The sequence below is a fragment of the Hyla sarda genome, chromosome 4 (genome assembly GCF_029499605.1).
Source record: "Hyla sarda isolate aHylSar1 chromosome 4, aHylSar1.hap1, whole genome shotgun sequence".
Taxonomy (NCBI): Eukaryota; Metazoa; Chordata; class Amphibia; order Anura; family Hylidae; genus Hyla; species Hyla sarda.
The window spans coordinates 78,449,724-78,512,638 of NC_079192.1; the positions used below are offsets into that span (position 1 = coordinate 78,449,724).

General features: G+C 45.1%; 1 protein-coding gene across 1 annotated transcript; it reads right to left on the reverse strand.

Annotated features, from left to right (window-relative positions):
* Window positions 1-16,709: 16,709 nt before the first annotated feature.
* LOC130368126 (prenylcysteine oxidase 1-like) lies at window positions 16,710-55,845 on the reverse strand. The gene is made up of 6 exons (XM_056571456.1): window positions 55,678-55,845; window positions 36,412-36,618; window positions 34,611-34,785; window positions 32,072-32,283; window positions 28,162-28,314; window positions 16,710-17,651 (listed from the first exon to the last, which is right to left on the reverse strand). Exons 1-6 carry the CDS (start codon window positions 55,778-55,780, stop codon window positions 16,990-16,992), a joined length of 1,512 nt encoding a protein of 503 aa, XP_056427431.1. The 5' UTR covers window positions 55,781-55,845; the 3' UTR covers window positions 16,710-16,989.
* Between the last annotated feature and the right edge of the window lie 7,070 nt (window positions 55,846-62,915).

Sequence of the window (62,915 nt, forward strand, 5' to 3'; positions counted from 1 at the left end):
TCTGTTCACGCTGAATTCTACATTCATTCTTCTGGCGGAATCCACGGGTAAAAGCCCATTGAGTTCAAACTAAGTGACAAAATAAGAATTGAAGCACAGAATCTTTAAAGAAGCATTGAGAGCTAGTCCATTGGTGGTTGTAGTACTAGTCCTCCTCCAGGTTTCCTCTTAAAAATTCTGCATCAAAATCCAGGACCGGCTCGGAAATGCGTTGTCTCATAGCCCCTGGGGAGCCCGCTTGAGTTTGGTTATGGGCAAGGCATATTCATCTATTCTTTCTGCAGACTCCGCAGTCTGGATTTTCTGCCGCGGAAATTCAACTGTGTTTACAGTGCAGCAGAATCCCATTAAAATCAATGGGACTCTGCTGCAGCAGAATGTTCCTATGAGGAATTGTGCACAGAAATTCCACATGGACATGGCCTTATAAGATGCCGAGCAGCCTGTCTGAATGAATAGTATATGTGTAAGTATTAGCCACTACATATAAGTATATGACTGGCACCCTATAGACACATTGGGGGAGATTCATCAAACCTTGTGCAGTTGCCCTTGGCAACCATTCTTAAAAAAGGCCTCTAAAAAAATCTCCTGATTCAACAATTCTAGTCCTGGCCGCCGACTTCTGCTTTCAGGTTCCGGTGACCCATCCACCCCACAGGAAGTTATATGCACTTTAACAAACCCCACTCAGATTTATATAACATTCATAAAGTAAACTTTTTTTTTAGATTTTATGGAGCTTCAAACTACAGGAAGTTTGGATTTGATGCGGTTTGTGTGCAGTTTTTAATTACTTTTTGTAAGACTAAGACAAGCCACTTTTTTACAAAAAATAACACAAAACTGCAAAAATGCATCCAAACCTGCAGGTATGAATACACAGAGGGAGAGATTTATCAAACTGTGGAGAGATTTTCCCACAGCAACCAATCACAGCTCAGCTTTCACTTTACCAGAGTTCGTTAGCTGAACTGTGATTGGCTGCTGTGGGAAAATCTCTCCACCTTTTTCTCTCACGCAGTTTGATAAATCTCCCCCAGTATCTGAGTGCAGTTGGTGTCTTCTAAATGGACAAAAAAATAAAATGATTTAATTAATGTTATTTAATATATATATATATATATATATATATATATATATATACACATATATATATATATGTATATATTTATATTTATATATATATATATATATGTATATAAACAAACGCCGGGTGCAGCAGGGAGATCGTGGGGGTCCCCAGTGGCCGGACCACCGTGATCAGACATCTTATCTTCTATCCTTTGAATAGGGGATAAGTTGTCTAGGGGCAGAGTACCCCTTTAATGATCTTTCCGCTGCTCTGTTCACGCTGAATTCTACATTCATTCTTCTGGCGGAATCCACGGGTAAAAGCCCATTGAGTTCAAACTAAGTGACAAAATAAGAATTGAAGCACAGAATCTTTAAAGAAGCATTGAGAGCTAGTCCATTGGTGGTTGTAGTACTAGTCCTCCTCCAGGTTTCCTCTTAAAAATTCTGCATCAAAATCCAGGACCGGCTCGGAAATGCGTTGTCTCATAGCCCCTGGGGAGCCCGCTTGAGTTTGGTTATGGGCAAGGCATATTCATCTATTCTTTCTGCAGACTCCGCAGTCTGGATTTTCTGCCGCGGAAATTCAACTGTGTTTACAGTGCAGCAGAATCCCATTAAAATCAATGGGACTCTGCTGCAGCAGAATGTTCCTATGAGGAATTGTGCACAGAAATTCCACATGGACATGGCCTTATAAGATGCCGAGCAGCCTGTCTGAATGAATAGTATATGTGTAAGTATTAGCCACTACATATAAGTATATGACTGGCACCCTATAGACACATTGGGGGAGATTCATCAAACCTTGTGCAGTTGCCCTTGGCAACCATTCTTAAAAAAGGCCTCTAAAAAAATCTCCTGATTCAACAATTCTAGTCCTGGCCGCCGACTTCTGCTTTCAGGTTCCGGTGACCCATCCACCCCACAGGAAGTTATATGCACTTTAACAAACCCCACTCAGATTTATATAACATTCATAAAGTAAACTTTTTTTTTAGATTTTATGGAGCTTCAAACTACAGGAAGTTTGGATTTGATGCGGTTTGTGTGCAGTTTTTAATTACTTTTTGTAAGACTAAGACAAGCCACTTTTTTACAAAAAATAACACAAAACTGCAAAAATGCATCCAAACCTGCAGGTATGAATACACAGAGGGAGAGATTTATCAAACTGTGGAGAGATTTTCCCACAGCAACCAATCACAGCTCAGCTTTCACTTTACCAGAGTTCGTTAGCTGAACTGTGATTGGCTGCTGTGGGAAAATCTCTCCACCTTTTTCTCTCACGCAGTTTGATAAATCTCCCCCAGTATCTGAGTGCAGTTGGTGTCTTCTAAATGGACAAAAAAATAAAATGATTTAATTAATGTTATTTAATATATATATATATATATATATATATATATATATATACACATATATATATATATGTATATATTTATATTTATATATATATATATATATGTATATATATATATATATATATATATATATATATTATAAATGACGTTACATGATATACAAGTGTCCAAAAGGACTTCACTGGAAATAAGGGGCATAACACCCGAAAAACCACCCCATTGCTCCATCCAATGCTTGGCATTCTGCTTGGTGATGTAAGGCTGGCATGTAGCTCCTCAGCCATGGAAACCCATGTCATGAAGCTACTAGCGGGAACAGTTTTTGTGCTGATTTTGATGCCAGATAAGGTTTTGTCTCCGCATTTATTGAGTCAGAAGAAGAGCACTGGTGACTTTTAGGGCACGTTCCTACTTGGCGTATATTCAGTGTATTTCACGCTGCGCAAAATCTGCAGAAGCAGCAGGAAATACGATGTGTATCCCTCGCTCACCATTCACACAGGGCTTTCCCGCGGCAGCCCTATGTGTGTAGTGAGTTTTGGAGGCGGAGTCGCGCATCACAGTCACATCGGCACACGGCCCCGCCTACAAAACGCACTGCACACATAGGGCTGCTGCCGGAAAGCCCTGTGTGAAAGCGTATTTCCCGCTGCTTCTGCAGATTTTGCACTGCGTGAAACACGCTGCATATACGCCAAGTGGGAACGTGCCCTTATGCACTTTTCTGGGCCTCAGCTATTGGTGGTCTCCACTTAATGGAATTGCTGTGGTTCCTTAAAGGAGAAATCCGGCACAAAACTTTTCCCTTCCCTGTGCCCGGGCTGCAAAAACAAAACAAAAACATTTTTACTCACCTTCCTACATTCCCTCGTTGCGCCAATATAGGTGTCCCAGTCCTACTGGTGCTGCTCGGCTCCCTGCTTCTTAGGCTCAGAACGTCACACTGCAGTCAGCGTATCGATGTCCCGCCTCGGCCGGTGATAGGCTGCCCGGGCTCCTTACATGACAGTGCGCTCAGCCTACCACCGGCCGGGGCGGGACATCGCTGCGGCCGGCGACACGCTGACTGCAGTGTGATGTTCCGAGCCTAAGAAGCAGGGAGCCAAGCAGCGCCCCGGAGGAATGGGACGCCGATATCAGCACAATGGGGGAACGTAGGAAGGTGAGTTCAAGTTTTTTTTTTTTCGTTTTTGCAGCCCGGGCACAAGGGAAGGGAAAATATTTGTGCCCATTTCTCCTATAATCCTTTCCCTTTTCAGAAATACCACTCACAGTTGGTCATGAAAGTTCTAGGGCAGTGCTTTCCAAACACTGTGTCTACAGCTGTTCCAAAACTACAACTCTCAGCCAATGGCTGTCTGGCAATGCTGGGAGTTGTAGTTTTGCAACAGCTGGAGACACGCTGTTTGGAAAACACTGATGTAGGAATATGATCAGTGACTATAGCGTAGCTTCGTGGTGCTCTTTGCTGCAAAAGTAGCATGAGGTAGTGTGGATCCCACTTCTGCCTTCCAAAAGCAACCATATCTTCTGCACCCTGGATAAGCGTGACTCTGGGTCTTGAAGGACCATCTAATATTCACTGGCTGGATCACTGAGTGAGTTCAGGTTATTTATATATATATATATATATATATATATATATATATATATATGGGTTGTGGTTGCCGTCTCCACAAGGGATATATATGTATATGAGGCACTGCACATCTGTAAATTCACACAATTGTTACTCTAGCTATGTGTTTTATACTTGAGTCGCATTTCCTGTGATTTGCTGATGATTATTAAAGGGGTACTCCGGCCCTGAGAAATCTTATCCCTATAAGATGTCTCACCGAGGGGGTCCCGCCGCTGGGGACCCCCGTAATCTTGTATTCGCCACCCACCTGTTTGAACTGCATGCCGCGGTTCCAGCTCACAAACAGCCGGGTGGCGACCACGTGGCCAAAGTATCGTGACGTCACAACTCCGCCCCCGTGTGACATCACCTCCGCCCCCGCTATGCAAGTCTATGGGAGCAAGTCTATGGACAGCCGTCACGCCCCCTCCCATAGACTTGCATAGCGGGGGCGTGGGGTGACGTCACATGGGGGCGGAGTTGTGACGTCACGATACTTCAGAAAGGGGATAAGATGTCTCAGGGCGGAGTACCCATTTAAAGCTATTATGCAGCAATATTAACAAATACTGGAGACACCATCTGCCCGTTGAAGTTCACTTTATATCAATACCATAATTATTGTTTTATGTATATGATTTTAATGATTGAACAATAAAGCATTTATAGTTTTATAAGTACATTGTTTTCTGGTAGATGACTTCGGAATTAGTGTACAATGTTATGTGGAAGTCACCCGATAATGAATATGTCCTGATCACTACATTCATTATGTGGTATAAAAGTATTAAGGCATACAACCTCAAACAATTCGGAGTTTCTAGTGTTAAACCTGGATATTTACCCCACTTAACTATAGATGGTGCAGTGGGTACAGCTAACTTGAAATCTAAGGGCACTCAAAATGTTCCTCACATAAGCGGACCAGTATTATATATGATGCTTCATAGTTGGGGGCCCTGTTATAGATTAGGTATTAAATGGGTACTTCACCCCCTAGATGTCTGAAAGCATGGGGGGGGGGGGGGTCCCAGCAGCCAGATCTCCAACCTGGCACCCCAATAATCTGCATGCATGGAGCGAACTCTGCTCTGTGCCAGATTATGAGCCACCACACCCCCTCCATATATCTTCGATAGACATTAATGGAGGGGGCATGACTAACCCCTACCACGGGCGCCTGAAGCCTAGCACATCCAGCATTCTGAACATAATCAGCTTGCTGGGGTGAAGACCAGAGACCATGGACTGCCCATGCACTATTTCTCCCGTTACTATCTTCTGTCACAAAATAACGGCCGTTATTAATAACGTACTAGAACGGGTTAAAACGGCTATTAGCAGAGGCGTAGCTATAGAGGTCACAGGGGTCGCAATCGCGACTGGGCCCCGTAGCCTGGGGGGCCCGCAGGGCCCCCCAGGCCACTACACTGTGCAGCTGCAGCAACAGGTCCGCCGCCCGGGCCCGTCGCTGCCAGCAATCTTTATTTATTTATTTTTTCAATTACCTGAGCGCCGGCCCTTTAAAACTCAGCGCAGGGTCAGGGGCATGATGGGAGGCCAGGGGCTGATGGGAGAAGACGTGCTCCGCGCAGGCACGCACGCACAAAGCTCAAAGCCACTGACGCATCCCTGCCTCTGACCCTGTGTTATCGATACCAGGCAGAGGCAGGTGCAGCCACTCGCTCGCCCGCCCCACATCGCTGCAGTGAGGTGAGGAGACTTGGGACGGGTTGCCGGAGGGGGGTGATGATAAATTCATGAGGACATTGTGTGTGTGTGTGTTTTATTCATTGATGAGGAGTCTGAGGATGGGGTGATTGATGAGAAGGCGGGGGGGGGGGGCCTGATTGATTGACTGACTGATGAGGAGACTGAGGGTGTGGGGGTTATTCATTGATTATGTTGGGGGGGGGGGGGGTTTGATGAGGAGACCATGAATGGTGGGGGTACCTAACAATGAGGAGACTGAGGATGGGGTGCTGGGGAGATTGACTGAGGATTGGATTGGGTGGCAGTGTATGAGGTGATGAGGAGACTGAGGATGGGGTACTGGGGGGGGCTGGGTGGTGATGTATGAGGTGATGATGAGACTGAGGATGGGTAATGGGGGGGCTGGGTGGTGGTGTATGAGGTGATGAGGAGACTGAGGATGGGGTATGGGGGCCTGGGTGGTGGTGATGAGGAGACTGGAGATGGGGTGCAGGAGGGGCCTGGGTGGTGGTGTATGAGGAGACTGAGGATGGGGTACGGGGGGGGGCTGGGTGGTGGTGTATGAGGTGATGAGGAGACTGAGGATGGGGTACGGGGGCCTGGGTGGTGGTGTATGAGGTGATGAGGAGACTGAGGATGGGGTACGGGGGCCTGGGTGGTGGTGTATGAGGTGATGAGGAGACTGAGGATGGGGTACGGGGGGGGGGGCTGGGTGGCAGTGTATGAGGTGATGAGGAGCCTGAGGATGGGGTACTGGGGGGGGGCTGGGTGGTGGTGTATGAGGTGATGAGGAGACTGAGGATGGGGTACTGGCGGGCTGGGTGGTGGAGTATGAGGTGATGAGGAGACTGAGGATGGGGTATGGGGGGGGCTGGGTGGTGGTGATGAGGAGACTGAGGATGGGGGGGCTGGGTGGTGGTGATGAGACTGGGGATGGGGTGCAGGAGGGGCCTGGTGGTGGTGTATGAGGTGATGAGGAGACTGAGGATGGGGTACGGGGGGGCGGGGGCTGGTTTATGAGGAGACTGAGGATGGGGTCCGGGGGGGCTGGGTGGTGGTGTATGAGGAGACCGAGAATGGGGTACGTGGGGGGGCTGGGTGGTGGTGTATGAGGAGACTGAGGACGGGGTGCAGGAGGGGCCTGGGTGGTGGTGTATGAGGTGATGGGGAGACTGAGGATGGGGTACGTGGGGGCTGGGTGGTGGTGTATGAGGTGATGAGGAAACTGAGAATGGGGTACGGGGGGGCTGGGTGGTGGTGTATGAGGAGACTGAGGATGGGGTACAGGAGGGGCCTGGGTGGTGGTGTATGAGGTGATGAGGAGACTGAGAATGGGGTACGTGGGGGGGCTGGGTGGTGGTGTATGAGGAGACTGAGGATGGGGTCCGGGGGGGCTGGGTGGTGGTGTATGAGGTAATGAGGAGACTGAGGATGGGGTGCAGCAGTGGCCTGGGTGGTGGTGTATGAGGTGATGAGGAGACTTAGGATGGGGTGGGCTGGGTGGTGGTGTATGAGGAGACTGAGGATGGGGTATGGGGTGGGCTGGGTGGTGGTGTATGAGGAGACTGAGGATGGGGAATGGGGGGGGCTGGGTGGTGGTGATGAGGAGACTGAGGATGGGGAACGGGGGGGGGGCTGGGTGGTGGTGTATGAGGTGATGAGAAGGAGACTGAGGATGGTGTATGGGATCATGGGTGGCGGTGTATGCGGTAATGACTTAGGTAAAGACTTAGGGGGCTGAGAAGCCTGGAGGAGGACAGTGCAGGGGTGGGATTCAGAAGAAACACTGTGTGACAGTATTATTATGGGAACAGTGGGTGGCAGTATTATATTCAGGGGGTACAGTGTGTAGCAATAATATATTTAGAGGGTACAGTGGGTGGCAGTATATTCAGGGGGTACAGTGTGTAGCAATAATATATTTAGAGGGTACAGTGGTGGCAGTATTATATTCATGGGGTACAGTGTGTAGCAATAAAATATTTAGAGGGTACAGTGTGTGGCAGTATTATATTCAGGGGGTACAGTGGGTGGCAGTATTATATTCAGGGGACCCAATATTTGGCAGGGTTATAATGATTAATGTCTTTATATAGAGAATGAGGATCTGTTTACAAGCTGAGGAATCAATGATGAAGACCTGGTGCCCGGACAAGATGAGAAAGAGAAGACAACAGAGAAGATGTCACTCAGGTCACTGATATCACTGTATATTCTGTCTGATCCAATCTGTGGCTCTCCAGCTGTTGCAAAACAACAACTTCCATAATGCCTGATAGACTTGTGCACTAGAAAAATTTTCATTTCGGAAATTTTTTTCAGTTCGGTACTCGCCCACCCTGGTATCGTCAGGCTGTTGCTGTTTGGTTGGTATTGTGCTGAGAATGAAAATATGGGGAACCCTATGCATTTTTTTAAATTTAAATACATTTTTTTTTAAAATGCATAGGGTTCCCCGTATTTTCATTCTCAGCACAATACCAACCAAACAGCAACAGCCTGACATTACCAGGGTGGGCGAGGACCATTGTTCCTGGCCCTCCCCAGCCTAAATAACGCCAGCCTGTTACCGCCTAGGCCCAGGAGCGCCATTTTTGACGCTCCAGGCCTGTTGATACCGGCTCTTCCCGGCACCCCTGTGGCGGTGGGTACCGAGGTAATAATTGGAGGTTAGCGCTAGCTGTTTTTGGGGCTAACGCTAAGCCCTGGCCTAGTAATGGATTCAGTCATTAAGACAGCTTCCACTACTAAGCCTGAAAGTTCAATAAAAAAAAAAAAACAACACATTGGAAAAATTATTTTATTTAAAAAACACTCCCCCACACGGATCTGAAACGAGAAGAAAAAAAACACAAAAAAATGAGTTGACATTTTTGGCGCTGTCCGCTGGGGAGAGCACCCATGATGCAATGTCTACCTAAACAGGGAGCCACCAATTAGTTTAAAACTACAATTCCCAGCATGCTGGGAGTTGTAGTTTAGCAACAGCTGGAGTCTCCCTGTCTGGGTAGACACTGCCAGAAGGGTCTGCTCACATTATACAAAACGGACAATGTGAACAGAGCTTCAGATTAACTAGCCTTGTTCCCTTCTGTAGCTCCGCCCCTAATGACATCACAACGGGGCGGAGCTACACAGACCTGCCCGATACTCGAGGGAAGTAAGCAGACTTAGTCTTCTGTATACAGCCATCGATAGATAGCTGTATATAGTGTATACCGCCCAAAGGGTTAACCTACACTGTCCAGCAGTGTAAGTTAACTCTTTCCTTGCTGGGCTTGCGCATAGCGCCCAGCAAGGGGTTAAGTGAGCCAGCAATGTGTATACTGTATACACATTGCAGGCTCACTGTGATTTCTTGCTGGGCAGTAGATATACGATGTATACCTACGGCTCAGCGTCAGCTGTTCTCCCAGCTCTGTAGCCCTGAGAACAGCTGATCCCGACATTCACATCAGGACGATCGCAGCGGGTGTCAGGAGGAGTGACATCCGCTGGGATCTGTCCCTTACTGCAGGTACTAATACTTCCAACATGGAGCACACTCTGCTCCATGCTGGGAGCTGTAGTACCTGCATTAATAGACATATCGCAGCGAATGTAACTTCTGACACCCGCTGCGATCTGTCTATTAATGCAGGTACTACAGCTCCCAGCATGGAGCAGAGTGTACTCCATGTTGGGAGTAGTAGTACTTGTGGTAAAGGAAAGATCACTGCGGGTATCACTCCTGACACCCGCTGTGATGCTCCTGTATAATGTATGGATGTGGCAGCCGCTCTCCTATGGTCCCCTGCACGGCCGTATATATATATACACATATTCCTATTTCTCACAGAGAGCTGTGATTGGCTGGAACCATCTGGCCAATCACAGCTCTGCGGGAAATATGAATATGTGTATATATACGTGAGTGCAGGGGACCATAGGAGAGCGACGGCCGCATCTATACATTATACAAGAGGATCGCAAGAGACCCCGGCGATCTGTCAATTAGCACAGGTAACTACTACTCCCATCATGGAACAGTGTGTTCCATGTTGGGAGTAGTAGTACTACCTAAAAAATGTAAAAAATAAAATAAAAAAAAAAAAAGTGAAAAACACGCACACACTACATTTTTATTATTGTCGGCTACATTTTTAGTGCTTTACCCGCTCACAAATTGATCCCTGTTTAAAAATTAATAAACATTTCATAATAAAAAAAAGATACATTTTGTTAGATACAATTTTTTCCATCACTACTGTATCTTTTTTATAATTTTTTTGTTATTAGAATCAATTCTTTACGTTCATTTACGGATAACGCATGCATTCGGTAATTAACTAATGCATTCTGTATTTTGCTATTCGTATTATCTTGGCTATTCGGGAATGTTCAAAATATGTTTTCGTGCATTCGGATCGGTCCGAATGCCCGAAAACGGTAAAATTCGGTAAATTAGACATTCGTGCCGAACCGAATTGCACATGTCGAATGCCTGAGGATCTCCAGACACGATGGGAATTGTAGCTTTATTACAGCTGGAGAGCAACTTGAACCAAAGGTGATTGGTGGGGGTCTAAGCAGTCGGGCTCCCACCATAAAAATGGGCTGCTAATTTTAAAATGCCTGGGCTTATTTTTGGAACCAGTACGGCCCTGCCTGTAATTCATTATTATATTTGTGTGGTCGAGGCTGGGTAAGGAGTTCGTCAGGGATTGGGGAAGCGTGTCGTCGAGGGGTAGGGGGGCCCAGGACAACTTTTTGCATCAGGGCCCTGTGATTTCTAGCTACGCCCCTGGCTATTAGAAAAATCCCATCTTATAATGGGATTTTCTAACGGCCCTATAGGATTTTGTAACTGCCGTTTTCAGCTGATTTTCAGACGGAACTTCGTATGGATCTTTAAAACGGAGTAATTTTGTAGTGTGAAACAAGCCTAAAATGAATGAGGGCATGCAGTAAGGCAGAGTCAGGAGTATGCTGTGCTATGAGCACAGTGCTGGCTCCTGCCTGTCTGATTGACAAGCAGGGAGCATTGCTGAGCTTGTCTGTGTCCCAGTTGCAGTCTGAGATTTCGGACTCCAGCATGCGGCCAGGACTGGTAGGGAGACCCCCTAGTGGTCATTTTTAGTGGAAACTTAAATAGAAAGAGGCATATTTTTAAATAACATGCAATTGGAAAGTTATTCTACATCCATTAATGTATAATATATCCCCAAAAATTTTTTTTTATGAAAGGTCCCCTTTAATGGAGAAGCTGTGGTTGTCTTTTACTGGGATAGGACTGTACTTGCCACTATTATGGGGGAAACCGAGCCTTTCCCTGGCATGAGGTCACTATAACAAATGTACTATTTAGAGAGAGTGAGAGAGTCTCCTAGGACTGTATCCACCTTTTCCAGCCCACCAGAGCATCTGAAAGCTGAACTAATTTATGCAGGCTAAAGTCAGCAACTGCCGAGCCGAGAAGTTTGTGACGAATCGAATCACTGTAAGTTCGCTCATCTCTAGCACTATTGTAAAATGTAGTGGGATAGCAGGCCCGTGGGTTCTTTGTGATGAGGGAAGAGTGGAATTCTACAATGGCCTCAGGCCCAGTGGTACTAAAAGGGACTTAGCACAGATACACACAGTCACTTCACCAATCTAAATCTTTATTAACAACTTGGCAAGAAATGTGTGACAAATTCTTCCCCAGAAGGGAGGCACAATGCTTTACTGTTACAACAAACGTTCAATCACAACTTGAAGGACTGTTGTCCCTTTAATTCCCAGGCTCTCAGTTAGGCCAGTGCTCTCTAACCACAGTCTTCCGGTTAAGCCAATGCCATGTTCACACAATGTAAAAGGTGCGGAATGTCTGCCCGGAAAACACGGGCGCACATTTTTAAGTTCTGGCAGGCGCTGGGACCTTTCGGAAACGCGCCTTCTCAGAGACAGCAATGCATTTCAGTCATAGACATATCTATTCTTTCTGAAGACACTGGAATCAGAATTTCCGCAGCAACGTGTACACATTGCAGCAGATTCACATTAAAATCAACGCAGCGGCAGAATTCCGCACGTACATTCCGCTGTGTGAACATACCCTAACTCAGAATCTCTTGGTCAGGCTGGTGCTCCAAGTAGGTAGGTCCTTACTAAGTGATTTCAGCATAGAAACTAGGGAATACTCTCCTCCGTTACATACTAATCCAGGCCTCCTGACCAGGTGCAGCCTGGGCATGTTCCTCCTTTAATCTCTCATAGGGTCTTGGCGATAACTCAGCACAGGATCGGTTCTTACTCCAACAGGTGTGTCCGCAACTTAGGGGGTTGTGAAACCCAGTGCACGAGCAATTGTGGCACACGGGCCTCCTCCTGGGAGCAGCAACGGTAGCCTGTCTCACTTGTTACAGTACCCTTCTTCGCTGTACCTACTTTTGGTACCAGCATTTACCAAGCAACCTCCCCCCCCAAAAAAAAGATAAAGGTTGCACCATAAAGCACTCCTCCCACCAGAAGATGCCATTGGCCAGGTAAAAGTCAAGCCCTAGGACAGTGTTTCCCAAGCAGGGAGCCTCCAGCTGTTGCAAAAATACAACTCCCAGCATGCCCGGACAGCCGTTGGCTGTCCGGGCATGCTGGGAGTTGTAGTTTTGCAACAGCTGGAGGCACCCTGGTTGGGAAACACGACCCAGTATCATGATGACCACTGAGAGACTGGAGTAGGGACAGCAGTTCACACATATCAGGCTCAACTTTAGATGGAAACTTCTAAGAAGTCCCAAACCCTCTACTGCAGTCGTCTCCAAACTGTGGACCTCCAGATGTTGCGAAACTACAACTACCATCATGCCTGGACAATCGCATGCTGGGAGTTGTAGTTTTGCAACAACTGAATGTCCACAGTTTGGAGACCACTTCTCTACTGCATAGCAAGAAAGTATTTTACATTTACTGTTAAAGTGACAGTAACATAAAAACAAAACACATCACTATATATTGCTAAACAAGTGCTATAATAGTTCAATAGCTACCTTATTATCTACAATGTTATGGGCGGAAATACAGTAGTTCTCCGTGTTCATCAGCATTCTAAAAGCCACCCTTTTTTTTTTTTTTTCCAAAGGCCTTTTTTCTATAAGGCACAGACCACTCTTGGGTTTCACAGATGTAGCAGAGTTTAGCATGTTGGATGTAGTAGTACTGAGTTTGCTGTATTACTACTACTGACAGGACACAGACCTGCTACCACGGCATCTGACATGCTAAACAGCCATAAACAGCCCAAAATATATACCAATAAAAATGTTATGGGGGGCTATATATGCAGCCAAAAATTTCTTTAACCCCTTAAGGCCCTGGGCTTTTTCTGTTTTTTCATTTTCAGTTTTTCCTCCTTAACTTTAAAAAATCATAACTCTATAAAATTTTCACCTAAAATTCTATATGATGGCTTATTTTTTGCATCACTGATTCTACTTTTTAATGACATTAGTCATTTTACCCAAAAATCTACGGTGAAACAGGAAAAAAAAAAAATCAATGTGCGACAAAATTGATGAAAAAACACTACTTTTGTAAGTTTTGGGGGCTTACGTTTTTACGCAGTACATTTTTCGGCAAAAATTATACCTTATCTTTATTCTGTAGGGCCATACGGTTAAAATGATACCCTACTTATATAGGTTTGATTTTGTATCACTTCAGAAAAAAATCATGAATACATGCAGGAAAATTTATACGTTTAAAATGGTCATCTTCTGACCCCTATAACTTTTTTATTTTTCTGCGTATTGGACGGTATGAGGGCTCATTTTTTGCGCCGTGATCTGAAGTTTTAGTGGTACCATTTTTTGTTCTGATCAGACTTTTTGATCAATTTTTTTGCGCGCACGCCATTGAACGTGCGGTTTAAAAAGCGGTATATTTTTTATAATTCGGACATTTCCGCACGCGGCGATACCACATGTTTATTTTCACAGTTTTTTTTATTCTTGGAAATGCCAGGTGATTCAAACTTTGATTAGGGGAAGGGATAATTGAAAGGGTTAATGATTTTTTTACACTTTTCTTATGCAATATTATAGCTCCTATAGGGGGGGCTATAACATTGCATGTACTGATCTTTTACACTGATTGATCCATCTCCATAGGAATGGATCAATCAGTGTTTTCGGCGATTGCATGCTCAAGCCTGGATCTCAGGCTTGAAGCATTCATTCGGCGATCGGACAGCGCAGGAGAAGGTAAGAAGACCTCCTCCTGTGCTACAGCTGTTCGGGATGCCGCGATTATACCGCGGCGATCCCGAACAGCTCCCTGAGCTAACCGGCAACTTTCACTTTCGTTTTTAGCCGCTTTCGTTTTTCAGCTTTGAGCGCGCGGCTAAAGGGTTAATAGAGCGCGGCACCACGATCAGTGCCGCACACTATTAGAGGCAGGTCCTGGCTTCACTATGATGCCAGGCCAGCCACGATATGATGCGGGGTCACCGAGTGACCCCGCGTTATATCGCAGTAACGGGGCCCAGGACGTACCCATACGTCCTGGGTCCTTAAAAGGTTAAAAAAAGGAAAAAATGGCTTAAAAGGGGTACTCTGGAGGAAAAATATTTTCAAATCAACTGGTGCCAAATAATACAGATTTTTAAATTACTTTTATAAGAAATCTTAATCCTTCCAGTACTTTTCAGCTGTGGTATGCTCCAGAAGAAGTTGTGTAGTTCTATCCAGTCTGGCCACAGAGCTCGATTATACTGCCAGTTGTGCGGGAAGGAAAAGGCATGAAAATGTGATGCTCAGGGGTTTTCATCCTGCTATGCTCAGCCTAATTCACACACCTCTTTTTGAAAAGAAGTTCCCACCCATCTGACTATTCAGGGAAAATGACAGATAATCAACCACATAGTAATATTCCTATGTCTTGGGAACAGGAAGCTGTGTCAAAGTAAAAACTGATTTGGAATCAGGGTACCAGAGACTGGTAAATTATATAAAAACTAAATTTTTTATACCAAAAACAGGTCAACTTTAAGATATTTTCACGTCCTTTCAGCCATTTTCATACAATGGGAGGTCCAGAACTCCAGTCCAGCCAAGTACATGGCAGGGTACAGTTCAAAGGTCAGGTATGGAGGACACAATTCCATTGTTGTTCTTTAACCCCTTAAGGACTCAGCCCATTTTGGCCTTAAGGACTCAGACAGACAATTTAATTTTTACGTTTTCATTTTTTCCTCCTCGCCTTCTAAAAATCATAACTTTTATATTTTCATCCACAGACTAGTATGAGGGCTTGTTTTTTGCGCGACCAGTTGTCCTTTGTAATGACATAACTCATTCTATCATAAAATGTATGGCGCAACCAAAAAACACTATTTTTGTGGGGAAATTAAAACGAAAAACGCAATTTTGCTAATTTTGGAAGGTTTCGTTTTCACGCCGTACAATTTATGGTAAAAATGACGTGTGTTCTTTATTCTGAGGGTCAATATGATTAAAATGATACCCATTATTACATACTTTTCTATTATTGTTGCGCTTAAAAAAAAATCACAAACTTTTTAACCAAATTAGTACGTTTATAATCCCTTTATTTTGATGACCTATAACTTTTTTATTTTTCCGTATAAGCGGCGGTATGGGGGCTCATTTTTTGCGCCATGATCTGTACTTTTTTTTTATACCACATTTGCATATAAAAAACTTTTAATACATTTTTTTATAATTTTTTTTTATAAAATGTATTAAAAAAGTAGGAATTTTGGACTTTTTTTTTTTTCGTTCACGCCGTTCACCGTACGGGATCATTAACATTTTATTTTAATAGTTCGGACATTTACGCACGCGGCGATACCAAATATGTCTATAAAAAAAATTTTTTACGCTTTTTGGGGGTAAAATAGGAAAAAACTGACTTTTTACTTTTTTATTGTGGGATGGGATTTTTCACTTTTTTTTTACTTTTACATTTTGTTTTACACTTGAATAGTCCCCATAGGAGACTATTCATAGCAATACCATGATTGCTAACACTGATCTGTTCTATGTATAGGACATAGAACAGATCAGTGTTTTCGGTCATCTTCTGCTCTGGTCTGCTCGATCACAGACCAGAGCAGGAGACGCCGGGAGCCGGACGGAGGCAGGAGAGGGAACCTCCGTGCAGCATTCTAAATGATCGGATCCCCGCAGCAGCGCTGCGGGCGATCCGATCATTCATTCAAATCGCTCACTGCCGCAGATGCCGGGATCTGTATTGATCCCAGCACCTGAGGGGTTAATGGCGGACGCCCGCGAGATCGCGGGCGTCGGCCATTGCCGACGGGTCCCTGGCTGCGATCAGCAGCCGGGATCAGCCGCGCATGACACGGGCATCGCTCCGATGCCCGCGGTTATGCTTAGGACGTAAATGTACGTCCTGGTGCGTTAAGTACCACCGCACCAGGACGTACATTTACGTCCTGCGTCCTTAAGGGGTTAAAGGGGTACTCCTGTGAAAACCTTTTTTCTTTTTAAATCAACTGGTGGCATAAAGTTAAACATATTTGTAAATTACTTCTATTAAAAAATCTTAATCCTTCCTGTACTTATTAGCTGCTGAATACTACAGAGGGAATTATTTTCTTTTTGGAATGCTCTCTGATGACATCACGAGCACAGTTCTCTCTGCTGACGTTATAATAATAATAATAATAACGCTTTATTTACTGTTGTCCTTAGTGGGATTTGAACCCAAGTCCCCAGCACTGCAAGGCAGCAGTGCTAACCACTGAGCCACCATGCTGCCCTTAGCATACATCTGCTATACATGGTTGCTAAAATGGACAGATATGTCAGCAGAGAGCACTGTGCTCATGATGTCATCAGTGTTCCAAAAAGAAAGGGATTTCCTCTGTAGCATTCAGCAGCTAATAAGTACTGGAAGGATTAAGATTTTTTAATAGAAGTAATTTACAAATATGTTTAACTTTCTGCCACCAGTTGATTTAAAAGAAAAGAGGTTTTCACCGGAGTACCCCTTTAAGCTCGGCAGCATTACTGATTGTGCTATCGATTATAGTTGGATTAGACATGGCAGATTATAGTGATCAGTCTCAGTAAGTAAATGACAGAAGAACAAGTAAAAAAAAAAAAAAAATAATTTAGTGCAGACATGGCCTTCCTAGCTTCATTTTATGACCTTTAGAAGGTATGGCTGATTTTTAGGCCAGAATCACAGTTGTAGGGCAAAAAAAAAAAAACACTATAACTCAGACTTGAGACGCTCTACTAAATCTTGCTGGTCGATCTGTCCATCCTTTCCATACCAGCGATGGTAAGACAAAAGAGCAACATTCTTTGCAGAGACGGCGCTCATCTCCATGCCACTCGCTGTTCCTTCTATACCGTTGACATAATAAATGTCATGGTGCAGTATTACAGGAGGTAGTTTCTCTGGGGGGCTGTACTTTGGAAAAGCCAACCAATCCTTTACAATAACTGCATCATAAGACTCAAACAATCGACGCAACTGTTCATCTGTCAAGTGCTCAGAAGAGTAGATCTTCCAGACTTTAATATCAGAGGCTTTGGAAATTTCAGATTCAGTCGTCGGTTTCACTGGATACACGGGGCCAATGCTATTAAAGAAAAGGTTTGATCTATCGGTGGTTGATATTTCGGATACAGAGAACTGGCATGGTTTTGGACAACCAAAGAAAGAAGTGTTGATCTGTCCGTGGACAAAGGTGGCTACTATCTGATGGAATGGCTTGGAAACAGTCTCTATTGGTGGCTCAAAGCCAAGGAATTTAATGTTGCCAATTTCTTTGATGAGCGGTGTTGCAATGATAACAATGTCATACATGTCTAGTGTGGGCCCTTTGTCAGTCTCATAATTGACTTCATACAGTTTCACGGTATCTCCTGAAAATTAAAGATGAAATTATTAACAAAATTGATACCAAAACACAGATCTAGAATTACTAGCATAGTGTGCAATAAAGGATTCATAATTATAGAATGTGCCGTCAGATAAGAACCATTTGGCCCATCTAGTCTGCCCAATGATCTGAATACTATGAATAGTCCCTGGCCCTATCTTATATGAAGGATAGCCTTATGCTTATCCCATGCATGCTTAAACTCCTTCACTGTATTTGCAGCGACCACTTCTGAAGGAAGGCTATTCCATGCACCCACTACTCTCTCAGTAAAGTAATACTTCCTGATATTACTGCAGAAACCTTTGCCCCTCTAATTTAAAACTATGTCCTCTTGTGGTAGTTTTTCTTCTTTTATATCTCCTCTCCTCCTTTACCGTGTTGATTCCCTTTATGTATTTAAAAGTCTCTATCATATCCCCTCTATATCTTCCTTCTTCCAAGCTATACATGTTAAGGTCCTTTAACCTTTTCTGGTAAGTTTTATCCTGCAATCCATGTACTAGTTTAGTATCTTCTCTGAACTCTCTCTAGAGTATATGTAGAAAGCCTATCAGGCTGCATTTGTGGGAGGGGCTTATGATATTTAATCCCCGGCAACCCCTCCCTAGGGGCGTATGCTGGGTTGGCGAAATCGGCTGGGATTTTCGTTGCGTACGCTAGGCAGGTGGGACTGGTGATACAGGTAAGTGTCGGAGTACCGGCGGGTTGTTCACTCACTTGGGTGCCCTGGGCCACAGCTTTTCTCCCCTCAGGCGGGCGGTCTCCGGCACCCAAGGTCCGCAAGGCGGCAGTATCCTTCAGGGGGCACCGACAGCTTAGCCAGGCTGGCCGGTCATGCAGATATATTTTATGTGGCGCGTGGCTGCAGCGGGGGTGGGCGGGGAGACGCGGCACCCGGATTCTCCCTGCTCCGGCGCATCCACACGTGGTCGGAGTGCCATTGCGCTCGGGGGGGGGGGGACGATATACCCTCACGTAGGTCAGCGGGTGCTGGGGCAGGCCTCACGGCAGGGTACGGTCGCTCTCACGCAGCCAGCGCCGGGAGATGCGTCCCACGTGGGCGCACAGCTCCAGGGTCTCACGTGACACGCTGGGTCTCTGGTTGAGTGGAGTCGGCAGGCCAGGTGAGTAGCTGTTTTCTGGCTGCAGTTCCACCTGCGGACAGCAGGTGGTGCTGTGGTACAAAAAAAAAAAAAAAGGGGGGGGGGGCATGTATAGTGGTATTTTCATGCATACACTGTGTTGGTATTGGAGGTGGTATAATTCTGGCAGGTGCACCGGTGTTTGGGGGGGCATAGGCCTCAAACACATGCACAAACGGAAAAAAAAAAAAATATCTATATCTATATATATATATATATATATATATATATATATATATATATATATATATATATATATATATATATATATATATATATATATATATATAAATAATAATAATAATAAAATATATATATTGAAAGAAAGAGATAAGGTGGATGCCCCCCCCTCCCCCGCATATATGCACTCATACATATAGATACCCAGTAATTCATTCACACGATTATGGTTCACATCAACAGGGAGGGGGGCAGTAGGGGGCTAGCGTGGGTTTAGTCGGGTCATTTTTCAGGTTTGTTAGCTAGGTAACTCTGTGGTTAGTTTCAGCTCAGAAACACTGGTTATTATTTTGTTTCAGATTGGGTGCATTCCGGTTAGGTGGTCGCTACGTTCCTGTGTTGTACATTGCATCTACGCCTAGGGGCTTCGGTTAGTACTAGCCGCACAGCGATTTCGCTTGTTTTTTCTGTTCTTGTGTTGCACTTTGGTTGTCACTTCCCTGGTAGTGGGGCCAGTTCGCGCCTTCCGTTTTCAGTTCACATAATATTGGTCTACACCAACTTAAATGGTACATACAGTAGCGGTATCACATAGACGCTGTTATCAAGAGTAGTCTGACTCCAATCCGTCAGAGGGATTACAGTGCATTCATTGGTCTGGCACGCGTTCAGAGCATTTCCCGATACATGGGTAACGGTTGCTGTTATCTTGACTCTTCTTCAAGGGTGACCGTTTACCTGCGATGGTTGCTGACACGTCTTCAGGACCGTTGCTAGTTAGTCAGAGATGGTGCGTACTGTAATCTTGGCCCGCTGTCAGGAGGTATTCACTGTCGTAATACACATCATGGCTACACGCGTCATGCATTTCATAGCGCTCTCCTACATACTGTCGGTACCCCTGATGCCACGTGCAAGGTGACTAAGGGGTACACTCGACTTGCGGTCATCACTCGTTTCAGGGTCCACACCTTTGCACACTTCAGGCACGGTCAGGGGTACGAGGTAATAAGTGTTCTCATTTGGCTATCCACAGGCGTTACAGGTTTCAATCGGATATTTCGATTCGTTGTGGTTTCGTTAGGGGTCAGGTCAGTAGCTGTCATTGAGGGGGGCACGTTTTCATTTTGTCAAGGTACTCACTATTATCGCTTTTTCCCCCGACACCCGTTTCGGCCCGGACAGGTCATGTCTCACGTTTCAGACATCGAGGACCCAATGTCCATCCCCGAAACTCCAGGCAGGAGCTCCATGCGAGGGACGTCCTCCTCTGCGGCATACAGAGCATGGACGATTCCCAAGCTAATGGAGGAATTGCGCAAGAGGGCAATTCCTTTCCCGGCCACCGCCCATAAAGCGGACTTGTATAAGCTCCTCTTGGCGGATCAGGATGCTACTGGCACTCTGGAGGGTACCTCGAGCCAGGCTACACTAAATGAACTACATGCCATGATGATATCCATGATGGGCAGACTGGAGTCTCTTGAGAAGAGGGGTACTCAGGAGTCGGCAGCCCCAGTAGCCCCACAGGGGCCTGCCTCTGCCGTAGCAACTGCCCCAGCAGTAGAGGTCAACCCAGGAAGGCGTCCAGGGCCAACAAGGGTGTCACCGGTGCATTTTGTCCCGGCGGCCCTGAGAAAGGACATACTGGACGGGAAGGACATTAACTTGGCTTCACTTCTGATATCTGCTTTTGATGTGGAGGACACTAAGACGGTAGCTTGTGCAGAGTTATCAGTGGTCCTCAAAAGTAAGGACGCTAGGTTGAAACGGAAATTGAACATTCATGAGTATGTTATTGCCTTCAGCAAGTACAGGGAAGTGATATGCTCTGTTAGGCCGGAGAGAAGGGAGGAGCTCGACCTGTACTTGCTGAGGGTCACTGAGTATGCGTACAAGTATGGTGGTACCCACTTCTACGACTATCATAGAAGTTTCTCGGCTATGGCAGCGGCCGCTTTCAGCCAGGATGGTTACGTGACTGACTGGAGCCTAGAGGACTCGCAGATGTTTTGCAGTCATTTTGCGAATCTGAAGTTCCCAGCGTGCGCTCACTGTCAGGCCATCACTCACGCCACCGCATGGTGCGCAGGGCTTGGGCAGCAGGGGGAGCATGGGGCGGCCAGACCATACACATCCTCAGATACCTTCTCAAGGCCCGCTCCATCAGTGGATAAGTTGGGCCATCCGGTGCATTACCTCGGTGGCTCGCAGATATGCAACAATTACAATCTCTCTTCCTGCAACTACAGCAACTGCAGGTTGTTTCATGTCTGTTTTTACTGTTTTAGGGCACACCCGGGCTCGGCTTGCAGGCAAAAGGGGCCAGCATGACTAGGCGGGGCTCGTACCGCAGTCCTAGCTGCCTTACTCGTAGATCACCCAGACCCGGCCTGGGTGCAGTGGTTGGTCACCGGGTTGACAGAGGGTTTCCACGCTGGCATGGTCACGATTCCACAATCCACACATGAATGTGATAATTTGTTGACGGCTCTGCACGATCCCGTAGTCATCACCGATTTAACAAACAGAGTTATTGAAAGGTTACATGATTGGGCCCTTTGCAGTTTCTCCCTTCACTTCATGGAGAGTCAGCCCGGTAGGGGTGGCGACGGGGAAGTTCAGTGGGAAGAAAAGGATGATTTTTGACTTGTCGGCTCCTCACGGTTCAGTAATTCCCAGCATCAATTCGCTCATACCATCAGACGAATTTAGCATGCAGTACTCATCGATAGACGAGGCCATTCAGCTCATCCTGAAACTCGGTCCAGGGGCCTGGATGGCTAAAGCAGACGTCACAGACGCGTTTAAGTTGCTTCCGTTACGCAGGGATCAGTGGCAATGGTTCGGGCTTAAGTGGCAGGGTTCATATTATTTCGCTACCAAGCTGACCCTCGGTTGTAAAAGCAGCCCGTGGTTGTTTGACCAACTGGCCCAGGCATTGCACTGGCTGCTGGTCAATGTCTCCGGATGCAGCCAAGTCATCCATTATCTGGATGACTTTCTTCTGCTCAGTGGTCCAAGGGAAGAGCCAGGCCAGTTGGGCAGATTACTCAAGCTGTTTGCCGACATCGGGGTGCCGGTGTCTCCCAAGAAGACAGTTGGTCCAGCCAGATGCCTCACCTTGCTGGGAGTAGTCCTATACTCAGTTACCATGCAAGTTAGCCTGCCTACCGACAAACTCAATAGAATCAGACAGACCATCCACAAGTTCACGATCTCTCGCATCACGACCAAGGTTGAGTTACAAAGTTTGCTAGGCATGCTTGCTTTTGCCATGAGGGTCATTCCGCAGGGTAGGTCATTTGTGTCCAGGATCTTGTCCCTCCTACACGATGTCCCACACCAGCACAGTAGGGTATCCCTGGATCGGCAAGCCCTGGCTGATCTTGGGATGTGGGACAGGTACATGGAGCATTGGAATGGCACAGCGATGTTTGTTCCGCCAGCCTCCGAGTGGTCCCCCAAAGTCTGCACCGATGCGTCATCTTCCACCGGATATGGTGCAGTGTGGGGCAACAGGTGGATGGCGGGGCAATGGTCCGAGCAGATGTTAGCTCTGGGGGGTTTTGGCAGCACGTCTGCTCTATTTGAAATATTGCCTATTGTCGCGGCGGCAGTGGTATGGGGTGACAAATGGGCAGGGCAGACGGTGCAATTCCTATGCAACAATCAGGCGACGGTAGACATAGTAAATAAAGGCAGTTCCAATCACGCCACAGTCATGAGGTTCGTTCGTAAGTTAGTCTGGGTGTCCCTGAAGTTCAAGTTTAATTTTGTGGCCATACATATACCGGGGGTGAAGAATACAGCTCCCGATGCGCTATCCAGGGCTAATTTCCCTCTTTTTTCACAGGTGGTCCCACAGGCAGAGCTGGTCGGAGCTCAGGCCCCAGGTTTGGCCCAGCTAGTCATGGATTAGCCTATTACACGAAAGTGGCCCGGGACTTAATGTCTGACGCCTTGGCACCCAACACTAAGAAGGCATACCACGCGGCTTACAACACTTTTAGGTCTTATCTATCGCATCACAATATTCCTTTCTCTTCGGACACTAAGGTCATTCTATCTTTCATCGGTTTTTGCCACTCTTCTCTGCACTTATCTCATAGCACCATCAAATCTTATCTGTCAGGTATCCAGCACTTCATTTCTTTAGCTCACCCGGATAGGCTCTCTATTCTTTCATCTCAGGCTGTCAAGGCTGCGCTCAGAGGGGTCTTGGCCCGTAGCTCCAGAGTTCTGGCTCTCCGGAGACCTATTGGCGGTGACCTGTTCAGGGCGTTGTCCGATGCTTTGGACGGTAACCCGTTCGGTTTCAAGCGCAGCTTGATTCTAAAGTCTGCCGTGTATCTGGCTTTTTATGGTTTCCTCCGTCCAGGAGAATTCTCATGTGCTAGGCGGGGCACCACACACTTACAGAAAGCTCACTTGAGGTGGCAGGGTTCTTGGTTTGAGGTTGCACTTTCTGTCACTAAGACATGCAGGTGGGGTGCAGTGGTGAGGTATTTCCCTTCAGGTAATAAATGGTGCCCGGTGGCGGTGTTGTCACAACTGGCTAACATTCTACACGCCAAACCTCCGGAGTCACCTCTGTTGCCCTTCGGTGCAGGGGCGCTGACTACTTCCACGTTCATGTCACATATTCGCACGTTACTTCGTACGTTAGGCAACAACCCCAGGGAATACTCAGGGCACTCCTTTCGGATAGGAGCGGCATCAGCGGCCTCCAGGCATAAGGTGCCAGTACATGTGATTCAAAAGTTGGGCAGGTGGCGCTCTGATGCGTACGCCACGTATGTCCCAGATCCCTCAAGGGAGATGGCTAATGCGTTTCATCATTTAGCTTTATATTCAAGTTCACTTTCAAATTACCCTAATAGTGTTGTCTTTTTGCCCTCTAAAGGCAGACCCTCGACGTGGTTTTCAGGCACACCTCAACCGCTGTTCAAGGGGCAGGTAGTTGTTAAGCTTCGAGTGGTATTAATCATGTCTCTTTCAGGTTTACCTGGCAGCAGGTAACAGGTAAGACCACGCACACTGATAAGTCCTGACCACAAGTAGAAAGCCTATCAGGCTGCATTTGTGGGAGGGGCTTAGGATATTTAATCCCCGGCAACCCCTCCCTAGGGGCGTATGCTGGGTTGGCCAAACCCACCCGCCTCACCCTTTCTTTCATTTATCATGTACATAAGGGGATGCCCTCTAAAGGCAGACCCTCGACGCGGTTTTCAGGCACACCCCAACCGCTGTTCAAGGGGCAGGTAGTTGTTAAGCTTCGAGTGGTATTAATCATCTCTTTCAGGTTTCCCTGGCAGCAGGTAACAGGTAAGACCACGCACACTGTTAAGTCCTGACCACAAATATCCTTTTGGAGATACGGCCTCCAGTACTGCACACAATACTCCAAGTGAGGTCTCACCAGTGTTCTGTACAGCGGCATGAGCACTTCACTTGTATAGGATGGAGCTACAAACTGATCAAATCCTTTGTGCAAAACAAAATACACCTTAAGGGTAGGGTCACACATAGCATGTACACAGCATATTTCACGCTGAAAAAAATCCGCTGAGCATTGGAAATATGCTGTGTATTCTCCTATTAGCAAACACACGGCTGCCACCGGGTGAGACGATATGCAGCATATTTCCCAGTGTGCAGCAGATTTTGCACAGAGTGAAATACACTGTGTATACTCTACGTGTGACCCTACCATTAGGAAACATTCACATAGGGCGGGTGTACAGCGAGTTCACATTGACTTCAATGGGGTCTGCTGCGGAATTTCCGATTAATAGAATCCGCCGAGGCTGAAATTCACAGCGGGAAACTCTCTGTAAACACGCCCATGAGAACATACTCTAAGACCCGTTTCACACTAGCGTTTTGGCAAATCTCTTTAATCACTATATTAATGTCTGCATTATTTCATCAGCATTTGTCCACATCAAATTGTATTCCCATCTGAAATAATTATGCCCTATCCACAATGGGAAATAACCAGAGGATCCATCAATTCCAAGAACCAATGGAAACTGCACCCTAGAATGAGTGGAGGTCACCATATGTGCGACCAAAACACTATTTAATCTCTATGGGGCTTCCAAAAATAGCACTGACCTTGGCAATGTTCAGAAGCCTCCTAGAATATGAATGGAGTGCTGTCCATGCAAATGCAGTACACTCCACTCATTTCGGGGGGAGGGGGGGGGGATTTCCTTTTTCTCTGAAAATTGATGGATACCCTCTGGATAGTGGATACCTATTTGAGATGGAAATAGGGGGTTGACCGGCCAAAACATTTTTTTTTTTTTTTTTTTTAAAAGGTTTATTATTTTTTCTGGTAAGGGAGGGGGTTCTTCAATTGGGCACCTGTGACGTCACGTCCCTAAACGCAGAGGCGCTGGACAGAGGTGACCGATGACCATTATACTGGCAGCAGAACGTTAGCAAGTAAGGTAAGAGTTTTTTTGGGTTTCCATTTTTACTTACCCCCTCCCTGGCCAGGGGTACTCTGGTGGGAAACATTTTTTTTTCTAATCAACTGGTGCCAGAAAGTTTAACAGATTTGTAAATTACTTCTATATAAATTGATCCTTCCAGTACTTATCAGCTGCTGTATGCTGCAGAGGAAGTTGTATAGTTATTTTTTGGCTGACCACAGTGCTCTCTGCTGCCACCTCTGCCCATGTCAAATTAAACAATTTGTTTTCACCAGAGTACCCCTTTAAAACAGAATGTTTTGGCCAGACAACTCCTTTAATTACCGTATTAATCGGAAGTATAGCACGCACTTTTTAGGCAAAAATTTTTAGCCTAAAGTCTATGTGCGTGTTATACGCCGATACACCCCCAGGAAAGGCAGGGGGAGAGAGGCCGTCGCTGCCCGCTTCTCTCCCCCTGCCTTTCCTGGGGTCTAGAGCCCTGCTGCCGGCCCTTCTCTCCCCCTGGCTATCAGCCAGGGGGAGAGAAAGGGCAGCGGCACCCATTGCCGGCGCCGCTGCCCCCCCCATCCGGTGGCATAATTACCTGGGTCGGGTCCGCGCTGCTGCAGGCCTCCGGCGTGCGTCCCCGGCGACGTTGCTATGCGCTGCGCGGCGCATGACGTCAGTGCGCCGCGCCGTGCATAGCAACGACGCAGGGGACGAGCGCCGGAGGCCTGCAGCAGCGCGGACCCGACCCAGGTAATTATGTCACCGGGGATGGGGGGAGGCAACGAGGCAGCGGCGCCGGCAATGGGTGCCGCTGCCCCTTCTCTCCCCCTGGCTGTCGGCACCGCTTCTCTCCCCCTGGCTATTGGCGCCGGCAATGGGGCGCCGGCACCGATAGTCAGGGGGAGAGAACGGGCAGCGGCGCCGATAGCCAGGGGGTGAGAAGGGCCGGCAGCAGGGCTCTAGACCCCAGGAAAGGCAGGGGGAGAGGAGCGGGCAACGACGGCCTCTCTCCCCCTGCCTTTCCTGGAGGTATATCGGGGTATACACGCGCACACACGCACCCTCATTTTACCAAGGATATTTGGGTAAAAACCTTTTTTTACCCAAATATCCTTGATAAAATGAGGGTGCGTGTTATAGGCCGGTGCGTGGTATACCCCAATAAATACGGTACCTATTTAAGTGATAACTATCTGGCTTTCTGCAGCTACCACTAAATAGAGTTGAGGAGTTTACTACATAAATAAACTCAACAAGTAAATCGTATGCCATACCCTTCCTCTACTAGTGGCTGAAGGGAGAGCGTCATTTATTTTCTTATGCATCATAAAAAAAATTACAAATTATAATTAATTCACTATTAAAGGAGTACTCCGGTGGATTTTTTTTTTTTTTTTTAAATCAACTGGTGCCAGAAAGTTAAAAAACAGATTTGTAAATTAAACTGGAAAATGGTCACTAGCGCTGGACAGGTCTGGTTGATGTGTGAATATACTGCTGCTATACTAAGAATGTGCTCCCCTATAGATGCACACTACGTGAAGAGTAATGAACTGAAAGAATATATATAGTAAGCGCTGTAATATACACACTGGTATTGCAGATAATAGTAACTGACCTGCATGAAGTCTAGTTTCTGATAAGGATCGATGATTGCGAGGTATATGTAAGGATTCCTCAGAATAGCTGGTACAGTGCCATCGCTGTAAATGCAGTGGAGAGGAGTTCTCAAAGTGCGCTCCGTAGAAATGTGGGCTCCCAGCAGTGATACTCCAGAAGTTGCAAGTGGTCTTTTCGCTAGTAAATTCCTTCGAAGGAATCCAGACGAAGGAAACCGAGCCTTCCGAAACGTGTCGATAGCCTTTTGGACTGCTGAGTACACCGTAGTGACGTCACTCACATTCCACTCAGTCGGAACTTTAACCTTATCGTAGCGTGCGCGAAAGCTGGTAGAGGTGCCACCGGCCGGGGGCACGCACCCACTGCCGCTCACACCCCTTCCTAGAGGCCGGACCCTTTAAGTGCAACACCCTGGGATACATCATTAAAGAAAACACAAGTAACCTCCGGAAGACACTAGCAAAAAGACCACTTGCAACTTCTGGAGTATCACTGCTGGGAGCCCACATTTCTACGGAGCGCACTTTGAGAACTCCTCTCCACTGCATTATACAGCGATCGCACTGTACCAGCTATTCTGAGGAATCCTTACATATACCTCGCAATCACCGATCCTTATCAGAAACTAGATTTCATGCAGGTCAGTTACTATTATCAGCAATACCAGTGTGTATACTACAGCGATAACTATATATATATTCTTTCAGATTTGTAAATTACTTCTATTAAAAAATCTTAATCCTTCCAGTTCTTATTAGCGGCTGTATACAACAGAGGAAATTCTTTTCTTTTTGGATTTCTTTTCTGTCCCCATAGTAAACCTCTCCTGCTCTGGACAGTTCCTAAAATGGACAGAGGTATCAGCAGAGAGCACTGTGGTAGTGAAAAAAAATCCAAATAGAAAAGAATTTCCTCTGTAGTATACAGCCGCTAATAAGTACTGGAAGGATTAAGAATTTTTAATAGAAGTGATTTACAAATCTGTTTAACTTTCTAGCACGAGTTGATTTAAAAAAAAAAAAAATTCCACCCGAGTAAGCCTCCTTTTTAATGATTATGGTATCTATGCAGAGTGCTCCATGACTAAAGGAATGTAAGGAATAAGGAAACTTACCTGACTTTGTAGGACGAACCCTCTCTTGTACAGAGATAACAGTGCCCCGAACTAGCTGGGCCTTTGAAGCAGAGAGAAGACCAGTGCAAACTAGTTTATTACCGCCTTCCACTGCCCAAAGTCCTGAATCAGCACAAGCTAGAGACACGGCCCCTGGAAGATAAATTTGGGAATAAAATTTTACTAAAATAGAATACACAAGAATACATGCTAGTATGGAGAAATCAACAGTCTTCGTACAGAACAGTCTTTTTTTTTTAAATAAAATTTCACTTCACTGACCAGAGATATTGATAATAGTGAGGATTCGAAATGCAAAGTATATCAGCAAGTTGCACTATGTTTCATTATAGATCAAGGTAATACTCACTAACCTTTGGAAAAGCATTTCAGGAGGAGTTAGGGTGGGTGCATACATGGGATATAACACCATTTCTGGATATAATGTAACTTTCGTAAGGCATTTTTCTCCCATTTTCACCTCCATTCACTGCGCACAGAGAAGAGGAAATCCTGTCCCCCTATACTTAATACCCTCATACAATTAACAGCAGCATGGTGGATATTATAGAACAGTGCTGAGCAGTGTAAGCTGTGAATCAAGCCCTGGGTAAGATATAGAACTTCCTAAAGCTGTTGTAACCTTTAACTCTTTCTTCCCCTGCCATTCTCCATAGATTTCAGACAAATGGAGCCTGATAAGTGAAGAAAGAGGTATTTCTTTAACATGATATATCACAGTATCTTCTGTGTGAAGAGAGTAGAAAAATGAACGACCATTTAAGTTTTTTTTTCCCCATTAGCCATATATTTGTGGGAAAAACACCTTAAAAAGGGAACCAGTGACCGTGAAAATTCTGTTCAATCCATCGACAACGTTATTGAAGAGGATAGAGATATAGATAGATATATAGATAGAGATAATTATATATATATATATATATATATATATATATATATATATATATATATATATAATTTTAGGTGAAAAGATGTGTTCTTTTCATGTAAACCTCCGCTCATTCAGTGCTTAGGAATTTAGTGGGCGGTCCTTATCGGTGACCGTTATTTTTGTATGCGCACTGCTACAGAGATAGCTGTCAATCACTGAGTAGTTCCGCCCTCTGGATTCCTAAGCCATAATGGGCAGAGGTTTACATGAAGAATTTACAAGTTACACTGAATTTTTTCACATAAAACTATATATAAGTCTGCTCTGCCCATCCTGCTCTATAACATAGTGTGAGTAGATTGAAGAACATTTTCATGGTGACAGGTTCCCTTTAACCCCTTAAGGACGCAGCCCATTTTTGCACATCTGACCACTGTCACTTTAAACATTAATAACTCGAATGCTTTTAGTTATCAATCTGATTCAGAGATTGTGTTTTTTCGTGACATTCTACTTTAACATAGTGGTCAATTTTTGTGGTAATTTGCATCCTTTCTTGATGAAAAATCCCCAAATTTGATGAAAAAATTGAAAATTTAGCATTTTTCTAACTTTGATGCTTTCTGCTTGTAAGGAAAATGGATATTCCCCAAAATTTTTTTGGGGGATTCACATATACAATATGTCTACTTTATGTTTGCATCATAAAATTGAAGAGTTTTTACTTTTGGAAGACATCAGAGGGCTTCAAAGTTCAGCAGCAAGGGGAACGTAACAAGGGGTAAAGTGAACCTTAATACCCCACAAGTGTTTCACGACTTTTGCATATGTAAAAAAAAAATATTTTTTTATTTATTTTTTTTACACTAAAATGCTTGGTTTCCCCCAAATTTTACATTTTTACAAGGGATAATAGCAGAAAATACCCCCCAAAATTTGTAACCCCTTTTCTCTTCCGAGTATAGAAATACCCCATAAGAATTTGGCCATGTGCATTTACAAAGCCCCCCGTGGAGCCAGAACAGTGGACCCCCCAGTGGACAGAACAGTGGACCCCATTTTTAAAACTACACCCCTCACAGAATGTAATAAGGGGTCCAGTGAGAATTTACACCCCACTGGCATTTGACGGATCTTTGGAACAGTGGGCTGTGCGAATTAAAAATCTTATTTTTCATTTTCACAGACCCCTGTTTCAAAGATCTATCAGACACCTGTGGGGTGTTAAGGCTTACTGTACCCCTCGAGTACGGCGATACCCCACAGGGCTCCAAAGTGAGAGCGCCATGCCCATTTGAGGCCTAAATTAGGGATTTGCATAGTGGTGGACATTGGGAATCACTGGCGTAGAATACCCCTAACAGGGTGCCTCCAGCTGTTGCAAAACTCCCAGCATGCTTGGACAGTCAATGGCTGTCCTGAAATGCTGGGAGTTTTTGTTTTGCAACAGCTGGAGGCTCCATTTTGGAAGCACTGCCGTAGGATACGCTTTTTCATTTTTATTGGGGGGGGGGGGGGTAGTGTACGTGTGTATATGTAGTGTTTTACACTTTATTTTAGGTTAGTGTAGTGTTTTTAGGCTACATTCACACTGGCGGCGGATTTCACCGAGTCTCCCGCTAGGAGTTTGAGCTGCGGCGGAAAATTTGCCGCAGCTCAAGCTTGAAGCGGGGAACTCACTGTAATCCGCTGCCAGTGTGAATGTAACCTGTACATTCACATAGGAGGGGGGGGGGCAAAACTACAACTCCCAGCATGCACTGACAGAACACGCATGCTGGGAGTTGTAGTTTTGCAACAGCTGGAGGCACACTGGTTGGAAAATACTGAGTTAGGTAATAGAACCTATTACCTAACTCGGTATTTCCCAAACAGTGTGCCTCCAGCTGTTGCAGAACTACAACTCTCAGCATTTACTGATTGCCAAAGGGAATGCTGGGAGACTTAGTTATGCAGCCTTTTGCTGTTCCTGAATGCTCGGAGTTGTAGTTTTGCAAGATTTAGAGGGGTTCAGGCTGGAGATCACCGACAGTGGTCCCTAAACTGTAGCCCTCCAGATGTTTAAAAACTACAAATCTCAGCATGCAAACACAGCAAACTGCTGTCTGGGCATGCTGGGAGTTGTAGTTTTGTAACATCTGGAGGGCTACAGTTTAGAGACCACTGTCAGTGATCTCTAGCCTGAACCCCATCTTGCAAAACGACAAATCCCAGCATGCCAACACAGCAAACAGCTGTCAAGGCATGGTGGGAGTTGTAGTTTTGCAACATCTGGAGGGCCACAGTTTAGAGACCACTCTCCAAACTGTCGCCCTGCAGATGTTGCTAGGCAACAGACTCCCGGACACGACGCCACCGCCATACTCCCCTCCACCGCCGCCATGATCACAGCCGCCGCCGTCTTCTGGAGCTCTGCCGCCGCTGGGTAAGTGACCGCCACGGCTACTACACGGTTTCCCCCGCTGTGCCCGGACACCGATGGGTGGGCATAGCGGGGGTAACCGAACTTTAACCCCCCCCAACCCGCCCCCAGTCTGCTATTGGTCGGTCGCTCCACCGATCAATAGCAGGGATAGGAGGGGGTGGCACCCCTGCCACCTCACTCCTATCTCTTCACAGGGATCGAGGGTGTCTTGGACACCCCCGATCCCCCTTATTTTATCGCGGCACCGCCGTTAGTGGGCAGGGGGAGAGCGCTCCCCCTGCAAACACCATAGATGCCGTGATCAGAGCTGATCACGGCATTTATGGGGTTAATGCTGGCGGGACCGTTGCGATCGTGGCCCCGGCAGCTGCGGTGGGACTCCGGCTGTGATTGACAGCGGCGGAGCAGGAGATCGCTTGGACGTATGCATACGTCCATTTGCGCGAACGTGTAGTTCGTCTGGACGTATGCATATGTCCAATAGCGGGAAGGGGTTAAAAAGCTTCCATAATCCATACTCTTCTCAGGAAGACTGAGGGGAGTGGTGCACCGCTACAAGCCATCTAACTTTCGTCCCAGGTTTAGGCTCTTACCAACAAAGCTGTTGACTTTAGCTCCTTGTCCATAGTTGCCTCTTAGTGATGGAACCACCATTTCATCAATAAATCTCTGAGAGAAACCAGATTTCTGCATATCTTCACCCAGGGTCCCATTCAGCTTTGTGATGTAATCATTTCCACCGATGGCATGAAACATAGAGTCAATGCTGGAGAAAGAATAGTCCAAGTTCTGATACTGATAAATCCTGCAAACAATAAAAACAGGTGAGTGATCTGTTTACAGGAGTTGTCATGATGGCTCTTTATTTTCCTATATGTTTTTATTATAACATTACTCACTCTGACCCCCTGGCTCCTCAGTCCCTTCTTAAAGTGGCTCCTGGCTGGTGGGTGGGCAGTGGGCATTTAACCTGACTTCATGTATCTGCCTGGCAGAGAAAAGTAGTGGGACCACATGGGTCAACATAATCTTTTCTCTCCAACATAGAATAGCTAGATGGCTTGTGGGGGGGGGGGGGGGGGGGGGTCATGTGTTGGAATGACACTGTCCCAGCGGTTGGCAGAGCTGGAGGTTCTCTCATGGGGACAAGACACCCCAGTGGCAACCAGTGGGGCTCAGAGAGACAAACACTTACTTATTGTTATAAGAGTATTTAATGCAAACTAAGTCACTTGCAGTAACTCGAGACTTACTTGGGGACCTGCTAAAATACAGATGAGAAAATTACTGTAGCAAACTCTTCCTGGCAGGGAAGCACAAGTCCCGTAAGTAGTCCTCTGGGCAGGGAGCTATAATTACCTAGTCCCGTTGCTCCAGCCGTAGTGATGCCCCCTCGGCATGATTAACAATCTGTGTCTCCGCTCTGCTCCATCTGCTTAGGGAGCAGAGCGATGATGCGTGCTGTCAATCACACAGAGAAGGAGTCACTATGGCCATGGCGACGGGACTAGGTAAGTATAGCTCCCTGCCCAGGGGACTACTTAAGATTCAGTGGGGGAGACTTAGAAACTTCCAATCCATACCATCCTTGGGCGCAGGAACATACCTCAGGGATGGTAAGGATGGCCCAGATTTATCAAAACGTGTGAGAGAAAATGTGGAGAGATCTTCCCACAGCAACCAATCACAGCTCAGCTAACAAGCTCTGGTAAAGTGAAAGCTGAGCCCTGATTGGAAATCACTCCACATTTTCTCTCACACAGTTTGATAAATCTGGGCCTATGATAAATTCTACCATATATAACGTGTTGTCAAGAAGTATATATGGTAAAATCTAATGCTTAGTTCCCTTTAATAGTTGTAAACAAACATTAGATATCAACACACAACTCTTGGCTTCTGTCCCATTATCTCAGGCAACTCCGCTTTAGATCACTGTCTCACTCAATTAACAAGCAAAAAGTCCTGAGGGTCGGCACTGTACAGTGACCCCCCCGACATACGATAATTTCAACATGCGATGGCCTCTCAGAGGCCATCGCATGTTGAAGGCAGCATCAACATACGATGCATTTGTATGTCGGGGCCATTGCATAAACGGCTATCCGGCAGCACTGACCGCTTCAGCTGCCACCGGATAGCCGTTTACGGTGTCCCGTGTGGTCCGCCGCCGATCACTTACCTGTCCTTGGGGCTCCGGCGCGTCCTCTTCGGGATCCCCTGCATCGTCTGCGCTCTCAATCGTCGTCATCACGTCGCTACACACGCCCGCCATTCAATAGGAGTGGCATGCGTAGCGACGTGATGGCGGTGACTGAGAGCGAGGATGCCTGGGAAGCAGAGGCCTTGCCGGAGCGTCGGGGACACCCCGGGGACGCGGCGACAGCGATGGAGGGAGACATCCAGGGCAGAGGTGACGAGCGGTGACGGTCCAGAGCGGCAGGGACAGGAGTACATCTTCCTATACCAGTAGTCTTCAACCTGCGGACCTCCAGATGTTGCAAAACTACAACTCCCAGCTTGCCCGGACAGCCAACGGCTGTCCGGGCAGGCTGGGTGTTGTAGTTTTGCAACATCTGGAGGTCCGCAGGTTGAAGACCACTGTCCTATACTTTACATTGCACGGATCCCTCAACATACGATGGTTTCAACAAACTATGGTCCATTTGGAACGGATTACCATCGTATGTTGCAGGACCACTGTATATAGACTTCCAATCCAAGGATGGGTGCTCTGCTCCCCGTGATCTGACACATAAACCATATATCCAAAATAGAAGAGCGGCACTCCAGTAAGGATGTCAGCAATTTATTTCCCATTCATGTCACAAGTGCAACATTTCAGCCTCACCATGGCTGTCCGGGCATGCTGGGAGTTGTAGTTTTGAAACAGCTGGAGACACACTGTTTGGAAAATACTTAAGTATCATATCTTAGCAAAACGCCACCAGTGAAACTACATCTGGTTTATCACATCAAGTGCAATTTGTAGCCACCTACTAGAACAGAGCATATTCATAAACTGCAGTAAAAATGTGACTTGCTGTACGCTATAAATAAATGTGCTCAAGTAATACCAAACCATGCTGTATATCCTGTATGTATGTGTGTGTGGACAGAAAATTGACATACCTCATGAACTTCTCCAAAATGTCTTCCACCCACATGTGCATCCGAAAGAAACTGAGACCATAGTTCCAGATCCTTTTGATGACATTTATCAAATACCATTCACTCTCCTGAAAAACAAACTCATCCCCATTATAGATGTCAACAAGATTTCTGTGCAGTGGTAGAGCATTGAGACCTAGAAGCAAAAAGAAATATAAAATCATACTTGGAGGTTTACCAAACACAAAAAACATTCAAAACACCAAACACAAAAAACAAAACAAAGATAGATTTCATCAGATTTTTATGCAATAAGTATTATGAGTTTTTAGGTTACTCCAGGACAAAGTACTGACCCTTTTTTGGCTGGTAAGGCTCAATAGCGTGAGAGACCCCTGTGAACTAGACAGTGGCGTCTCTGGCTGAGCGCTACTTTCAACTATGTCCACATTAGGAGAGTATTTTAGGTATGTGCAGAGGGGGGGGGGGGGGCGGGTGAGCTGTGACTATTATGTATTGAGAATGGCTTGATCATGTCTTATGTATATACAGGTGATCCCTTTAAAATGGATGATCCAGGGAAGTTAAAAAAAAATTTTTTTTAAATATGCCCCAAAGCCACCATAATACCTGTTCTGTGTTCCCTGTAGTTATTCATGTGATTTTGCCAGCTCCTGTGGCCTCTGTTGTCTCCTCAATTTTTTTTTTCTTTTTTTTCTTGTTTGCAGCCCACACTACAACTCCCAGCAGTCAGTGCAGCTCTGTGTAAAGGCTGCATGCTGTGTTGTTGTAAACACACTGTACATGTTTTCTTTCAAACCATCCGCGCGCCGCGCGCCGCCCCCCCACAACCCCCCCCCCTTGCAGGAAAAGAGCAGCGTTAGGTGTTAGGCTGTTTTTCTCTCGGCAAGATCCTCACACAGGGAGAGGAAGGAGGAGGGGAGGTGTGGCTGTGAAGCCAGAAATCACGTGGAGTTTGTCTTCCAGTTGGGTGGGGGCTAGTCTACGTGAGGGGTTTGCAGAAACACAAGGAGGATTTGACTTCTTTTTCTGCTGTATATAACTAATGAAAGATATTTAGACAAATACATAGGTTGGTGAGAGGGAAAGGATGGGCTATGGATTTAGTTCCCCGGAGTACCCCTTTAATTGTCATATTTTCTGTGATGATATGGAGACTAATGATCAAAAAAATAAAAGGTATTCCATACAGGAAGCATTAAGCTATTATGCTTAGTTGCCACACTAAAAAACTGCTACATTTCAGAATTGTTTTAAAATATAGATTGTTAAATGGAAAATTAGACATAAATACAAATAAAAAATATATATATCAATAATAATATGTTTACATGATAACTTGATTTAAACAATGGCCCTCATTTACTATTCTAAACCCGACCTCTTTTGTCGGGTTTTTTTTGTCGCATCTTTGTCTGCGCCATGTCGCAGACATGGTGCGCCAGTCTGCGACACTATGCAACATTTCTTCCCGACAGACCCGATGTGGATTCTCCCAAACCCGAAAAAGGGGCGTAACCTGACATTTCTGAGCTTTCCCACGTATTTATTAAGGTTTCCAACCCGAATTTGTTGAATTGTTGTGGATTTTTTCCCGACAGCTCAGAGGAGTTGGAAACCAAAACCTACAAAACCCACGTGCGACAAACAGGATGCGACATAATAAATACCAGGGGAAAAAAGCAGTCGGGTAAGAAAGCAACATAGACTTACAACCCGATTTTCTTAGTAAATGAGGGCCAATATGTCATTTACGGATTACACATTCCACTCGAGGGCTATAGTTTTAGATAATACTCACCCAACTCCTGTATAAATGATTTCATATGTAGATTCAGGGGGTGTATCACTGACCCTCCAGCTTCATAGTGGTTTCCATTTATCTCTATGACTGACAAGCGGCCTCCTATTTCTCCATTTTCAAATATGTCAATCTGGACATGCTGGCCAAACTTCTGCCGTAAGAAATAAGCTGCCGATGTTCCTCCAATCCCGGCTCCCACAACAGCTAGAAAGATAAAGCATATAAAATCACACATTCAGCACATTAAATGAATCTGTTATTAAAGGGGTTGTCCAGTGAAACATTCTATTTAACCTGTGTGCCCTGACTGCATAATAAAACAAAACGATTTTACTCGCCTCCCTCGCTCCATCGTAGCCACTGGTGTCAGCGCCCAGTCTCAGCTGCTGCAGCACTTCATGGAGCTGCAGATGTCAAATCACATCGCCACTCAGTCAATGACTGTCTCTCTGATGTCTCTTGTATTTTCCCCATTGATTAAGCTACCTAAACCTTAGATTTCCATCTTTGTGTTTGGTACTACCATATCTCCCGGGCGGCAGGTTTGATGTCTTGGAGTTATGCTAGAAGACTGATTTTTTTTCCATTCCCTATATTAAATCCATTTCACATTCTTGTCATCTGCACCTCAAAAATCTCCAAAATCCGCCATTTTCTTACTACTGTAGCAGCTAAAACTCTTGTTGTTTCTTTCATTAACCTTGACTATATAAGCTCTATACTAATAGGTCTTCCCTTCTCTAAACTCTTCCCTCTACAGACCACCCTAAATGTCACAGCCAGACTCTTCTTCCTCTCTAGCCATTACACCAATGCCCATTCCCCCAGCAGTCAGGTAGAAGTCACACCCAGGCCACGACTGAGTTTAGTGCCTAAGCCCCATATGTTCCACACCACTGGGCTCAGTGACAGTGGAACGCATGGGGCTTAGCCATGCTCAGACAGGTTTCCTTTTTGTATATTAATACTACATTATCGCCCACAATGATTATGAACTATAGCTAACATTTTTACTAGACTTGATTTGTATACCTGTACCGACATGTTTTATTGTTTTTGGCTGGGATAGTGATCAAACACACACGTCATAGGTCTGTGATGCAGGATTTCCTGAGTTTTATTTTTAAATGTTTTTACAAAATTTTTGCCTGTTTTCTGGTACCAGTAAAACTATTTTTGGGGTCTTATCTTTGGGGGCCCAAGGGTTACGCCACTGAATACACGTTTATTTTAAAACAATAATGTCAATTTCCAAGTTGTACAAAACTTTTAATTTTATATCAGACAGGAGGCTCGTATCAAATGCATATTCCTTCTTTATTTAGCTCAATAGCAGAAAGAAAAATGCACCATAACTTCAACATTGAAAGAATAAATAGGATGCAAGTCACCTAGCAACCAACCGCACCCCTTTATTCATTCCCACCAATCCCATCCAACTAGCTCCATATAAAACCAGCTGTACCTCCACCTCCTTCCTCTCTTTCTGCTCAATAGCTGAGAGCACTACAGATAAGTAGCTTACCTATTGTGAATGTGTTTTGTGACTTATTGGAATCATAGTTCCACCAGTCCGGTGCTCTCTTAACCCAGCACAGGATCCTATAGTTTTACAGTTACTGTATATTTGTTTATAGCATTTGTTCTACCCCTAAGCTGCCGGAGTAGATACTTCATATTCCGGCTTAGCCTTTTTCTCCTATTGAATACCCTTTAGTATATTGTTACCCCTATTGTTTTATTCCCTGCCTAGCTTTTTCTGCTGTCCTTGCCAGTTTTTCCCCTGCTTTGCAGGCTGCTCCACGATACCTGTTAGCAGTGCCAACTCTATTTTCCGGGGCAGCCGCCATATCAGGTGGCGTCATCGGAGCCTTGTTGTTCAGCTCCGCCCTTCTTCCCCGCTGTGCTGCACTTCAGGCGCAGGGGATATGGCGGCAGATCTCGCGAGATTGCGACGTGCGCACGTCACTTTGAGATCTTCGCATTATTGTCCAGCTGTCTCTCGCGCCGCGGCCGGGCTCCTGACAACAGCCTCGGTCACAACGGGGGCAGCGGGCTGATATTCAACCAAAGGTTTCTTAACCCTTTGGTTTCTTTGCTGTGCGCAGGTCTCTACTGCCCCTACTTAGCTTTCCTACTACAGGGGTCTGCAGTAGGGATTAAGGGAGTTTCAGGGGTTATATATATATCTGGGGTCTGTGAGTGTTGAGGCGCAACTCCCTCTTAGTGACTGTACCCTATTATACTATTTGTTGTGTCTACACATTAAAACAAAAAGGTGTTTATTTCTGTCTGCATATTTTCTCTCCACAGCGCTGTGTGTTCACCTGACATTAAGGAGTTATATTCATGGCTGAAGATAAATCAAATCTGACCCTGGGGGATGGCCCCATACATAATCCGAATACGGAATTTATGTCGGCCGACCAAATACAGCAATTAGTTTGCAGGTCGGTGTCCTCGGCAATGGTGTCGGTAAACAAGACCATATCTAAGTCAGTCTCAATGGCCATAAATGGCTCCCGTCCTGAGGGGATATCTCCCCAATCTGTTCGTGTAACTGATTTTCCGATGCATGATAGAGCTTCGGGCTCTGGAGTACCCGGAAAGTCTGTCCGGAAGAGGAGCAACATTTCAGACACTCTGACCTCTCCTGTTTCTCATATCACAGGAGATAGCCAAAAGATTGCCCGTAGACTGGGCGCTGGCCACTCCAAGTGGCCGAGCCGCAAAGGACCCTCTACCCGAGAGGACGATACTCAGCATCGGGCTACCCGTGCCTCTAAGAGGAACAAGCCGAATTTGTTTGTGGACGAGTCCAAATTGGATTCTGACTGAGTCAGCGAGGTCTGACGTTTTTGCGTTCAATAGTGACGATGAGGAAGGAGAGGAGGACGATGATGTAGCACATCCTGGCCCCAGCACTAAGGAGGAGCCCTCTAATGATGCACTTTTGGACTCGCTAGGAGTACCATATTTCAACCCAGAGGCTATAAAACACCCACGCTCGGGTGAGTGGACGCCTATTCCGGAGGCATGGATAAATATATAGAGAGGCATGGATACGTAAGGCCCTAGACAGGGGCAAATCGGAATAAGCTCAGGGCAGAATGCCCACGGCCGTCCTTGGCCAATAAAGTGGCGGTGATGCCGTAGTTGGACCCGATTCTCCTGAAGTACATGATCAAGTCGGGTAAGAACCCGAAGAAAGGAATTGATCTCTCTTTTAAAATCGGTTCAAGATAAGTTTCTGGACTTGCTTGGACCTATTACCAAGATTCTCAACTTGGCTGAACAGGCAGTGGCATCGGGGGAACCCGTAAATGCAGAAGTCTTGAGGGGCTGGGCACTGAGGGCCACATGTTTGTTGGGAAATGCCAATACGGCTATTTCGGCTGAGAGGCGTAGATCCATCCTCATGAGGTTGGACCCTCAGTTGACCCATTTGGCCACTGAGGAGCAGGGTCCTTCGGCTGAAGGACTCTTGTTCGGTGACTCCCTAATAAAGAACATTAATCGGTTCGTGGGCCTTTTCTCGAGCCTTGATAAGGCCCAGACCTCTCTGAAGAAGAGCGCTGCCAGTAAGGTTTTCGAGGGGCTTACTTCCGACCCTACAGTAGACGGCCTGTTCACTATGTTCAGGAGAGGACACAGCCTCCAATGGTCGCTACACCCGTGGCATCTACACCCTTCTTCCCCCCCCCCTAGAGGACAGCCCTGGAGGGCAAGGGGTTCTCAAGGCTTCCCGAGAGGAAGAGCTTCAGGTGGGTTCTCGCAATTTGGTGATGCCACATATTCCGGTAGGGGACAGACTAAAATATTTTTTTATCCCCGCTTGGTCCCGGATTACGGCGGATCCTTGGATCCTCCAGATAGTATCGGGATACATGATAGAGTTTGTGAATCCTCCCGTTCAAGTGAGTTATCCGAGGGCTATCCGTTTTTAGAGACTAGACAAGGACCTAGTACAGACAGAGATAGCAGATTTGTGTACAAAACATGCCATACATCAGGTGGACATGCACAAACCGGGGTTTGTCAGCAATATCTTCTTGGTAAAGAAGAAAGACGGCGGTCACAGACCGGTTATAAATTCGAGAGAGCTAAAAGATTACGTAATGTATCGACATTTCAAGATGGATGGCATTCACCTACTCAGATCTGCTCCTCCAGGGAGATTGGCTGGCAAAAATCGACCTGAAGGACACGTACCTCACGGTACCAATTCCTCTTTCTTCGTGTCAGTTCCTCCAGTTTCTGTGGGAGGGCCAAAAGTGGGAGTTCTCATATCTCCCGTTCAGGCTTTCCTCCGCCCCATGGTGCTTCACCAAACTCCTGAAGCCGGTCATGGCGAGTCTGCGGAGTCGGGGTGTGAGGCTGATCATTTATCTAGACGATATATTGATCATGGCTCGTTCACAATGGCAGGCCCTATTGCACGTGGAATTGGCCACTTCTCTGCTCACGGAACTAGGATTTCTCATCAACGAGAAAAAGTCTGTTCGATCCCGTTCGGAGCATGGAGTTCTTGGGTTTCGATACCCGGTTGGCCACTCTGAGTTTACCAAGCAAGAAACTTGCATTGATCCGCAAAGAAATCAGACAGCCATTACGTAAACAGATGGTGTCCCCGAGAGCAATTGCTCGGATCGTGGGCTTATTACTATCGGCCTCGGTGCAGGCGATATTTCCGGCACCGTTGCATTACAGAGCGCGCCAGCGATTGAAGAACAGCCACTTGTCGGAAGGACTGACATATAAGGCACAGTTCCAGTTATCACGGGAGGAACGTGAGGAGCTGTTGTGGTGGCTCCAGCATGTCCAGGATTAGAACGGGAAGACGATTTTCAATTCCAAGCCGGACTTGGTCATCGAGTAGGACACCAGTCTGAACGGCTGGGGAGCCAGGTCCGCTACAGGAGGAAGGTGGTCTCCGATGGAATCACAGTTGCACATCAATTGTCTGGAGTTACTGGCAGGCATGTTTGAAAAGTTTTGCACCCCACAGGACGGATTGCTGCGTTCTGCTACGGATGGACAACATCACGGTGGTGCAGTATGTCAATCGTCTAGGGAGCACGAGGTCTCGTCGACTGACGGACTTAGCAAAGGATCTTTGGTCCTTCTGCATGGACAGGAATATAGTCCTCCAGGCGGAGTATCTACCGGGGGTTTCCAATTCCGTTGCGGATTGGAATTCCAGACATTTAGTGGACGGCAGCGACTGGACCTTGCATCGGGTAGTTTTTCAAGCTGTCAAGGCCTTATGGGGGCCCAAGAGGCTGGATTTGTTTGCATTACGGCTAAATCGCCAGTTGCCCAGGTTTTTCAGCTGGAGACCGGATCTGGAAGCGGTAGCTATGGATGCATTCCTGCAAATTTGGCCTCAGACGAGGTCATACGCGTTTACTCCGTTTGACATGATACCCAGGGTATTCTGGCAGGTGGAGACGCAGAGGGTAACAATAGTCTTGATCACTCCGTGGTGGCCGACCCAGGCGTGGTTTCCTCAGATATTGGGGGGGATGACCATAGATTCTCTGAGGATAGGTCCGTTATTCCCTTCGATCCTGCAAGGTCCCGCGGGAGAATTACACCTGTTGGTGGTCGGGTAAGTTTACGTTGTTGGCGTGGCTGATATCGGGCCAGCAGACTGATAGATTCTTATCACAGTCAGCTAGGGAACTCATTAGCAAGGCATGGGCTCTAGGTACCAGGTCGGCTTACCGATCGGCCTGGGGATCATGGATTCATTGGTGCTCACAACGGCACATGGATCCCGTTCATGCCCCTGTGACTGGAGTTAAAAAAAATGTATCTGCCTCTTTTGAGGAAGGTAAGGCATACCGGACTATCAATGTCTACAGGTCTGCCATTTCAGTACAACATGCCCCAATCGATGGGAGGACGATTGTAGACTTTCGAAGGGTATACGATTCAAAAGACCTCCAGGTCCATGTTATCAGTCCACTTGGGATGTATCCTTGATTTTACGCATGTTTACTTCTTGGGAGGATAATAAGTTGTTATCCCTCAAGATGTTGTCGTACAAACTTACCATGCTGCTCTGTTTGGTGTCCAATAAACGTGTTTCGGACGTTAAAGCATTGGATATATCTCGGAGACAGTTTACTCCTCAGTGAGTCCAGTTTACTATTCAGAGACGTACTAAGACTAATTTGCGTACGTTTTTTTACCCGATTTTTCCTTCTCACCCTAAGTTATGTGTGGTTCGGTGTCTGAAAGCTTATGAGCTTAGGACAGCAGGTCTAAGATCTTCTTCATTTTCGCAGTTACTTATATCTTTTTGTACACCCTATTTTCCAGTTTCTTCACAAACTATCACGTTGGGTCAGACATGTGATGGCTTTGGCGGGAGTGGATGTGTCCATTTTTAATGCGAATTCTGCCAGAGGAGCCACAGCTACCAAAGTAGCTCAAACTGGGGGCTCGCTTTCCGAAATTTTGAAGGCGGCGGACTGGTCGTCGGAACAGACTTTTCAGACTTTTTATTTTAGACCAGAGACTCATGTTTCAATGTCTGTATTGTAAAATGTTATTGTAAAATGTTATTATCTGCTTGTTGCTTTGAACTTGCATTTGATATGAGCCTCCTGTCTGACATAAAATTTTAGATTTTCCTAATATTATGACGGAAAATATAGATTTTATAAAGACAGGAGGAGAGTATCATCCCTCCCTGTTTTACCCAACCCTATTATGGTGTATATTTCTGTTTTCCAGGTTACTGAGGTCAGCACCCAGAGATGTTGGGGTTGTTAACCTGTTCATCAGACGAGTGATCGAGTATTCCTTTGGAGTCAAACAGTTGCTCTGTATTGGTTGGAGCTGGTCGCTTCTTGTTCCGAGTTGAGCGGACTACGCGGTCAAGATGATTGTTCGCTTGAGATATATGTTGTGTTCTTTGGACAGTTCGCATCAAGAAAGAGGAAGGAGGTGGAGTTACAGCTGGCTTTATATGGAGCTAGTTGGATGGGATTGGTGGGAATGAATAAAGGGGTGCGGTTGGTTGCTAGGTGACTTGCATCCTATTTTTTCTTTCAATGTTGAAGTTATGGTGCATTTTTCTTTCTGCTATTGAGCTAAATAAAGAAGGAATATGCATTTGATACGCTCCTCCTGTCTTTATAAAATCTATATTTTCCGTCATAATATTAGGAAAATATCAAATTATGTGATGGATTAAAAAAACTGTAAATCATCAGACATAAGTATAAACATATTTTTTTCCATTATTTTTCAGCTCGTACTGTGGTAGGTAGCACTGCCACCATCCAAGCAAATATATAGCTGGCACAGTACAGTAAATATGGGGATACCAAGGTTTGGTCAAAAAGAGGTTGACAGACACTCCTCCCAGTGAAAACTCTTATGGGCTCTAGTGTAAACCCAATAGGTGGGTGGGCCAGTCAGAGCTCAATCATAAAACCTTTTTTCGAGTATATTTGGTATACACAGAGGGGAAAATTTATCAAAACCTGTGCAGAGGAAAAGTTGCCGAGTTGCCCATAGCAACCAATCAGATCGCTTCTTTCATTTTTATAAGGCAATAAGCAACTGGTCAACTTTTTCTCTGCACAGGTTTTGATAAATCTCCCCCAGAGACCATCCTGTCAAAAGATGGCATGTGCAGCTGATGTTTGTCATGTTACTCTGAGTCTGAACACACCGGTTAACCGGTTGCCGACTAAGGACGAGCCGGGTTGTCCTGAGACTGCAACCGTTGTATGGCGTGGGCTCCCGACTTGAGCCCGCGCCATACCTACCGGCCCCCAGCTGATTCCTGTAGCTGGGGAGGCGGCGTTAATAGCCGACATGCAGCGATTGCTGCGGACTGCTTTTAACCCTTTAGATCGCCGCTGTTAAAGTTGACAGCGGCGTGTAAAGGGACATTTAAACCATCCCTGGTGGTCCAGTGGGGGTGGATCACCCCCCTGCAGCGCGATCGGGGGGGGGGGGGGGGGGCACCAGTTTGGAAGGGCGACCCAATGCAAAGGGCCAAAAGAAAGTTGCCTTCCGACAGGGATTGGAGCAACGAGGCTTGTTCTGCGGCAGCCGGGAGCTGGAGAAGGGTAACTCTGTTAATGATCTTTTTGAAGCATCAGCATCCCACGCCTTCAGCCACATGGAGCAGCGAATGGCAACCAAGTTATCTGAAGCAAAAGCCGCGCAATGAGTGGACTCCAAGACCGCTGAGCAGAGAAAGTCACCGGCCTGAGAGCTGGCGAGCAACGGTCGCCAAGTTCTCCCAGGGAGCACCCGAAAAGATGCCCTGGCGAAGTTGGGAAGCCCAAACCAAAACAGCCTTGGCCACACAAGCGGAAGCAAAGGTGGGAAGCAAGACAACCCTGCAGCTTCAAAGGCATATTTTTTCCAAGTTCTCAATCTTTTTGTCCGCAGGATCCTTAAGTGATGCTGCGTCCACAAGAGGCAGAGTAGTGGATTTGGACAGGCGGGAGACTGGAAGATCAACCGTAGGTGGCACCGTCCACTTGGAAACTGGGTCCGGAGAAAAGGGAAACCGAGTTGAATCTTCTTGGTTCCCTGAAATCATTTTTCCAGGTGCTTCCAAGCCGCCTCCAACAAGGCGTCAAAGCTGGCAAAAATCAAAGTAAAGAACGCCGGGGGGAATATACTTACCCTATACTCGCCATACTTACCTAATGACGTCTTCAGCCAGCTTTTTAGTCACCTGCATCACGTCATGGTGAGACAGACAGTATGAGCAGGGAATTGATAGGGGAACCTGGACCCAAGGTGCAACCCCAGGTGCTGGCCGTTGGCGGGAAGGGGTAACCGTGCATACTCTATGCCCCGTGCCCCTTAGCCGCATATGGGGGAACAGGTAGCACCATGCTCCTGAACCCCCACCTGAAAACAAAAAAATAAAAAAGGATAAGGGAACCTAAAACAGGCCCTAACCATAAAACAAAAAAGAAGACCAGGTCTGGAGAGAGAGCTCCAGACCTGTGTCTGCCTCTTATGACACCAAGCTAAAACTGGTTAGCTCAGGGTCAGTAGGGGGGGGGGGGGGTATATCCTGCCAGGAGGGGCTGACTTTTTCTTTGTATGCCTAGTGTCAGCGCCTCCTAGTGGCAAGAGCATATACCCATGGTTCTGTGTCCCCCAATGGTTCAGACCGAGAAAATAGTTGATTAAACCGCACAGTCAATGGCGTATGCGCAAAAAAATTTCCAAAGTCCAAAATCACGTATTTTTGGTCACTTCTGTATATCATGAAAAAATGAATAAAAAAAGCTATTAAAGTCTGATCAATACAAAAATGGTACCATTAAAGAACGAGCCCTCATAATGCCCTGTATGCGAAAAAAAAAAAAAAAGTTATAGGAGTCAGAAGATGACAATTTTTAACGTATACATTTTCCTGCATGTAGTTTTTCCAGAAGTACGACAAAATCAAACCTATATAACTAGGGTATCATTTTAATCGTATGGACCTACAGAATAAAGAGAATGTGTCATTTTTACCGACAAGTGTACTGCGTAGAAACGGAAGCCCCCAAAAAGTTACAATGATTTTTTTTTTGTTTTGACGTAGATTTTTGGGTAAAAAGACTGATGACATTACAAAGTAGAATTGGTGGCGCAAAAAATAAGCCACATATGGATTTCTAGGTGCAAAATTGAAAGGGTTATGATATTTAAAAAGGCAAGGAGGAAAAAAACGAGAGTGCAAAAATGGAAAAACCCTGCGTCCTTAACCCCTTAAGGACTCAGGGTTTTTCCGTTTTTGCACTTTCGTTTTTTCCTCCTTACCTTTTAAAAATCATAACCCTTTCAATTTTCCACCTAAAAATCCATATTATGGCTTATTTTTTGCGTCGCCAATTCTACTTTGCAGTGACATTAGTCATTTTACCCAAAAATGCACGGCGAAACGGAAAAAAAAATCATTGTGCGACAAAATCGAAAAAAAAACGCCATTTTGTAACTTTTGGGGGCTTTCGTTTCTACGCAGTGCATATTTCGGTAAAAATTACACCTTATCATTATTCTGTAGGTCCATACGGTTAAAATGATACCCTACTTATATAGGTTTGATATTGTCGCACTTCTGGAAAAAATCATAACTACATGCAGGAAAATTTATACGTTTAAAAATGTCATCTTCTGACCCCTATAACTTTTTTATTTTTCCATGTATGGGGTGGTATGAGGACTCATTTTTTGCGCCGTGATCTGAAGTTTTTATCGGTATGATTTTTGTTTTGATCGGACTTTTTGATCACTTTTTATTCATTTTTTAATGATATAAAAAGTGACCAAAATACGCTTTTTTGGACTTTGGAATTTTTTTGCGCGTACGCCATTGACCGTACGGCTTAATTAATGATATATTTTTATAGTTCGGACATTTACGCACGCGGCGATACCACATATGTTTATTTTTTATTTTTTTTACACTGTTTTATTTTTTTTATGGGAAAAGGGGGGTGATTCAAACTTTTATTAGGGAAGGGGTTAAATGACCTTTATTAACACTTTTTTTTTACTTTTTTTTTGCAGTGTTATAGGTCCCATAGGGACCTATAACACTGCACACACTGATCTCTAATGCTGATCACTGGCGTGCATTAACACGCCTGTGATCAGCATTATCGGCGCTTGACTGCTCCTGCCTGGATCTCAGGCACGGAGCAGTCATTCGTCGATCGGACACCGGGGAGGCAGGTAAGAGCCCTCCCGGTGTTCGATCAGCTGTTCGGGACGCCGCGATTTCACCGCGGCGGTCCCGAACAGCCCGACTGAGCAGCCGGGTCACTTTCACTTTCACTTTAGAAGCGGCGGTCAGCTTTGACCGCCGCTTCTAAAGGGTTAATACCGCACATCGCCGCGATCGGCGATGTGTGGTATTAGCCGCGGGTCCCGGCCGTTGATTAGCGCCGGGACCCACGCGATATGATGCGGGATCGCGGCGCGATCCCGCTTCATATCGCGGGAGCCGGCGCAGGACGTAAATATACGTCCTGCGTCGTTAAGGGGTTAAGGGGCTAAAGCAATATGGCATTTGGTATGTGTGCAAGAGATAATTTAACCCCTTAAGGACGCAGGACGTAAATGTACGTCCTGGTGCGGTGGTACTTAACGCACCAGGACGTACATTTACGTCCTGTGCATAACCGCGGGCATCGGAGCGATGCCCGTGTCATGCGCGGCTGATCCCGGCTGCTGATCGCAGCCAGGGACCCGCCGGCAATGGCCGACACCCGCGATCTCGCGGGCGTCCGCCATTAACCCCTCAGGTGCCGGGATCAATACAGATCCCGGCATCTGCGGCAGTTCGCGATTAAAATGAACGATCGGATCGCCCGCAGCGCTGCTGCAGGGATCCGATCATTCAGAACGCCAGACGGAGGTCCCCTCTCCTTCCTCCGTCCGGCTCCCGGCGTCTCCTGCTCTGGTCTGTGATCGAGCAGACCAGAGCAGGAGATGACCGATAATACTGATCTGTTCTATGTCCTATACATAGAACAGATCAGTATTAGCAATCATGGTATTGCTATGAATAGTCCCCTATGGGGACTATTCAAAGTGTAAAAAAAAAAAGTAAAAGTAAAAAAAAAAAAGTGAAAAATCCCCTCCCCCAATAAAAAAGTAAAACGTCCGTTTTTTCCAATTTTACCCCCAAAAAGCGTAAAAAACATTTTTTATAGACATATTTGGTATCGCCGCGTGTGTAAATGTCCGAACTATTAAAATAAAATGTTAATGATCCCGTACGGTGAACGGCGTGAACGAAAGAAAAAAAAAAAAAAAAGTCCAAAATTCCTACTTTTTTAATACATTTTATTAAAAAAAATTATAAAAAAATGTATTAAAAGTTTTTTATATGCAAATGTGGTATCAAAAAAAAGTACAGATCATGGCACAAAAAATGAGCCCCCATACCGCCACTTATACGGAAAAATAAAAAAGTTAGAGGTCATCAAAATAAAGGGATTATAAACGTACTAATTTGGTTAAAAAGTTTGTGATTTTTTTAAGTGCAACAATAATATAAAAATATATAATAATGGGTATCATTTTAATCGTATTGCCCCTCAGAATAAAGAACACATGTCATTTTTACCATAAATTGTACGGAGTGAAAACAAAACCTTCCAAAATTAGCAAAATTGCATTTTTCATTTTAATTTCCCCACAAAAATAGTGTTTTTTGGTTGCGCCATACATTTTATGATATAATGAGTGATGTCATTACAAAGGACAACTGGTCGCGCAAAAAACAATCCCTCATACTAGTCTGTGGATGAAAATATAAAAGAGTTATGATTTTTATAAGGCGAGGAGGAAAAAATGAAAACGTAAAAATTAAATTGTCTGAGTCCTTAAGGCCAAAATAGGCTGAGTCCTTAAGGGGTTAAAAAGAGGGAAAATGATCTGATGTCTATGTAAAAGAGCTGGTGCCTGACAACTAAAGCTACCAAAAATAAGGAAAAATGTGTGTGGAGTTATCTGTTCTACGTCCTGGGGTGTATAGTTCATTACGCTTAAATGGTTGCTTTGGATATTACCAAACCCAATATTATGTTCTAGCATGCAGTGGGTTCCCACTAACAACCAACATGGAATTGAGTAATCGCGTGAGGATTGGAAGTCATATGTGCAGGTTATTTGTTTTAACAATATCTCCTAATGTAATGCAAGCTGTGTGTGTTGCATAAGAGTTGTATGGCAGACAGTAGCTGAATATAGGACAGTCGATCCACACCGCTATCCCTCAATGACTTCTTGTCTGTTAGCGGTAGCACAATGCAAGCTAGAGCGTAATATTAGTAGGGCTGGGCGGTATGGGCAAATATGTGTATCGCGGTATTTTTGTAGCTTATGGCGGTTCCACGGTATTTACAGTTTTTTTTTTTCAAAAAAAGCAAAAATATGTCCATTTGTGAATAAAAATTGAATTGTGAATATCCATTTTCCTTACAAGTAGAGAGCTTCAAAGTTAGAAAAATGTAAAATTTTCCAGAAATTTGGGGATTTTTCACCAAAAAAGGATGCAAGTAACGCCGAAAATTTACCACCAAAATAAAAGTAGAATAGGTCACGAAAAACAATCTCTGAATCAGAATATTCGGTAAAAGAGTTTGAGTTATTCATTCGTAAAGCGATAGTGGTCAGAATTGCGAAAAAGGGCTGCGTCCTTAAGGGGTTAAATTTCCACACCACACGTTTCCAGCATGGAATTTCTGTGGTGTGCACAGTGCAGCAGAATGCCATTAAAAACCAATGGTACTCTGCTGCAACAGAATTTCCAAGCAAAATTTTTCTTCTTGTGTGAACAAGGCCTTAGGCTAGGTTCACACTACGGAGTTTACATATATTAAAGGGGTACGCTGGTGAAAAACAATTGCTTTTGTTTTTATTCAACTGGTACCAGAATGTTAAACAAATTTGTAAATTCTTTTCAGTCTGACCACAGTGCTCTCTGCTGACACCTCTGTCCATGTCTGGAATTGTCCAGAGTAGGATAGATTTGCTATGGGGATTTGCTCCTACTCTGGACAGTTCCTGACATGGACAGAGGTGTCAGAAGAGAGCACTGTGGTCCGACAGAAAAGAAATTCAAAAAGAAAAAGAACCTCCTTTGCAGTATACAGCAGCTGATAAGTATTTGAAGGATTAAGATTTTTAAATAGTAGTAATTTACAAGTCTGTTTAATGTTCTGGCACCAGTTGATTTAAAAAAAAAAAAAATGATATACATATACATATACATATGTAAAAAATGTATCCCCTATCCGAAGGATAAGTTTTAGATCGCAGGGGGTACGAGCACTGGGGCCCCCGCGATCTCCTGTATAGAGCCCCGACTCTCCTATACAGCCACGGCGCCCCCTTCATTTAGCTCTATGGGATCTTCGGCTCTCCCATAAAACTATACAGAGGGGTTGTGGAGGCCCCTGCTTCTGCCTTTGGATAGAGGATCTTTTTTTTTTACATGATACTTGTACTATAGACTAAGTTTCAACTACTTTTTTTTTTTTTTTTTTGCAAAAACAGCAAAGAAAAAACAAAAAAATAAAAAACACCCATTCTGCCACAAGGCTTTTTTTTTTGTGGAAAAACGGAGCCAGATGTTAGCTGCAGATCAAGAGAGAACTGCAAAATGCCAGATCCACCTGGCATTTTTCAGTTTGGCTTTTTTTTATTTTTATCCTTTTGGCATTTTTTCACTCCTCTTTGGCATCTCCTGCTCCTTGACAGTTTTTCAAAATCGCAGCATGTTGACACTCAGGGGGAGTTCCTTTTTTGGACCTTAGCAAAAACAGATGGAGTTAGTTTTTTTTTGTTTTTTTATTTTATAAAATTTCGTAGGTTACTATTAAACAAAAATATGATAAAGTAGGGACAGAAAAAAATTGTAGGGAACAAAATTTCTATTTTTTTGAACAAAATTATTATTAAGGGAAAACTGTCAGAATAGTCACCCGCACAAACCAGTGGTACTGCCTGGTAATGCAGGTGTTTACTGCGCATGTGCACCTTCCTGGCTACACCCGGAAGCGGCCTCAGTGCGGTTATGAAGCCGTTTATGAAGTCACGCTGAGGCCACTTCCGGGTGTAGCCAGGAGGCTGCACATGCGCATTAAACACGATTACAGATTGGGAGGAGGGGGGGAGAGGCTAAGGGAGGCAGTGAATAATGATTAGCCGGGCCGAGAGCTGAACAAACAGCACTGACATCACAGTGCCCGAAGGCTGAATCGTAACGCCGCCCGTGCCACTTACCGCTAATTTGCATATTCAGAAAGAAGGAGATATACGAATGGAGCAAAGGCTCCAGGCATTGTAAGCATTGTTTTTCTCAGCATCACCCACACTAACAGGCAGTACCACTGTAGCCAGCAATATAAAAAATGTAGAAAAGGGCCATTTAATTGTAAAAATAATTGTCATTTTGTGAAACTTTTTATTAAATGTATTTTAATTATGTGTTTTATAAAGTGTTTGATTTATACTTTTTTTTTTATTTTTATTCTCTTTATTTTATACATTATTTAGGTACTACTACTACTCCCAGCATGGAACAGACTGTAGTACCTGTACTAAGATATGTAGAATCAAGTAGAAGCGGCACACCAGTATACCAATGAAAGCGTGGGTTTATTCACACATCTGTGCAGAAAAGCTTTTCTGCACAGATGTGTGAATAAACCCACGCTTTCATTGGTATACTGGTGTGCCGCTTCTACTTGATTCTACATATTATCTGGGAGTTGGTCGGTTCCCGAAGCTTGGCACCCGGGCGGATCTGGAATCCTGGTGCACGGTGCTCCCCTTGATCTATTATTTGTACTAATAGATAGATTGCCCCGGGTGTCACTCCTGAAACCAGTTGTGATCCTTCTGTATAATCTATAGAATCCGGCGGCCGACCGCACTTCTCTGCTCCAATGCCCCACACTGTGCTCTTCTGTGATGTGAAGTTCTCTTCTGTGATGTTAGGAGCTACACTTGCTGTGATCTGTCTATTAATGCAGAGTGTGCTCCATGTTTGGAGCAGTAGTACCTGCAGTAAGGGACAGATCGCAGCGGGTGCCGCTCCTGGCACCCGTTGCGATCGTCATTTATCTTTCTGAGATGCGGAGCGGCTCTCTTCTGCGCTCCGCATCTCTCTGCTGTATACAGCCGGCCAGTGATGTGAATAGAAATACACATCACTTATTCATATATGAAGAGTGGTGATTGGCTGGCACCGTCCGACCAATCACTTCTCTGAGATGCAAATATGAATCAGTGATGTGATTTTCTATTCACTTCACTGGCTGGCCCGGAGTACAGAGCAGAGATGCGAGCACTGTATAGAGCCGCTTTGCATCTCTGCAATATAAAGGAGGATCGCAACGGGTGTCAGGAGTGATCCCAGAAGCAGCAGTAGTAGTACCTACAAAATATATAAATAAAGATAAGAAGAAAAAAAAGTTTTAAAAAAAATAAAAAATCTCAAAATTTATAAAAACACATTTAAAATACATTACACAAAATTAATAACAAAAAATATTTTTACAATTACATGGCCCCTTTATACATTTTTAATATTCTCAGCTACATTTTTATGTCCCTGCCCGCTTACACAAATTGGTCCCCGTTTGAAAATTAATAAAAATTATACTAAAAAATATAAATGACGTTACTGAGTGACAGGCCCCAGCATCCTGCAGGGTAGGAGTGAGGTCGCAATGCTGCGATCTCCTCCCATCCCCTGCCATTGGTCAGAACTGATTTCGCAAAAAAAGGATGCAAGTAACGCCGAAAATTTACCACCAAAAAAAAGTAGAATATGTCACGAAAAAACAATCCCAGAATCAGAATATTCGGTAAAAGCATCTTAGAGTTATTAATGCTTAAAGTGACAGGGGTCAGATGTGCAAAAAAACGCTCTGGTCCTAAGGTGTAAAATGGCCTGGTCCTTAAGGGGTTAAAGCCTGCAAGAAAGGAAACAAAACGGGGATAAAACAACGGGGACAGACGGCCGTGTGAACGAGCCCTAACCCTTTTTTGTAAAGCTGTACTGAGCATGCTCAGTACAAATAATGGATGTTAAAAAAAACTGACAATAACTGATAACGGATTTTTTTTATTTTTTTTTTTTTTAAACATCTGGCTCCCATAGACTTCAATGTTAAATTTTAACATCCGGTTTTTCACCATTTTCTTTTTTTCTTGACTCTGACAGACCAAAAAAAATAAATTATCAGTGCATGCACCATCTTTTCTACTGGCATACATAACTGACATTGGTAAGAACGGACATACCTGATGCAAAAGGATGTTAAAAAAAAAATCCCATTGACATGAATGGGATTTTTTGATGGCCGTTTTCAGGACTTTTTGCCAAGACTAATAATGGAGGTATTTTACAGGATGATACCTGTGAAAGGAGGCTGACACCAGGGGCGTATCTACAGCATTTGGCACACGGGGCGGACCCTTTGTTTGTAGCCCTCCCCCATAGGTATATGTAGAGCAACCCCCCCCCCCTTTCCCCATAGATATATGTAGAGCAACCCCCCCCCTTTCCCCATAGGTATATGTAGAGCAACCCCCCCCCTTTCCCCATAGGTATATGTAGAGCAACCCCCCCCCCCTTTCCCCATAGGTATATGTAGAGCAACCCCCCCCCCTTTCCCCATAGGTATATGTAGAGCAACCCCCCCCCCCCTTTCCCCATAGGTATATGTAGAGCAACCCCCCCCCCCCTTTCCCCATAGGTATATGTAGAGCAACCCCCCCCTTTCCCCATAGGTATATGTAGAGCAACCCCCCCCCCTTTCCCCATAGGTATATGTAGAGCAACCCCCCCCCCCCTTTCCCCATAGGTATATGTAGAGCAACCCCCCCCCTTTCCCCATAGGTATATGTAGAGCAACCCCCCCCCCTTTCCCCATAGGTATATGTAGAGCAACCCCCCCCCCCTTTCCCCATAGGTATATGTAGAGCAACCCCCCCCCCTTTCCCCATAGGTATATGTAGAGCAACCCCCCCCCCCTTTCCCCATAGGTATATGTAGAGCAACCCCCCCCCCCTTTCCCCATAGGTATATGTAGAGCAACCCCCCCCCCTTTCCCCATAGGTATATGTAGAGTAACACCCCCCCCCTTTCCCCATAGGTATATGTAGAGTAACACCCCCCCCCCTTTCCCCATAGGTATATGTAGAGTAACACCCCCCCCCCTTTCCCCATAGGTATATGTAGAGTAACACCCCCCCCCCTTTCCCCATAGGTATATGTAGAGTAACACCCCCCCCCCCTTTCCCCATAGGTATATGTAGAGTAACACCCCCCCCCCTTTCCCCATAGGTATATGTAGAGTAACACCCCCCCCCCTTTCCCCATAGGTATATGTAGAGTAACACCCCCCCCCCTTTCCCCATAGGTATATGTAGAGTAACACCCCCCCCCCCTTTCCCCATAGGTATATGTAGAGTAACACCCCCCCCCCTTCCCCATAGGTATATGTAGAGTAACACCCCCCCCCCCTTTCCCCATAGGTATATGTAGAGTAACACCCCCCCCCCTTTCCCCATAGGTATATGTAGAGTAACACCCCCCCCCCTTTCCCCATAGGTATATGTAGAGTAACACCCCCCCCCTTTCCCCATAGGTATATGTAGAGTAACACCCCCCCCCCTTTCCCCATAGGTATATGTAGAGTAACACCCCCCCCCTTTCCCCATAGGTATATGTAGAGTAACACCCCCCCCCCTTTCCCCATAGGTATATGTAGAGTAACACCCCCCCCCTTTCCCCATAGGTATATGTAGAGTAACACCCCCCCCCCTTTCCCCATAGGTATATGTAGAGTAACACCCCCCCCCCCTTTCCCCATAGGTATATGTAGAGTAACACCCCCCCCCTTTCCCCATAGGTATATGTAGAGTAACACCCCCCCCCCTTTCCCCATAGGTATATGTAGAGTAACACCCCCCCCCCCTTTCCCCATAGGTATATGTAGAGTAACACCCCCCCCCCTTTCCCCATAGGTATATGTAGAGTAACACCCCCCCCCTTTCCCCATAGGTATATGTAGAGTAACACCCCCCCCCCTTTCCCCATAGGTATATGTAGAGTAACACCCCCCCCCCTTTCCCCATAGGTATATGTAGAGTAACACCCCCCCCCCTTTCCCCATAGGTATATGTAGAGTAACACCCCCCCCCTTTCCCCATAGGTATATGTAGAGTAACACCCCCCCCCTTTCCCCATAGGTATATGTAGAGTAACACCCCCCCCCTTTCCCCATAGGTATATGTAGAGTAACACCCCCCCCCCTTTCCCCATAGGTATATGTAGAGTAACACCCCCCCCCTTTCCCCATAGGTATATGTAGAGTAACACCCCCCCCCCTTTCCCCATAGGTATATGTAGAGTAACACCCCCCCCCTTTCCCCATAGGTATATGTAGAGCAACCCCCCCCCCCCCTTCCCCATAGGTATATGTAGAGCAACCCCCCCCCCCCTTTCCCCATAGGTATATGTAGAGCAACCCCCCCCCCCTTTCCCCATAGGTATATGTAGAGCAACCCCCCCCCCCCCCCTTTCCCCGTAAACAAAACTAATATAAAATTGTTTACATAACACAAATAGTTACATTAATCACCTGATCTATGCTCTGGGTGTCCAGGACCCTACATGAAGCACATACTGTTATACAAGCCCCGCCCCTTCACAGACACCATTGTAGTCAACAGATCCCCCTCGGACTTTCTTCTCACCTATCCTGTTGGGTGGGTTCCGCAGACCTTGTACCTCTGTAGCCCCTAGGCGGCACAGCATGAAGCCTATTAGCATAACGGGGGAAGCCCCTGAGAGCTGCATGGCGCCCCTTTATAAAGTTTTCTAGTGTAGCTCGACTGTGCGCATGCGCGACTCTCCCACCTTCTGCTGCTGTCATCTCGCGACTTCCAGTCCGCATTTATCGTGCGCTCCCGTTATAAAAGGCCCCCACAAGTATCGCGAGTTCTAGGAGGGCAATGTGCATGTGTTCTAAGGAACAATATACTGTTTTTTTTTTTTATATATATATATATATATTTTTTTTAAAAAACGCAGGTTTTTAGGGATTGCATTGATTTTAGTGTGTATGTGTATACAGAGGGTTCACACATTGTCCCCTTTATTACTTATTTTAGTGTTTCCCAACCAGTGTGCCTCCAGCTGTTGCAAAACTACAACTCCCAGCATGCCCGGACAGCCGAAGGCTGTCCGGGCATGCTGGGAGTTGTAGTTTTGCAACAGCTGGAGGCACACTGGTTGGGAAACACTTATTTCATGAAGTTGGTTCATCCACCCTATAGGACAGGAGACTGTGTTCACATTTGCAGTACTGTTGCGGTATTGCGTTATCAAGGTAAAAACACTGACAGTACTGCAATAACATTACAATGCAACTGCGACATGTGAACACAGCCTAACCCCTTAAGGACCTGGGGTTTTTCCATTTTTGCACTTTCGTTTTTTCCTCCTTAACCCCTTAAGGACCTGGGGTTTTTCCATTTTTGCACTTTCGTTTTTTCCTCCTTAACTTTTAAAAATCATAACCCTTTCAATTTTCCACCTAAAAATCCATATTATGGCTTATTTTTTGCGTCGCCAATTCTTCTTTGCAGTGACATTAGTCATTTTACCCAAAAATGCACGGCGAAACGGAAAAAAAAATCATTGTGCGACAAAATCGAAGAAAAAACGCCATTTTGTAACTTTTGGGGGCTTCCGTTTCTACGCAGTGCATATTTCGGTAAAAATTACACCTTATCATTATTCTGTAGGTCCATACGGTTAAAAGGATACCCTACTTACATAGGTTTGATTTTGTCGCACTTCTGGAAAAAATCATAACTACATGCAGGAAAATTTATACGTTTAAAAATGTCATCTTCTGACCCCTATAACTTTTTTCTTTTTCCACGTACAGGGCGGTATGAGGGCTCATTTTTTATCGGTTCGATTTTTGTTTTGATCACTTTTTATTCATTTTTTTATGGTATAAAAAGTGACCAAAAATGCGCTTTTTTTGACTTTGGAATTTTTTTGCGCATACGCCATTCACCGTGCGGTTTAATTAATGATATATTTTTATAGTTCGGACATTTACGCATGCGGCGATACCACATATGTTTATTTATTTTTTTTTTTACACTGTTTTATTTTTTTATGGGAAAAGGGGGGTGATTCAAACTTTTATTAGGGAAGGGGTTAAATGACCTTTATTAACACTTTTTTTTTAACATTTTTTTTTTGCAGTGTTATAGCTCCCATAGGGACCTATAACACTGCACACACTGATCTCTCATCCTGATCACAGTCCTGTATTAACACGCCTGTGATCAGTGTTATCAGCGCTTGACTGCTACTGCCTGGATCTCAGGCACGGAGCAGTCATTCGCCGATCGGACACCGGGGAGGCAGGTAAGGGCCCTCTCGGTGTCCTGTCAGCTGTTCGGGACTCCGCGATTTCACCGCGGCTATCCCGAACAGCCCGACTGAGCAGCCGGGTCACTTTCACTTTAGAAGCGGCGGTCAGCTTTGACCGCCGCTTCTAAAGGGTTAATAGCGCACATCGCCGCGATCGTCGATGTGTGGTATTAGCCGCGGGTCCCGGCCCGTTCATGAGCGCCGGGACCGACACGATATGATGCGGGATCGCGTCGTTAAGGGGTTAACTTTCAAAAATCATAACTCTTTCAATTTTGCACCTTAAAATCCATATGATGGCTTATTTTTTGCGCCACCAAAACTTTGTAATGACATCAGTCATTTTACCCAAAAATCTAAAAAAAAATCAATGTGAGACAAACTTGAAAAAAAAGCCATTTTGTAACTTTTGGGGGCTTCCGTTTCTACTCAGTAAATTTTTCGGTTTATTCTGTAGGTCCATACGGTTAAAATGATCCACTACTTATATAGGAAGAAGAATGTCCAGCGCACACACGTATAAAACTGAGCTGCTTTATTGCATAGTTGCCATGGGAAACATCGGAGACTCAGGTAACGTGACGCGTTTCGGCCAGCAAGGCCTTAGTCATACACAATGTATGACTAAGGCCTTGCTGGCCGAAACGCGTCACGTTACCTGAGTCTCCGATGTTTCCCATGGCAACTATGCAATAAAGCAGCTCAGTTTTATACGTGTGTGCGCTGGACATTCTTCTTCTTTTGCATTTCTCTGGATCCAGTCCTGGTCCTGTCCGTGCGCTGAAGCCCGGGGTAGAGCCGGTTCGACTTGCTTGTAACTACTTATATAGGTTTGATTTTGTCGTACTTCTGGAAAAAATCATAACTACATGCAGGAAAATTTATATGTCTAAAATTGTCATCTTCTGACCCCTATAACTTTTTTATTTTTCCGTGTATGGGGCGGTATGAGGGCTAATTTTTTGCGCCGTGATCTGAAGTTTTTAGCGGTCCCATTTTTGTATTGATAGGACTTATTGAACGATTTTTTTCATGATATAAAAAGTGACCAAAAATACACAATTTTGGACTTTGGAATTTTTTTGGCCGTACGCCATTGACCGTGCAGTTTAATTAATTATATATTTTTATAATTCGGACATTTCCGCACACGGCGATACCACATGTTTATTTTTATTTACACAGTTTTTTTTTAAATGGGAAAAGGGGGGTGATTCAAACTTTTATTAATCTTTATTCATTTCTTTTTACAGTGTTATTGCTCCCATAGGCGGCTATAACACTGCACACACTGATCTTTTACATTGATCAGTGGTTTCTCATAGGAAACCATTGATCAATGATTCTGCCGCTTGACTGCTCATGCCTGGATCTCAGGCACTGAGCAGTCATTCGGCGTTCGGACACCAGGAGGCAAGGTAAGGGACCCTCCTGGTGTCTCACAGCTGTACGGGATGCCGTGATTTCGCCCCGGACATCCTGAACAGCTCCCTGAGCTAACTGGCAATGATTTACTTTCACTTTAGACACAACAATCAACTTTGAATGCCGCGTCTAAAGGGTTAATAGTGCACGGCACCGTGATCAGTGCCACACGCTATTAGCCACGGGTCCAGGCCGTTGTTACAGGCTGGGCCCGACCTGCTATGACGTGGGGCCACGCCACGGGCCAGCGTTATAGAACGGGAGCGGACTCATGACGTATCGGTATGTCATGGGTCCTTAAGGGGCTAAAGCCCACTACACACCAATTCAGTGATCTCCAGTTGAGGCCCTCAATAGTGTTGCTCACGAATATTCGCAATGCGAATTTTATTCTCGAATATCGCATATTCGCGAATATTCACGAATATAGCACTATATATTCGTAATTACGAATATTCGTTTATTTTTTATTTTTTTTATTTATTGTTTTCACAGTACACATCACAGTGATCATCCCTCTCTGCTTCCAGCTTGTGTGGTATAAAGAAGGCTCTAATACTTCTGTGTGAGACTGGCGTACGAATTTTCGCATATGCTAATTTTCGCATTTGCAAAAATAAAACGCGAATATTACGAATATGCGAATTTAGCAAATATATGACGAATATTCGTCCATATATTCGCGAAATATCGCGAATTCGAATATGGCCTATGCCGCTCAACACTAGCCCTCAAGTGGTTGCGAAACTACAACTACATGAATGCCTTGACAGCCATTGAGCCGCAGGTTGGACTCTCCAGCTGATGTGGAACTACAACTCCCAGCATGCCCGGACAATGGTTGTCTGTGCATACTGGAAACTGAAGTCTCGCAACAGCTGGGGAACCACAGGTTGGAGACCAGCTGTTTGGAAGCACTTGTAACACTAAATGTTGTAATTATATGTAAAGTGCCCTGGAACCAAGGGCACTATATAAATAAATAATTAATTAATTTAATTAAAATAATAATAATAAATAATTGTTCAGTGTAAATTATGGCACTGTAGCGTATAGATGAGTAGTTCGGCACTGCTAACTTCTGTACCTGAAGGCGAGTGGACACTAAGTCGCTGTAGCGGAGTGAGGATACGGTGGTGCTCGGACTCACGTAGAATATACCATCAGTGCACAAGAAAACAAAGAAAAGTCGGCACTCACCGGATTTCCAATTCAGCAGATTTTATTGCACATTACTCACAGCCGTAGTACATTTCTCGGGGAGACGACGGATGGTACAAGGGGGGTACCACAGAGAGGCGACACCTGTGTTTCGCACTTAGTAGTGCTTCAACGGGCCTAACTCTTTACCGGAACGTGTCATCTTCTTATACAGGTGAGTTTAGTAATTGGACCTATCACTATCAAACACACCTTGTGACGCTAAAAGAAAGGGAGGAGGTTGCTTTGTTAAGCTTGTTCCTACTTAGATCTAGCTCATTGTTCAGACTGTCAGGACTGGTACCGTAAAAAACATACTTAGAAGCAAACTGAGACATCAACTTTGTCATTAAGCCCTAAGACTCCCGTTGCGTCAGTAGCAATTATCCATTGTGTTTCTCTTCTAAGAAGGTTTTTGTCCGATCTTAGCCCCGGCCGTGCAGTAACTTTTTCTATTCCTGCAAACCTTAATGATTCGTGGCTTCCTCCATGGGCTTCTACTACATGGGAAATAAATCTGGGAGCTCCCTTTTTGGTGCGTAGAGAGTAGAAGTGCTCTCTAATTCTTGCGCACATTTGTATGATTGTTTTTCCTATATAGTAGAAGCCACATGGGCAAAATATAACATAAACCACGTTTTTTGTCTTACACATAATAAGTTCGCTATCCGTATGGGTGATTGGACCTATTCTGAATGTTTGCAAGCCAAGATTATATTTACAAAAATTGCAATTTTTGCATTGGAAATTCCCTATTGGTACATGACTAGTTAACCAGTCTGTTTTACTCTTCTTTTCTTTATCTTTTTGTGTATTATGTGCGCGTTTCAATACTTCTCCTATTGTTTTCGTTTTCCTATAGGAGATTAATGGTTTCTTTCCTGCCATTTCTTTGAGGTCTTCATCTGTCTCAAGTATATACCAGTTCCTCCTAATTGCTCTCTCTATCATTTTATTTACCGGTGAATTCTGAAATGTGAACGTGAACCTATTCAAAGGTGCGTTTTTTTGTTTTTTTCTACACAATTCTTCTCTATTTTTTCCATCTGCTTTTTGTCTCCCTTTCTTAATTAAATCTTCTGGGTAGTTATGTTCTATTAGTCTTCTTTCTAACTCAGTTGCCTGTTTTTGATATGTTGAATCTTGAGTGTTATTTCTTTTTAAATGTAAAAACTGTCCATATGGAATACCGTTTTTGACTGCTTGTGTGTGGGAACTTTGATAGTGAAGTATCGTGTTCTTTGCCACTTTCTTCCTGTAACCTTCACTTATTAATTTCCCTTCTTTCACTATCAATTTAATGTCTAGGAATTCCAGTGTATCACCGCCATATTGGTGTGTAAACTCGATATTATATCCCTTAGCATCATTAAGATAATCTACAAACTGATAGAATTGGTTTTTAGTTCCTGACCATATTAACAGAATATCGTCCACAAATCGGACATAAGTTCTTATGTATTTTATAAATGGATTAGCAGTAGTATATACTATGTTATTCTCAAAGTTAGCTAAATACAGATTAGCGTATGTACAGGACACCGGTGTCCCCATCAGGGTCCCGGTGTCCTGTCTATACCACCTGCCTTCATATACAAAAGTACTGTTCTGTAGGACGAATCTGAGGGCATCTTGTACAAATTTGATATACTGTTTGGAGTTCTCTGTTCTTTTCAAAATTTCGGTCACTGCCTGCACACCCGTATCGTGGGGGATACGGTTGTACAGGCTAGTGACATCAATGGAACATAAACTCCAACCTTCTTCCCATGGTAAGTCATTAACTATAGATAATAGGTGACTAGTGTCCTTAATGTACGCTGGAATTGTGGGCAAAATAGGGCGGAGCAAAAAATCTATATACTGAGACAAGTGCTCAGTCACTGAGCCGATCCCCGCGACGATAGGTCACCCAGGGGGTCGGCTCAGTGACTTGTGCACTTTTGGTAGATGATACCATTTTGTGGGGCACGGACATTCAGGAGTTAACTTATCAGCGTTTTTTTTCGAGATAATACCTTCAAACACAGATTTACTCAAAAAACCTTTCAGGCTCTCTAATATTTTGTTAGTCGGATCACTCAAGAGGGGAGTGTATGTGGTATGGTCTGACAATTGCCTTTCGGCTTCTTCATTATACTGTGTCTTAGAGACCACCACTACACTCCCTCCTTTATCCGCTCTAAATATAACGATATCACTCCGTTTCTTCAGTTTAATTAGAGCTTCCTGTTCTTTAACAGGTAAATTATTAACCATTAAAGGATATAAAACAGATTTCACATCTTTCTGAACTGCTTTTTGGAATAGGTCGACACACCCACCCGGTGCCACTGGGGGTGAGAATGTCGACCTCTTCCCTTTATTAAACCTATAAGTTAAATTATCTGGACTCGGTACATCACTCAGTGTCCCAAACTCTGTGACCATCATTTCGATACATTTCCTTTCATGATCGGAGAACTCCGTGGGTATAAGTCCCAAATTGTCAGTCCTCACTGGTAATTCTCCTGGGTATAAATCAGACTCTATTGATGGTCTGTTGGCGTAATATTTTTTAAGATTAATGTTCCTAATTGCTCGTTCCAAATCTATTTCAAACGTTGTGGGATTGAAGTCTTCTGATAGTCCAAAGTTCAGTCCTCTTGACAGTAGTGAAATGGTACTGTTATCCAATTCATGTTCAGTTAAGTTGATTACGTTATTAGTAGTAGCTGTTACTAGGTCATCTATGGGTTCACTTTTCTATTCTTTTGTTCCTTTATAACTTTTTCTCCTTGAACGTCGCGTATGGGCTTTTCTAAAGGGATGTTAATTGCAGATGGAATAGAGACCTGTTCAGACTTCTGTTCGTTATAAGCTCCTGTTGCGGTTTTAGCAAATTTTCGGTTATTTTTCTTTTTGTAACCATAGG

Bases quoted from the DNA above. Each gene is read 5' to 3' on its own strand.
- LOC130368126 (XM_056571456.1), bottom strand. From the start codon at position 55,780: ATGCAGCTCTCAGGGGCTTCCCCCGTTATGCTAATAGGCTTCATGCTG. The intron at 32,284-34,610 runs GTATGTCAATTT...TATTGTTTGCAG, and splicing joins ATTTTGGAGAAGTTCATGAG to GATTTATCAGTATCAGAACT. The intron at 28,315-32,071 runs GTAAGAGCCTAA...TTTATCTTCCAG, and splicing joins TAAAGTCAACAGCTTTGTTG to GGGCCGTGTCTCTAGCTTGT.